The 59,378-nt window shown below is 33.7% G+C and overlaps 3 protein-coding genes and 1 long non-coding RNA gene across 5 annotated transcripts; 1 reads left to right on the top strand and 3 right to left on the bottom strand.

Moving 5' to 3' along the window:
- Positions 1-13,122: 13,122 nt before the first annotated feature.
- Positions 13,123-13,725, bottom strand: LOC141481531 (cytochrome P450 9e2-like). The gene is made up of 2 exons (XM_074173155.1): positions 13,605-13,725; positions 13,123-13,484 (listed from the first exon to the last, which is right to left on the bottom strand). The coding sequence occupies exons 1-2, from the start codon at positions 13,723-13,725 to the stop codon at positions 13,123-13,125; spliced, it is 483 nt and encodes a 160-aa protein (XP_074029256.1).
- Positions 13,726-15,430: 1,705 nt separating this feature from the next.
- LOC141481532 (uncharacterized) lies at positions 15,431-17,605 on the bottom strand (the record flags this gene model as incomplete). Its single annotated transcript, XM_074173156.1, is given in 1 exon segment — positions 15,431-17,605. A coding segment is annotated over 1 exon segment (2,175 nt), but the record flags the coding sequence as incomplete, so codon positions are not given.
- Positions 17,606-32,272: 14,667 nt separating this feature from the next.
- Positions 32,273-44,495, top strand: LOC111508244 (cytochrome P450 3A19-like). Of its 2 annotated transcripts, none has more exons than XM_074172946.1 (3): positions 32,273-32,909; positions 38,551-38,793; positions 43,965-44,495. In XM_074172946.1, the coding sequence occupies exons 1-3, from the start codon at positions 32,705-32,707 to the stop codon at positions 44,396-44,398; spliced, it is 882 nt and encodes a 293-aa protein (XP_074029047.1). In that variant the 5' UTR covers positions 32,273-32,704; the 3' UTR covers positions 44,399-44,495. The 2 variants fall into 2 exon arrangements, with proteins under 2 accessions (XP_074029047.1, XP_074029048.1); XM_074172947.1 differs by lacking the exon at positions 32,273-32,909 and adding an exon at positions 33,598-34,481.
- Positions 44,496-47,640: 3,145 nt separating this feature from the next.
- LOC141481436 (uncharacterized) lies at positions 47,641-51,061 on the bottom strand. Its single transcript, XR_012464980.1, has 2 exons — positions 50,498-51,061; positions 47,641-50,273 (listed from the first exon to the last, which is right to left on the bottom strand). It is a non-coding gene; the product is annotated as an uncharacterized lncRNA (long non-coding RNA).
- Positions 51,062-59,378: the final 8,317 nt, after the last annotated feature.

Consider the following 59,378-nt stretch of genomic DNA (forward strand, 5'->3'; position numbering starts at 1 on the left):
TTCTTCTGTTTGATGTCATTGGGAAGGCTTTCAGAAATAATCCAGAGTTTAAGAAAAAGTATACCTTCAACTACTTTAGATCTGTAAATGTCACTCAGATGAAACTTTGAGCAAACTTTGTGCAGTTTTAATTCTGGTCAACCCACAAATCAGTTCACCTCCTTACTGAAAAATGTCGAATGCTCAACTAGTTATTTGTATAGACCGAGAAGGATTATTATTTTGATGTAAGAAGCATAATAGTGAGACACACGACGTTCATATCGATGAATTTAATAATATTCACAATATATGTGGATTTAAGTTACAAAGTACTTTTGTTATTTCGTTTCGTGCCAGTTAATGCATATTTTGTAATGAATGCCATTGCGATGGTTAACGTAAAATATTATTTTATTCATGGTCGATCACCCTGTTCTTTGGTGTCGATATTTTCCCAGATGATAAAACATTTGAACTACTTTATGACTGTATGATCTTTGAGCGTCGTTGTGGTTATGTACAAGTTGGGCTAGACTAAACAAATGTATATATTACATCCTGCCGCGCTCCTACGCTTGGAAAAGTTAAAAAAGCTGAGATGAAGCTTTTGTGGCTAGCGTTGCTAACGCGAAGGCTTGGGAGTTTTTTGCACAGAAAAGGTCAGTCACCGGAGCCCGTCGAGACGAGATCGGGGATCTCATCTCTCACCCTTTGAGGCTGAGGGAGGTGGCCTGAATAGAGGAGTTATTTTGTTTGTGAGCGCGTGGTGCGAAATTTAAGGAAAATCGGTAGTGAAATCATAAACCGGTAATGTGTACACGGGAGTTTGAAATAAAAGCGTTGGTGTTGAAGACACTTCGGATCAACGGAACCTATGCTTGACCATGAAGCACCCAAAGAGGTGTTATGTGAGTGTTTGTTTTTTTTACTAACCAGTTGATATTGAGAGAGAGAGAGAGAGAGAGAGAGAGAGTTCACATATTATTTTGTCTGAGTCCAATTTCTATTTGAAAAAAGATTATATATTGTTGGGTTCCTAGTGCTGATAGTTTAGCTAGAGTTCATAATACAAAGAAGGGCGCAAATTTAAAGTTATGCACCACTATCCCTACAGTGAAAGTAATACTGAAAGTATTTTGTACTGAGTTGGTGAGTTGGTTAAATAGTAAACAGCACAGTCAAATTTGCTGCGAATTATTTATTTTCTTTTCTTTCTATGAAAATAGAATTTTACACGTTATTTTTCTATCATTTCGTCCATGGAGTCGTTGTTTTACTTATTATACTTCATATTTGAAACTTTGAACTTTCATTTACTCTTGGACTGGGGAAAATGTCAATCTATCGAGAAGAGAGTAGTAAGTGAAAAGCATTTTGACTAAATTAAAATTCAGTAAGAGCATATTTGGCATCGTTCTAGAACCATATAATGCGAGAAAATATAACTAGGTATTATAACAAATGACCAGATTTCAAAAAGACCGCCCTATATATATATATATATATATATATATATATATATATATATATATATATATATATATATATATATATATATATATATATATATATAAATATTATGAATATTTTAAAAGTTTAAAGTTTGTGGAGATCAAATCGCTGAGTTTCAAATCGTTGAGATTTTGAAATTACTATGGATCTTCATCAAGTAACGGCCGAATCAATCAGAAAAAAAATATGAATATGTTTTAAAAAAAAAGTTTTTTTCGTTTATCAGCTATCGCACCCCTATGAACGACAACCCTCAGAAATCGAAACCTGTGCGATCTAAGGACTAACGAGGTCTTACCTTTTAACGTGTGATTCCTAACACGGGTTGGAATATAGCAAGTGAAAATCGAGCGTTCAGCCTGCGGCTTGAACCATCGACTTCCACATCGGTTGATTGACTGAGTGAACAAAGCGCCCACGTCGAATCGCCCGGTTAACGACCGACTACCGAATCAAAATACATCCTTCGAAATATCAGCAAAAACGCATATAAAATATCTTGGTATTTTCCTTGATAACAATTTGAAATGGGACACACAATTCAATCAATTAACTTGCAATAAAACTTAGATTCACACTACACGAATTCAAGTATCTGAATAAAATACTAGATCAACAGCAAATGAGAATCTTGTGCTGAGCGCTAGCTGAAAGCCACTTACGTTATGGAATAATAGCATGGGACTCTGCCACTAATAAATATATAAACCCCTTAGAAAGAATACAAAACCGCCTGGTCAAATTAACATACATTCTCACTTTCAATCATCTTCTCAATTGAAGAACTATATACAAAAACAGGTCACCTTGATATAAGACAACTATACTTTTTGAAAACTTTTGCTAGACAACACTTCTACATAGCTGATTTAAAACTCTCAGACTCCACTTATAACACTAGAAATAGACAAAACTCCTATGTGATCACTCGGCCACTCAAAAATACCTAACAGCATAGTTTCGTTCACTCAGGACCATAATTATATAGCGTCATTCCAACATACCTGAAGCTGATTAATGCCCAGAAACTTTTCATCTCCAAACTAAAGAGATGGATTAAACAGACCCCGAGACTGAGAATCCATCAATTTGTTGATGTTTTTGTTTAAAAATTTGTTCAAAATCTGTTTTTCCGATAATCAGCTGTCGCCCCCATACGAACGACAACTCTAAGAAGTTGAGAAACTTGGGCTAACTAAGGACTAACGAGGTCTTACATTTTAACATGTGATTCCTAACACGTTACAAATATCTACTAGATACATATGTACAGGCAGCGACAATCAATAAAAAAACCGACTTCATTATTATATGTGTATTTTTATTAGTTTGTATATTTTATCAAAATTTATATATTTGTTTGTATGTCATAAAAAGCCAAATTGTCTGAAATGAAAAGAAAACAGAAATAATTATTCATTATATTTGGAAAAAAGTTACTACACCACTTTCAAGAACCTTCCTTCGGTGGTTGCTGCAATTTATTTACCATTTTACAGGGCTATTCAAATTCGTGTCTGTACATGGGGATCTCGTAAACGATAAGAGATAGAGTGTCGGTTAAATTGTGGCATAGTTGTGTATTTTAGAGACCTATTCAATGATGTCAAGAAATCGAATATATCTCTTTTAGTTCTGGAGATATATAGGAAACACCAAAATTTCCCAAATAATTTTTTTGCCTTCTTCTTTATTCGCAGACATATTGAAAATCTGTCCACATTTTGCTATTGGCACTTGATGTAGGCTCTCAGAATATATCCATGAATCTTTTATACAGGGTGTCATCTGACTTGGGCCACCCCCATCTTTGAATTTTTAAATACGGACCTGTATTTTTTGTTGAAGTTTTTGGATCGTAGACGTTCACTTCATACTGAGAAATCAAATTCAATTTTATATTTCGGGATGTTTCGGTAATATTCGATTATAATTGTGTGAATTATTCCCTTTTGAATTACGGCCCTGGAAATCAGTTGACTGAGTTGACTAAAAACATAATAGCAACTTTAACGTCTCCCTATGTATCATAGAGTTTTTCGAGAGTTTTTTTTCAAAAATATGAATGGGTACCTCCATTCATATTTTTTCTATTGCTCTGAGCGTTTTCTACAATGAACTTCGAATAATAAAACCTTTTATGATTATTTGAAACATATCTACATCAAAAATATATTATATGTGGTTTAATAAGCAGAAAAAGAAATGATAGCAATAATAACATCCGAAACGAACACTATAATTGTAATGAAAATTGAAATGAAGTAATTTGAAGTACCCCAAAAAAATCATTGGCGCAATAAATGTTCGAATTGGGGTCCTTCCATTTCGAAACATTTTTAAAATCGGTTTTCCATATTATTTATTGCCCTTAATACACTTATTTGCTGCATTGTTGCGAAATCATTCAAAATCCTCAATCTCGAGTCTTCTCTGCCAGCGTAAATCCTATTTTTTAATGTCCCCCATAGAAAACAGTCCAAAATAGTAACGTCTGGTGATCTTGCAGACCATCTTATCGTCCCATTATTTGTCTCGAAATGGAAGGACTCCAATTCGAATATTCATTGCACAATTAATTTTTTTGTGTATATAAATTACTTACTCCATTTCAATTTTCATTATAATTATAGTGTTCGTTTCGAATGTTATTATTGCTACCATTTTTTTTTCTGCTCATCAAAACACATATGTTTCAAATAATCATAAAAGGTTTTTTTATTCGAAGTTCATTGTAGAAAACGCTCAGAGCCATGGAAAAAATTTGAATAGGTACCTAAAAATGAAAAAAAAAACTCTCGAAAAACTCTACGGTACATATGGAGACGTGGAAGTTGCTATTGTGTTTTTATTCAACTCCAGGGCCGTAATTTAAAAGGGAATAATTCACACAATTATAATCGAATTTTACCGAAATATAAAATTGAATTTAATTTTTCAGTATAAAGTGAACGTCAACGATCCAAAAACTACAACGAAAAATACAGGTCCGAATTTAAAAATTCAAAGATGGGGATGGCCCAAGTCAGATGACACCCTGTATAAAATATTCATGGATATATTCTGAGAGCCCACATCAAGTGCCAATAGCAAAATGTAGACAGATCTTCAATATGTCTGCGAATAAAGAAGATATAGGCAAAAAAATAATTTGGGAATTTTTTGTTTTTCCTGTATATCTCCAGAACCAAAAGAGTTATATTCGATTTCTTTACATCATTGAGTAGGTCTCTGAAATACGCAACTTTGCCATATATTAACCGATACTCTATCTCTTATCGTTTACGAGATCCCCATGTACAGAAACGAATTTGAATAGCCCTGTATATGTTTATACACATTTTTAATGTAACTCATCTTATATGGCAAATCAACTGTTATTATTATCATTATTTTGGATTGTTATGGAGTGTAGAAATCAGTATGTATCGTTCTGGTGGTTTTAAAATATAAAGTAGTCAAAAATACCTTCAGTTTGATAGCCATTATCGAACCAGCACGCCAACTTGTTGGAACGTAACATAAATCGAAAACTCATTTGAATTGATCAATTATATCCAAACTGGTAGAGAGACAAACAAAATTGTAATAAATCTCAGACTTCTACAGCTATTACATGATGAAAATTATTAATATTGTTCCAAAACAGTAGGCACTAAATTCTCAGAAATAACTATGATGTTTTTGCCTTAATCTGTCTCTTGTAGTGGCGTGCGGAAATTATAATACACAGATGAGGGGAAATTATGATAAAATATATAGAATCACAACCATGACAACAATGTTTTCGGTTTAATTCAATAATATTTCTGAGAATTTAGTGCCTAATATTATGAAATTGTACTATTTCGATGATAATAAAACAATTATCACTTTCCTCAGTTGAAGTGAGCAAAAACGGTTTCAGTGAAGTTACGGGTGTTGATTTGTTTCATTATCATGGATAACCTTATGTGTGTTTTGGAATATTCTAATAGCGGTAAGTTCTCATGTATTTCATGAATGAGCAAATTGCTCTACAGACTATGAGAATAGTTAAGGAAAGTTCAAGCCAAATCAGCGAATTTATTTTTCAACAAATATTTGGCGTGAATTAATGAATTGGATTTACTTTTTCGTTCATGAGTTGATTTTGATAAATCAAACATTGTTTGTTATGGTTATTGATTGAGCCGTTTTTTGAGACGAGCATGCACAAACGTACAGACAAATAGACAAAAAGATGGACACAAAACAGAGAAAACCTAAAAAAATCGTTTCGGGTTATATTGCGTTAATGAAATAATAGTACCTATCCATAAGAAAAAGGACAAGCACTCGGTTTCCAGTTACAGAGGAATTGCGTTACTATCTGCATTTTCCAAAATATTCGAGAAAACTTATCAAAGAAGAGTCATCTCTTTTTGCAAGAAGTATAAAATCATCCCAGACTGTCAATATGGCTTCCAAATTGTCAAATCCACTCAGGATGCCACGATGAGTTTAGTCAATGAAGTCATTTCTAATCTCGATACAGGTGAAAAACCGATAAGTGTTCTATTCGACTTGTCACCAGCTTTCGACACTGTTAATCTCGATTTATTTTTGAGCAAGTTGTTTTGTCTAGGAATTCGTGGCTCATATCTGGATTGGTTGAGATCTTATCTGGATTGCAGAACGCAAACTATGAGGGTTAAACTGGAGGCTGGCACCTTCCACTCTAGAATCTGTGTCGTTCTCACCGGTGTTCCCTAGGGTAGCATCTTAGGACCTATGTTCTTTCATTCATTCGTACATGATCTCAACAACAGTAATCGTCAACATTGTACAATGCAATTTGCCGACGATTCTTCGTTGTCTCTGAAGTCCTCGGATCATGAGGGATTGCCGTGTCAGGCCAACCAAGCTGTAGCTAATATGCAATAATATTGTTCTCAAAATGGTCTTATTTTCAATAGCTCAAAAACTAATAGAATCTTCTTTTCACTAAGTGAGAATGGTCGCAGTGTTCTGGTCAAAATAAATGACAAGTCAGTACAAGCCAGTCCGTTTCGTCTTTGCAGAAATTCTCAATATCATATCATAAATTGAATATAACCTTTTATCTTTTTTAATCAATTAGTTTCTTTTTCTAAACCATAGATAATCAATCAAATATGTATATACAAGGAATCTTAAGAAATCTATAACTGGCCTAACTTTTCATGAACTAAAAACTTTTGGCTAAATATCAATACAGATTCCAGAAAGAACATGTCAAACCAGGACGACGCAATGAGAAGCGTTGGCAATAACCTTCACGGATTCATGATCTGAAGCGAAATAACTACGCTATCACATATGCTTATAAATATTTTAGAATTCCTAGGATAAAAGGCACACCAATTAACTTTTCCAATATCCACTATATATCACTATATAGTACACTTCGATTAAAGCAATAACATTTTCCTTTTCCATTTTTTGATATTCTCCGAAATAACAATTCCATTCGAAAAAAAAAAATAAGAACAGCATTTTTTGTTTTCCCCGTATAACTCGAGAAGAGGAAGAGTCCCCATAAATTGTCTTCGACCAAACAAACAAACGGACGTGTTTTGCGAGTGTCGGTATTTCAAAGAAAGTGTTAATTGAATTTCAGTGACTTCCCAACAGAAAATAAAACACAGTTTCTTATAAGATTCTAACAAAAGACCGAAATGACCCAAAGTAATAAGATTTGTTGCGATAAAACGATACTAGAAATTGAATAAAGGATACCATGCACGTGAAATACTCAATGTAATATGGATGGACAAGCAATTTACAATTTGTTGAAACAGCTCCAGGCAGAAGTCATCAGGAACAGGAACGAATTAAAAAATTTGAGAGAATCAAGCGAAACTAGAGTATTGATGAAAATCGAATCGATAAATGAAAGAGTATTATATTTGGAGAAAGAAAATCGAGAACTTCAGGAAAAAAACGAAAGGACAGAGAGGTACATCAAAAAGAACAACATCATCATATTCGGTCTTCAAGACCAAGGAGAACTTTCATTCGCTTAAATCAAAGACGAGATTAAAAACTTATTGAGTGTAGATATCGAAATATCAGATATCAATAATTTTCACAACCTGAAGAATACTCAAAATAATCCAATCTAACTAGAATTCGTGTCCTACTTGAAAAAACAGAGGTTCTCAAAAACTGTAAAAAACTGAAAAAACACAAATATCAGCATTGTTAATGATTTATCCCTGGAACAGCGAAAAAAAAAATTCTGAGAACACACCTGAAAAAGCATAGGGAAAATCCAGAAAAAATCATATATTAAGGGAAATAGATTTGAGGTGAATGATAAAGTTTATACTGTTGAAGAACTTTTGGAAATTGAAAGAAACATTGACATACCCACCAACCATCCCTAAAGTTGCTACAGTATTTGATCTAGATGACAAAGCAGTATCAAATCTAGATACTGGAGCAACCGAAAAAACTATAGATCCAAAAATAACGCATGATGAAAATATCAACAACACACAACCAACGAACAACTCGAAAATCTCAGAAGTAAACAAAAAACAAAAGAAAAACCGCTCCAACAGAAGTGCTTGAAAAACGAACACGGTCAACTAGCAAACAGTGAACGCATCCACACTTCCCCAAACATGCAAACATGCAATATCATCATATTTTTTCTGTAAGTGTCTCTTTTATGTGATTTATTGTTACTTGTATACGTCGAAGATGGACAAATACATCAATAACTTCGAAATCGAAGCTATTGCAAGAACTGTTATTAGAAATTCCAGTGAACTGAATACTATCCTGAAATGTACCAGCAGTAATTTCAAACTTTTTCAAATGAATATACGAAGCATCGGCAAAAATCTAGATTCGCTAAAAATGTTATTAGAAATAATAAAACACGATTTTGATATTATTAGATCCAACGGAAGCTTGGCAGATACAGGATATCTCACTGCATGAAATTGAGGGATATAACTTGGTTTATAATGAAGGTAGAATAAATCAAAATGATGGTGTAATCGTATATGTTAAAAAAAAATTGATCATGAAAACAGAATCATAATATTGAGCAATAATATGAATGTAATAGAAATCGAACTGGAATTTGAAAATGAACATTTTAAAATATCGTCCACCTTCAACACCAGAAAATTAATTCATTGATGAAATCGATCATTATTTAAATAACCGTAAAAATAATAACTCTAATAACTATCGTCCCATTTCATAAAAAGGATAGTTGATTTCTTTGAAAAAAATAATATTATTTCTCATGAACAATATGGATTTCGGTAGGGAAAGTCTACGCAGGATGCACTATCAATAGTGCTGAATAAAATAGTTGGAAATATTAACAAAAAAACACCCACCCTTTGTATTTTCGTCGACCTGGAAAAGGCGTTCGATACAGTTAGTCGCAGTCAACTTCTCGAAATTTTGGAAGGATACGGTATAAGAGAAGAAGAAAATGAAAGAGACTCACTATATACCCTTTACTTCCTACACAAAATACCTACCTTACTACAATACATTGATCATACCGAAAAAAAATTAACAGCCAATCACTATATCCTCGGTTACAAACATCAAATATCTTGGAGCATATATTGATAACAACCTGAAATGGGATGTTCATATTAACTTCGTGATAAAAAAAATTGAGAACTATATTATATGAAATGATGATTCTCACCTCCACATTTATAATACCGAACAGATGCGTATAATATACTACACAAATTTAAAGCCATTCGAACTACGGTATTATAGCATGGGGTGCGGCTTTAATAAAATGTGATGAATGAAATTACCTGAGCTTATGTATCAGTTACTTACCAGTTTCTACATTTGAAAAAATATTCAGTAACGGGTAGTTATTCAATTCTATTTGGTCACTCAGTAAATGACCCAAATTCTCAAATCTATCAATTCCTGAACATTCTGAAAGATTAAGTTTCAAGCTTTTCTCTCCTGAATGTAACACGTCGTAATCATGGTTGTCCTTCCGCTGAAAGATAGCCAAATGTGGAATCGATCTTTCAATTCAAAAATGACTACTATGCTCTTTAATTCTTCAGGAAATAATTCTCCCAGTTTAGCCAATATTACGTATTGAACGAGAGCAGCAGAAGTCAACTTATATATTCCCATTTATTAGTCACTGAAGTTTTGGCCAAACGGGGAAAACTTTTTCTCAGAGAAGTAGAAGTAGTTTCTTGAATGAAAAGACTAATTCCACATTTGCAAACCATCTTTCAGCAGTAGGACATAAGTTCAATCACGACTATTATTCAGAAGGGAGAAGTTTGAATCTGAATCTCTCGGAATGTTTACAAATGAATAGATATAGGAATTCAGGTCATTTACTGAATGACCAAATAGAGTCAATTAGCTCCCCGTTATTAAAAATTTGTTCAAATGCGGAAAATGGTAATTAAGTGATACATAACATTAGATAATTTCATTCATTAAAACTAATTAACTTATGAATTTCTATCGGGTATTGGTAATACCAGATATTATCGTTTTTATCGATGAAAGATCAAATATAATTTTTTCACTGATCACAATAATATAAGAGATGAAAGAAAAATTTGACGAATGTATTATTTTTGTAGTTCCTGTCGAGAACACATTAAACTTGCTGATTTTTCCCAGGTCCTCATTTGTTTCAAATTCATCCGAAATTTCTTTGATCTGTTTTCAAATATTGAATTTACGGTCTCAAAATCTATGATCTGTATATTTCCCAATATTTTACCGATCTCTTCTTCCTCACCTGTTGTCAATTCTTGAAATGTTTTTTCTCAATGAACTTTTCTGCTCCTTTCATTATATTTTTTTATATTTGGTGTTATTTTCTTTACAGAATTTCAGAACTGAACATTTCCAACAATTTACTGCTTTGCCAAACAAAGCTTATTCTTAGTATTCAAATACTTGTGTAGTAACCTCAACCCTGACATGTCGAATATTATTGAAATTACTGAAGAAAACAAAATCTAGATTCGTATTTCATGGTCGAATAGAACCTGAAGAACAAAACGTTTTATCTGCTACTGCGGCAGAAATCATCAATAGTTTGTGCATTGAAAATGAGAAAGAACGTTAAATCATGAAATCTCAGCAACGACTGAAGCTTCGAAAATAGATCACATAAATGAAAACCCAACCAACAAAATGCAACTTCATGACGGAGTTATTTGGATTATCTAGTGGGTAATCTTTCAGGTCAGTCAGAAGCAGCAGATTCTGCTGCTGCTCAAATATTTTGTGCGTGGCAAATTCCTTTTTTCGAGAAGGTTATAGTCCTAGCTGCACCATCTATAGTCCGTTCATAATTTGTCGATAGCACAAAATGAGGGCCCAAGTCATAAAACGGTCGTAAAACTCGTAAAATGATAGGCGGAGGTTCCTGAGGTGTTTATTCATTAAATATAAAGCTTCAGTTTATATTCGAAACTTGCCTTGAAAGGGTGAAGTTGTTACGAACGAAAATAATTTTTGGTTTAGTACATATACGTACCTTTCGTTCCTGCTTGTTTTGTTTGATTGCTTGCGATGGCTTCGTCATCATCATCAACATCATCAAGTTTTACACCGGTACTGTTGCGTACAGTCAGTAAGTCTGTCTATTCACCAAGAGAGAAGACTATTGTTTTGAACGTTCACGATGCTCTGGTTTCTCAGAATCCCACAAACACTGTTCAGAAGATAATCAAGAGTTGTGCCAACATGACGGGCGTAGGGGAGTCAACAATATATAGGTTCCTATCAGAAAGAAAAAAAAAAGGTATAGCTAACCCAAATACAAACGAATACTTAAAGACGGGGAGAAAACCTATTGAAATTGATGAATTTGCCAAAAATGGTATTCGAAGGAAAATTCACGAATTTTTTTACAAAAAAGAAATACCCAACTTAAACAAAATTTTACAAGAATTTAGAGACGACCCGGATTTGCCTCATGTCGGACGAACCAAATTGTGGCAAGTTTCAAAAGAATTAAATTTCCGGTGGGAGAAATCAGACCGAAAATCACTTTTGATTGACCGGGAAGAGATAATATGTTGGAGAAGAAAGTATCTAAGATCTATACGAAAATTTCGGGCTGAAGGAAGGCCAATTCACTATCAGGACGAAACGTGGGTAAACGCAGGTCATACTCTCACAAAAATTTGGACAGATAAAAATATATCAAGCTCCAGGCAAGCCTTTATGGAACGTTGGTCTACTGGTATTTCCCCACCCTCTGGTAAAGGCAGTAGATCAATAGTTTCTCACATTGGCAGTGAAAAAGGATTTGCTAAGCATGGTTTGTTGGAATTTGAATCCAAAAGCACAAAAGACTATCACGAGGAGATGACAGCTGATGTTTTCGAAGAGTATTTTGAGCAGATGATTGAACATATACCACCAAACTCAATTATAGTATTAGATAATGCACCTTATCATTCACGACTAGTTGAAAGACTTCCAACGACTGCGTGGAAGAAACAGGATATCATTGACTGGCTGCGGAATAAGTCCCTGCCTTACGAAGATGGAATGGTTAAAGCAGAACTTTTAAAAATTGCCCGGCAACACAAATCTAAGTTCAAGAAATACGTAGTTGACAAAATGGCGGAAAGACGAAACATCACAGTCCTTAGACTTCCACCCTACCACTGCGAATTAAATCCAATTGAACTCATTTGGGCACAAATGAAAAGCTATGTGGCTAGAAAAAATACGTCATATAAAATACAAGCTGTACGTGAATTGTTATATGAGTCTTTACAACATATTACAGAACAAAATTGGCGAGATGCAGTAAGACATGCAATAGAAGAAGAACAAAAAATGTGGGATCTTGACAATATAATTGATGCGACTGTAGAGACACAACCGCTAATTATTAACCTGCAAGACGACTCGGATTCCGAAGATGATCCTGTTTATTTTGAATTTGAATAGTTTTGTAAGTAATCGTAGTTTATATCATTTAAAAATAGGTATCAATTAAATAAATGTATCTTTTACAAATTGCAAGTAACTTATTATTTTTGAATAAAATAAAGAAATTTTTTTAAAATAAAAATACAGTTTACAGTACCTACAGTTTAAGAATATTAATATATTTATTTATATAAAGTAACTAATGTTTTAATCATATACTCTACGACACTGGTCACTCATTTCCACTCAAAATACCTACATAATCGGATTAAAAGTTTTATAGCTGTATTGTATTTCTTCAGATACAAGGTGGGTTAGTCGAAAACATCTTAAACTGCCAGTTTTAGTTTGGTTTTTGTTATTATATCATATTAGCTGTCCTCTTTGTATTTCAGTTCTCTAATGAGGGTCAAACTTGCAGTGAGCTATCAACAAATTATGAACGGACTATAGTCTCCTGAGTTTATTTAAGGAATCAAGAGTTGAATACCTAAGTGTACTTATGAAAATTATTATATAATTTCAATAAAACAAGCTGCATTTCAAGTGAGTAGATATTTTCAAATGATCAGAGAATAAAAACATAAATGAATGCAATAAGTTTTTGACCTCAGATTTATGTTTGAAATTATTTTCAAAGATTTTGGTTAACATTCACCGATTTACGGAAAATGAGAATGAGTGATTTATGGAATTTTTTCAATGTCTTTCTATGTATTTCATTACCTTGATGAGTTTCACAGGGGGAATTAAAGAGGAGAAAAATGTTAACTTCACCCAGTTCGCATTGAAATTTGTTGCTTCTTTTGCCATGACGTAAAATTCATTGTCACGATTTCTTGTTGAGTCCACACTTACACCAAAGGCAGTGGAAGCAATTATGTCATTGGCATAATGGTTCATGACATCCAAAACGTCCAATCCTATTGCTATATCACTTTTTTCAAGGAAGAATTCAACACAGTTTTCCGCACATTCAGACATCAATCCAAATAAAAATTTCATTTTACTGCTGGTGAAAGATGGACTCACGGCTGGTCTCATCTGCTTCCATTTATCTCCTGAAATATCGAATTAAAGTGAAGTCTGATACTATACTTTATATACCATTGAATTTTCCCGGAAAAAAATCAATAAAAACACGGGATAATGTTGAGAAAAGAAACGAAAAATATATTTACCTTTCAGCAAGACTAAATTTTTGCCCCAGAGAGAATCAACTTCTTCAGCAATAAAACTTCTGTGATCCACAAAATGTTCGAAATCTTTCACAGTTATTCGTTTTATCAACTTTGGATCCATTATTAAGAGAGTAGGTTTATTGAACTGGAAAAATCCTAAGTACCTGCAGAAAAGTGGTACCCTCTAAATACTCACTGAATATTTTCAGTAGGATTATATATCCGTGATTCTAGAATTGAACTGAACCCGAAACATAGACTTTTATTGAAATCTGTGTGCTCTTTCATAATGATGTCAAGGATAGAGGACCTTTAAAAACAGCAGAAAATATAATTAAAAGTGTGGTGAATCATCAGCATACTTTTCAACTCTGTATTACTTATACATCAACCCGTTACTTGATGAACTGGCTGACCACTTCAACAAAAGGAGCAACTGCATAGTGAAACTTGCAATTAAACTTCATTGTGTGAAATCTATTAAATTACTACCATGAATATTTTCGATTCACGAACTTCCTAATGATTCATATCGAATTAAACAATTCCTTCTGATAATGTTCTCAAGATTCTGTTCTATATTGTAGATATTATAAACAGTATGTCTCAGAAAGTTGGAATCATAGAGAAAACCTTTTTATTATCGATTTCAGTTATTTTCCATAAAAAGTTGTAAAAAATAATCATCAATTATTATTGAAATATTTTAATTGTTACAATTCACTAAGTATATAGAAACAGGCAAGATACACCTAAACACTAGTTTTTACAAGTAAATCGGCATAAAAAAATCCTAGGTCCGTTATTGTATTTCATGTCCAAAAATCGCGTATTTATTCAGATTATGGACCCTAATGTAATAAATACTTCAATTGATGTCTATTTATTCCCCGAATGTATACATCATTGATAAATGAAGTCCTAGCTTGATATTGTCAAGTGTTACTTGAAGTTTACTAAGCACCTCTGTGAATGGAATGCTGAAATTCATTGGATCTCTTATCGAGAGTGTTGTAGATCGATAATTTTTGAGTTTTTGCAACATACATTACGTCAGTAAACGAATAGAAATGTAATGATAGGTTGAATAACAAATGGCATAGCTGATTTCTCAGCTTGTCAGTTTTCTTCGTTCCATGTGTATAGGATCGCCTCCATATTCCTAGATGAATTACATGATGTAGCAAAATGTGAACAAACTGTGGGACTTAAAAAGTTTTGAAATGAAATAGGAAATGTGATAATTAACCAACAGTTCGTACTATGTCATGTAGTACTACATGAAACCTATCAGAAATATGAGAAAGTTACATAATAGCGACTCAAGACGCCTGAAATGATACTCACAAAGCTGAATAATCAATATGACTCGAAGTGGCATAAAACGTCTCGAATGTATCGACTAACAAGCAAAACTGCAAATCTGTACCTCGGAGGGATACAACACTATGTCCATTTTCATAACTTTACAGGAGAGGAGTTTAAAACTTTTTTTCAACAAAAAGTGTTATTGGCACAGCTATTCATTGAGATGTTGAAACAATATTTTACCAGAACATTCTATTTATTGTTATTTACATCATGCAGTTGTTATAAAATAAAATAAAAACTTTTTTACGGTTTTTTTTTTACTTTTTAATGGACATGGTGTTGTATCCCTCTAATGAAGTTATTGTACTGTAAGACCTAATGTGGGATATTCAATAACAACCACAATACTATTTGACTTACAAAATGTGTTTAACTATTTTATTTATAATTCTCTTTACAAATACAAATAATACATCTATGTATTCAACCAAAATGGTATTTTAGATGCAAAAAACTCAGTCATCATAAGGTAAGTGTCCTTCAGGGTACTCACTAGTGGTATTACTAGTATGCTTTAAGTTTTTATAAAAGTCATGACAAACTGTAGGAACATATGGTAGTAATGCCAATAGATCATTATACTTTTGTTGTGATATTGGTATTGGACTTTGTGTTACCAGTTGCAAATCGTTTGGCAATGTAAGGTGTCGCCTTCGAAACCTAACAAGGTCACTCTCCTGGTTTTCATCAGCGAAATTTCTTTTCAAAAACAGAGTTCCCATGCTGTTCTGTTTTACTTGCAGTTGAACACAGGTTGACAGAAGAACTTGTTCTTTGTTGACATCTTTTTTTCTGTTAATAAAGGGCGGATTTTCACATGTTTTGACATCGTACAAAGACCTAAAATTTTTAAATTCTTCCAGTTCCATATTATGCACAGTATATTTCATTGAGGTTTGTCTGACTAACTGCTGCCAATCCCAGGGCGTAAGAATTGTCATGTTGTTAAGTTTTTTTCTCTTCCGCTCTATCAGCGCATGGACAGTATCCGCCTCCATATGCGTGTGGTCCTTTAGTAGAAACTTTTGAGTGATGATTTTTACTTGAGGATACTTATTGAGTATCCAAAAGAAACACATAATAAGGCTAATATTCTTATTCTGGCCATAACAATTATCCGACCACAGAATGATTTCTTCAATGTCACTGCCAGGAATGACGGTATCTGCCCATTTCAGTAATGCAGATCCGATTTCATTTCCGCCACGAGCTCCTTTGGATTCGTCCCACATAATACAATGGACTGACGAATCAGAAGAATCAAAAAGGGTGTAATTCAACGTCCAAAGTTTTCTCTTGTAAAAGCTTATGCAATTTGTTATAAGGGGTGACGGCAAACATTTTTGAAGATCACCCGTTAATACCTTAAGGGTATTGTTAGCCCTTTTGGTGTCCTCGCTTTTTAAATCATACCTTAATTTAGATTCATCCAAATGTGCATTATGGTCTTCCTCAATAGAATTTTTTTCATCTAGAGTCAAATTATTTTTTAATTTTGCTTGAAAATAATCACATGTGTCTATTTCTGGTGGTTTGAAATTCAACTTAAATTTTTTGTTGAACACATCGTAGTTGAACCATTTTTTAGCTATTAACAAAGGGTTGAAATCATTTTCATTACAATCCTCTACATACAGTTCATACATTTTCTCTATGTTCAGGTGCGGACCCAAATACTTCATATCACTCTTTTCCCTAGTGTAATGACTGCTATAATTTGGGAAGGAAGAGATGTGTCTTACTACACTTTTAACAGTGTCATCATGTGTTTTATTGACGGGAGTTTGCTTACCCCTTTGATCGGTTTTTACAATTCCACCTGGTTCAATATTTTTCAAAACATTAACTACCACGGTGTTTGATATAGATAGGGTATTCAAAAACATAAGTTTACATACTCTAGTTCGTATACCTTTTACTGTAAAATAATATTGTAGAGTATTTTGTTTTGACTTATTGGAGGCAAGGTCTCGTTTTCTTGAACGGACAGTACTATGCTTCTCTACACATGAAACAATGAATTGCCGTTTTGTGTCATTTCCCTTCTCCTGACTCCAGTATGCATTAAAGATCTCCTGTCTGTCACTTTGTTATAATTTTTCAGAACATTTCAGTCTGCAAGAACAAGGAGGTTTAATAATTCTGGCAGGGACAACTTTACCCTTTTTACTAATATATTCTTCACCTGCAGAATATTTACGTTTCTGAATATTACATGCCCATTCACTGGTATGAACGACACGTTTTTTACCTATCTGAGTAGAAATAGATTTATTTTTCACTTTTCTCCTTACGCCTACTGTTCCTTGCAAATCTAGGCCTACTTGATTTTCTGCAATATTTTCATTGTCGCTGTTTAAATAATATAAGTCTTCCTCAGGTAAACGTAGCTCATGTCCATTTGAGTTTGTTTTAGCACTAGTTTTATTTCTAATGACCTCATTTTGTATTTCATTAAATTCAGGGACATCAACACTGGAATCCGTTTCAGAGCTTGGAGGTTCATAATTTTTGTCCCGATCAGAGTCATCATCATATTCGTCGAAACTTAAGTCATCTCCATTATCCTCTTCATTTTCAACATCCTTGCTGTTTGTATGATTTGGTTCTGAAATAAAACAAGTCTTATAATATTACATGTAAAACATAATATTTTGAAGTTTACGTTCATAACAAAACATTATATTAACGGTTTGAGGATATGTATATCACATTAAAAATAATGAGCAAAACAGTAGCTTACCTGTAGTAGAATCTTTTTTAGAACTTTTCAATAGTTCCAAAATCTTTCTCCCACGAGAAATATGGTTCATTATTCTTACTAATACTAAAAAAGAGCAAATATTATGACTTGAAATACATCCAACTATGTAAACTCATCAGAACTGTCAAAAGTACTCTTAGTTCACTAACAATCCGCCAGGCTGTGTAGAGGTATACAACACTATGTCCAGTAGTAATTCACATGCTTCAGAAGGATAAAAAACCAAGTCCACATGGTGTTCTATCCCTCTAAATGAAAGTGGACTTGGTGTTGTTTTAAAATATGCTATATCCAGTTCTAACTGGTTTTGGACATAGTGCTCTATTCCTCTAAGAAATATGAGAAAAGCTGATTTTAACTCTGTAATAAAGTCAATATGGAAAAAAATGGACATAGTGTTGTATCCCTCCGAGGTACAGAAATATTGAATGATGACATATACACAGAAAATTAATTATACATATCTACCTAAGACACTTCAAAGGCTGCGATGAGTCGAAAATATTGAACCGTCTCGTAAATCAGGTATTCGACGAGCAGCAACTTCATATTTCGGGGAAGTACAGTGTCTTCAGAATATCTTAAAGGATCTATTCAGATTTCCCGCTATGTTGTAATCGGCTAAAGATTAACAAAGTTTCAACTCTCAGATGCAATTCCTTACAGCTCAATAATAGTAAATAACCTCAAGTTATTTTCACTTCTCCTTCGATGAAATTCTTATAGTGCTTGTTGTTAACTGTATCAGTCTGAAGAACGAATTCTGTATCTGACAGAATTTACATTTAATTTTTTTGGTTCGGCGTCTTTCGCGGAGCTACAATATTTTTTCATTATCTCAAATTTTTTCCAGACGTTGTTTGATCGATGAATCCTAATTAATAACAAGATGAAATAGATGGAATTCGTGTTTATATTTTTCCACTTTTCTATCGTTAACCCCTTGCAAACAATTGAGGAATATCCCTCCCTTTGAGTTGATAATTTTGTAGCATCCATATTTCATTGCGATTTATATTTAGGTTAATGTAATTGAGTTTTTCCAACAACTTATTGAAAACAACGAAGAATCCAATAAATTGATTTGCTGTCGACAGCACACTTGAGTAGTCCTTGTGTAGTTCCAGGACATCGGCTGCAAAAGGTTGCATATCTTAATGAGAATCTAAAAGTGATTTCGAGTTGGGGTGAAAGTTACCAGGTTCAATTCAATGCCACAAAAACTCAGGCATCGGTTTTCTCCATAAAGATATATATCTCCGAACCAGATATAATAATGTCAAGACAGACAATTCAGCTTTCTGCTTCGATAAGTTTGTTGAGGATTGAAATAGACACCACCAATATGTCTTGGCGCAATCATGTCGCTGGAATGGCAGAGGCTGCTTCTCGAAAGCTTGGAACACTGTTCCGAACCTGAAAACTGCACACACCACAGCAACTTTTAATGCTTTATACATCTCAGCATACTCTAAAACTACTGTATTCCATCCAGAAAAGAGCCATTTGTCTAATTGGAGACGCGAACATCACTTGCAATCTTGATAGTCTGGAACATTAAAGAAGGGTTGGGGCTTTGTCTCTCTTCTATAGATACTTTCACGGGAAGTGTTCAAGTGACTTGGCACATTTGATGGATGGTACATACCAGAAATACGCGAAGGATTGGGGCTGCTCATCGTTTTGAGGTTCAACTCAGTACACCTCAAACTTTCCTGTTTGAAAACTCTTTCATTCAGAGAACTGGGTTTATGTGGAATAAACTTCCTGAGAACGTTTTGCCAAATGTGATTAATCTCCAGCAATTCACTTCCAACGTGAATCGCTACTTTCGCACAGGCACCGCTCTTATAGCACCTTGAAGATTTTTTGTAGTGCTCGTGTTTTGTCCTTGAAAAAAGTTTTCCATGTATATCGTTTTTAAATTTCACTGGTAGAAATGACTGGCATCGCTTTTTCAACTTGAATATGCACACAGTATTCCACAACGTTTCCCTTCCAATGCCTAGCTGCATCTTCGGCTGCTATGAAAATTATGATTTTTCATAAACAAATCCGGTGAATATGTTTTGAAGAATATGAAAATGATTAGAATCGAAACATTCTCTTTATGAAAGGCAATCATATCTCATTCACGGTTGCAGGTATATGAAATATATCGCTTTCAATATAGATTCTAGGTTGTACAACCTTCTAGGTTGTAGAATGGGTAGAGATGTTTTTGAAGTTAAACTTTTTCACGCGCGCTCGACTTGGGGAGTAAGCTGATGAATGCATGACGAGAGCGTTACGAAAAGTATGATCAGGCTAGGCAAACGGAAGTTGAGAGGAAAGTATAAGTTAGTGAAGATAGAAAGAGAGAGTTACGTTCCGTATATTACTGTAGAGGCAAGAGAGTAGGCTCTAAAGAATTGATAGAAAACTATCATACGTTGACACTAATTTTAGCAGGAGATTTCAATGTTAATTCCGTGTCCAAAGATGGACAACCCTTGGTAAATTTTCTTCAAAATGTACGAAATGTATCTACCACAAGACATGGAACAACAAATGAAAATTATGAAAAATCGTGGGATGTCACATACCAATGTGGAAATATCTGCAATTCAAATGTCTCTCGGGAGGTCGGGACCATCATTGCTGAAGCTATATTCCTCGCCATATTCAACAACTGTATTCATAAATTCATAATAATGGGTGCCGTTTAAGATGAATCCATATCAAATATTTCCGTTCACTATTAGAAAACATTATTATGTAATGTTTTACGAATTTTATTTTTCCTGTCGCGAGGGTATCCACAACACCGTTTCTTAAAGACATTAAGAAATAAATGAGTCGGAGACAAATCGTCCATTATAAGCACGTAGATGTATTTGTTGGAATATCGTTCTCAATGTTCAACCAGAAAGAGAACAATTCGATTTTTACCTCACTGAGAACGCAGCTTCACGCAGCTTGGTGTGTACGCCGAAATCAAATTTGACGATCAACATGTCGGATGGTTATTCATCGACTATCGGTAAAATCAGTCTATACCTACTGACTAAATGAAATAGGAGAAAGACATAGTAATATCGTATATTGAGCCATACAAACTGAAAGCAAAAATCTAAATACCAAAAGATGAGGCACGATACCCTGATGAAAATTGCCAAGGAATCTGATATAGTGGTAGAACAAAAAATGAAAAATATTCGAAGTCAGTTAGCCAGAGAAGTAAATAAAAGGTATTAATCTCACAGTTGCACGGAAGATACGAGTAGAGAAGAGTAGGATATTATCATAGTATAAAGATCTTTATACTATGGTATTATGGAATAAAATTTACATTTTTCTATGTTTTATATAATTTACTGTTTCTTAGTACAAACTCCCGATAGCACGTACTATAATTAACTTTAGTTAACTTCAATAAGTTTTAAAAACTCTTATTATTTTGTTGTTTATCAATATAATCAAAATAATCAATATGAAATAGTCGGGTAATATGGAATATAACGTTTATTTCGTGAAAAAGCCATCTAAAGTATAGGAAACCTATTCATTTCTGATTTTAAAAACAAAAACTTTAATACAATGAGTCTACTTCATGGAAATAGAAATCGCACACGTAATCTGCCTTTTCTGCCCCTGTACAGTCAAGATGAGACCACAACTAGCGGTTCAAACACTGAATCTAAATCTCCCCAATGGAATCATCGGAAAATTTTCCATCAGAGACGACTCACTCAGTGTCTTTGTTATCCGTTTCTTTTCCTGGAGGCATATAGTTCATTGAGGATGATACATCAGAATGGAAATATTCATCTTTGCTGGAGTTATCACTAGCTGGATTAGTCGCCTTAGGTCTGGGTTTAGAAGAGAGGTTGATGTTTAATTTTTTAGCAGGGAGTCTTTGAGCTTTTTTCTCTTCTGTGTTTTCAAAACTTCAAGTTCCTTTTTCGCATGTTTTTCTTCCAATCCGGTCTGTAATTGTTTTTTATATGGAGGAGAAACTAGTTTTCCTGCCTCTATTCGATTTTTGTTTTTTGTAAGTGGGGGTGAAATCTCTATAGGGAGGGCAAGATTGGTGGACTTTGGCTCAAAAGGATGAACACTGTTGGGGTGAGTAATATAGGGTTGACGGACTTGAAATGGGGGCGGGTGTTGATTCAATAGGCCTTTTTTCAGGCCTTGGAACTGTGAGTGTTGAAGAAATGAAACCCTCACCGCTCAAAATATTTCTATTGACAGGATAAATACCAGTCGCTTTGAAACCATTAACTGCAATGTCCATACGTTGTACTTCAAGGTAGGCCCTGCCAAATAGCTTTATCATATCAAAAGTACTCAAGGACTTTGAGATTTTAATGGACCCATAAAGGTTCTATCCAAGGGTGAGATTTTATGTAAAGAGTAGGGAGGCTGACATATGATCGTAACATAATTTCCTCTAGCTAAGTTGATAACGCAATTTTATTCTTATGGATCGCATGTTCATCAAGAAAAAGCAGGACAGGTGAATCAGCTGAAGGTTGTGCAACATCAATGAAATGTTTAAACCATTTGGTGAAGATGTTTGTTTGTATCCAACCACTTGGGTGACAAGAGGCTATGGTTCCTGGCGGGGCACCTTTAGGCAGCTGTTCATTCAGGTTTTTACATGATAATAAGACAAGCGGTGGTATGAAGTCACTCATAACCTCTTTCAGCTGATGTAAGGGATCCGATTTGTCTCTTCCCTTTCAGGTCTATTACACGAGGGATTTTACTTTGAACTACAGACAAACCGGTTTCGTCTACATTATATACCCTGTTAGGAGGATAGTTGTGCTTTTTGAAAACAACGTCGATAAGGTCAAAAAACGTATCAACTTCGTCTTCATCAAACTTCCTGGCTCTGGCAAAAGATGTACCCATCGGTTTACGGACCGAAAGTTTCGGATTCCTTTTCAAGAAAGCATCCTTAAATAGATGGAAGAGATTATTGCGAACCGCAAGTTGGTAGGCAATATTGCATACAGCGCCCGATCTAGGGGGGGATGGGGCAAACCGGGCAATTGCCCGGGGAACAAAAAATGAGGGGCGGAAAACCACACCTTACACAAAAGTTGTTAGAATATTACTATTGACATCACTGAAATTTCACATCATATTTTAGTAGATTACAAAAATAAAATGTGGTCACACTGCGTCCTTCAAGCTATGCTGGATGCTGGATTGGAATAAATATCTTAAAACGAAACTTATTTTGTTTCATTAATATCGGCAAGAAAAATGTGCCTTTTTATAGGTTGGAATCACACCGTCTATGGAATAACGCATGGGTAAAAGGCGGCAAATATTATTTTGCCCATGAGGCGAAATAGTTGGATCGGGCGCTGATTGCATACATCCCCTTTGGTTAGTCCATAGAACATTGACTTCATCTCAATTGAGTACTTCAATTTCTATCGAAAACACTGGCTCACGGCCTAAAGTAGTAGTAGCGGCTACCTTAGCACTTTTCTCATTACTGTTGGCAAGCCGGATGCGAGAAGCTCTGGCAACTTCGAATTCTTTAGATGCGTTGAGGTACCTAATTTTCTTCTACCGAACAGCTTCTATAGCCGAAGTCATCTGGTACGGAAACCAACGTTTTCGCTTCTTTTTCTCACCTACCTTCTTCTTAGGCATTTCTGAAAAAACAGAGGATTTGAAACCCATTGAGTTAACAAAACGGGAGCATAAACTTGTAACAAACAGAACATATCTACAATAAATCCGCTTGCAGGTTTAGTCTGTTGGCAACTGTTTGAACGGCATTAAAATTATTTTATATGTACACCTCAGTGGGTTCACATTTACTTTATAGCAGACAAAACTTTGTTTTTTAATTAGGCCTTGTGTTAATTTCAATTTCTTTCATAAATCTTGTTTAGAACATAGATGGTGTGTCGGGTATTATGGAATACTGAGTATTCCATATTACCCGACACAGATAGGCAAAAACTCTTTACGTGTACATTGTGGTTAGTCTTAAAGCTGAGTCACATTGTAGTACTTAGTACAAATATTTGAAGGCTCACCTGTAAAAATTCTTGTGAAACACAAAACAAAATTTGTTCTGTAGCGAGCAGTTAGACAGCAACAGGTGGTCAACTTGCACAATAGAGCATCATGGGAGTCTTTTGAAGTACTTCATTAGTTCAGCATTAAACAGAGCTTAAACCTGAGTATTCCATATTTCCGAACTATTCCATAATACCCTCTTCCCAGAAGCAAATGTCTTTCTTTTTTTAGATGCGACGATAACAAACAATATTGATGAACACGAAAATATTGATGGAACGCCAGTTCATTCGACTACTAAGAAGAGAATTCTTGAAGAAAATGCGGACCTATGGAGAAGAATGTCGACTTGTTATTCATAAGGTCACTTCGAAAATATATGAACTTTGACTATATATATATATACTAGTATGTTTTATCAATATTACAAGCAATGTTTGTAGACTCTCTACCCGCCACATTTCATAATACTTTCTAGTAACTAAGCATCAATCATCTATCAACTGTCGGTTGTAAGTTTTTCCATCTTCTCCTAATTCATTTATATTTAATGAAAATGTACGTATCTATTCTCATCTCTTATAGTCCGGTCAAATTAGACTAAAAATAAGAGTGAAATTACATAAATCAACAACAAGCTGCAAATGCGTGTAATTGTTCGAAAAATAGTTAAAAATAAGATTTTGAAATTCCGAATGATTGCGATGCCTGGAAAAAAATTTATTCGAAGTCAAAGGTCAAAAATCTCGAAAAAAATTAGTTTTTCGTTATTTTCAGGAAAACGGTGAGTTATACCATAATATAACTTTACATGAAAATTGTAGATCATAATATTTTCTACAAAAAATGTACTAACACTTTTTTTTCTTAGAGCCACCGTTTCTGAGATACGACGAGTCAAAAAGTTGTGAAAGTTGTAATCGTCATTACATGCATAAGTATGCCACGTATATACATCTCTGAAGTTGTAATTGCACAAGAAATATTAAAGCTGCGGGACAACGTCGTCGAACTTTAGCAACATCTTCATCTACGATATTCTATTTGATGAACTTATGACAGTTCCTACCAGTCAACAGAAATTTCTTGCAAATACTCACAACAAATCTCGATTCATTTCAATGTTGGAGGATAAGTTTATTGGCGAAAATATATTGGTTAAACAGGCTAATAACGATGCCGACGTACTGATTATTGAAACAGCAATGGAGCAATTTAATTTTACAAATACAACTATTGTTGTGGGTGAAGATGTAGACTTACTCGTACTTCTTACTACTCGAACTCCACCTGAAAAAAATATTTTTTTCCAAAGCCAGGAAAAGCTCAAAGTCAAACCGAAATATATTCGTCAAAAAGGTTATCTACTTTTGCAAAGAGTCAAAATCATTTATTATTTTTACACGCAATAACTGGCTGTGATACGACGCCTGCATTTCACAGGAGGGGTAAAGCAACAGTCTTTAAAATGTTTGAAAAACAATATTTAGTTCAATGTGCTGAAGTTTTCAAAAAAAGTAATTCGACTCAACAAGAAATTATCACCAACGGGATTCAGTTTCTTCTTTATATGTACAAAGCTCCGAAAAAAACCACCTGCTTAGATAAGTATCGATATGCATGTTTCGCAAAAAACAATAAAAATAAGAAACAGGTGCAATCAGCTTGTCTTCCTCCAACCTCAGTTGCTGCTCATCAATATGTTTTCCGGGTATATTACCAAGTTCAAATATGGCTTGGCTATCAGCTAGACCCAAAAGACTGGAGTTGGAAGTTGGTCGACAATGCATTAGAACCTATTCAGACTTTACTCCCACCTGTGCCGGAAAAACTGCTAAACACAATTTTTTGCAACTGTAAAAAGGGATGCAGCGCTAAATGTGGTCGTGAAAAAGTTGGACTGTTGTGTTCTCTGGCATGTACACATTGTCAAGGCCAGTCATGTTCTAATGCTGAATCACCAATAGTGGAGGATTCATTTGATACCAACGAGGAAACATACATCACTCTTGACGCAATTTACCTACACCCAGGATGAACATCAAAGAGAAGAAGAAGAAGAAGAACGACAAGAAGAAGTATTTGAAGGTTATGACTCGGATGAATGAATTTTTAAATTTTTTTAATTTCAATCGCGTTTATAATTTCCAACCTTTTATTATGCAAGTTTTCAATTTGACAGAATCACAACAGACATGTGGAATAGGCCTACTGGGGAAACCACGTTAAAAAAAACGCGCTAAGTACACTACCCCATAAGTGGCGTGGAAACGTGTGCATATAATGACGATTACAACTTTTACAACTTTTTGACTCGTCGTATCTCAGAAATGATGAAACTTACCGTTTTCCTGAAAATCACGAAAAACCAATTTTTTTCGAGATTTTTGACCTTTGTCCTCGAAAAAAATTTTTTCCAGGCATCTCAATCATTCGGAATTTTAAAATCTTGTTTTCAACTTGTTTTGAACAATTACACGCGTTTGCAGCATGTTGTATATTTATGTACCTTCCAATGTCTAGATTGACCGGATTATTAGTGAGAATGCAGGATATTCAATAGGGCGTTGGGCTCGTAAACACGAGACGCGTCACGGGCAGTTCGGTGTTCGGTTACTAGACTGGCGACGTGTTCCAGAAGATTACCAGTTTTAGGCAAAAAATTCCAGAACGGGCGTTGGATCTTCTTATGAAAATTTATATGGAAAATACTGTTTCTGGATCCTTTTTTTGGAACTTCTGTCCAACGGCACCGAAAATTGTGATCCAGGGCTCATTCGATTCGGAATGACCTCTAGCAACTTTTTGAAAAATTTCAAGAGGGGCTCGAAAAAATTGCAAAAGTTATAAACAATTCAGTAAAAAAAGAGGGAGGTTTGGTCTTTTGCAAATATCTCGGAAAATGTTAAAGATATCCATAAGTTGAAGAAAGATCCTTGAAGAGAAGAGAATTTGCTGAAAAAAAGTCCCACCTCCCGGAACTCTATCACCAATATTTATAATTTTAATTTAGAGGCGAAAATAGCCTCTAAACAGCGGGTGATGGGCGTCCCGCACGCGCTGACCGATACGGACCTTTGAACAATAAAAATTATTTTAACCCATTAAATATCGTTATTAAGAAGAAAAAAATCACGTACCTTCTAGACACTTGAATAAACGAAAATCCATGGAAAAATTAATTTTCCCGTGATTATTTTATTAGATATACTTTAGTTAATTAACTTTTGATATAAAATATATTATATATACAAATTATGAAATTATGAAACAACAAAAATTAATTGGCGCTCTAGGGCGACTTCATTGATTCCAGTGACGCATTTGCTTTTTCAGCTGCAGGAAAACCCGGAAAAACCTGCAGCATCACAAGTTTTAAATTTACATAAAAACCCTGATAATTTTTAAACTGAAAGAAAGGAAAAAATTCCACTGAAGAATATTACATCAGCTGCTACGGATAATGCTCCGGCTATGACAGGACGTCACAAAGGCTTCATAGCATACTCAAAAAATAAAATTACAGGTGTGCTCGCTGTACATTGCGTCATTCATAGGGAACATTTGATTGCGAAAAATTTGAGTGAGCGTCTCTCTCAATCACTGCAAAATATCATCAAAGCAGTCAATAAAATCCGAAACAGCTCTTTGAATGACAGATTATTTAATCAGCTTTGTGTTGCTAATGATGAAGATTTCAACCGATTGCTATTTCACACAGAAGTGCGTTGGTTATCAAGAGGTAACTATCTGACTCGATTTTACAATCTATTTGACTCTGTAATAGAGTTCTGGGAAAACAAAGACAAAGAATTGTACGACAACCTCATTACTTCAAAGAATGATATTGCGTGCTTGACAGACCTGTATAAATTATTCAATGATGTCAATCTCCAACTTCGAAGTGACGACTTGAATTTGATCAAAACAAAAAATGTCATTGCTGCTTTTGTAGCCAAATTGCTCTTATACAAGAATAATATCGGCAGACGTGAGTTTCGCAATTTCCCTAATTTATCAGCAGTATGCTTCAACAACGACAACTTGCTTGTTTACTGCCAACATTTGAAGAACCCCCACAGTGATTTCGCAAAACGATTCCAGGACATTTTAAAATTGGAAATGCCGGACTGGGTGTTGGATCCTTTTTCAAATGTCAATACAGCAGAATCACCCCAGCTGGAAGAAGAACTCATAGAACTGATAACGAACGAGGAAATAAAAATAAAATTCAGAAATGGGTACCAAGAATTTTGGCTACAAAAGCCAAACCTGCAATTGTACCCTGGATCGTGGTCCATCGTTCAACGATTTTTGATAGCATTCCCATCATCGTATTTGTGTGAACGTGGATACAGTACTGTGGCAACGTTGCTAACTGAAAAGAGAAATCGATTGCAGATTACCGAACGTGGTGACTCACGGCTGTTTTTGAGTGAATTCGAGCCTGATATCATAGAGCAAGATCCCAGAGCCCCCAGATCTACGTCATTTTAGCAAAGCTGAAATTTTCAGGATTATTAGTACTTGTTGAGAAGTATGCGTACCCATTAGCTTGAAAACGGGGCAATTTCTCAGGTAGCGCGAAGAACAGGTAGATAAAAACCTTACTTACCTACGTTGAAGTAGAAACACTAATATTTAAATATTTTTTCAAGAATTTCATTTAAAATTAAAATTCGTTATTGCCAGACACTTTCCGAGGACCATTACTTCTGCCAGACGTCTTGAAGGTTATAAAACAATTAGGTAAACTACGTTATAGTAGCAAACCTAAATTTAATATATATTATCTATTTCAACACCCTTTGTATGCGGCCAGACCAATCCGTAGGGCCAATCATCCCTCCATACAACGCGAGCTACTGACATAAACATTCAAAAATTATTGCAGTAATTATTGGAGTGAAAGATAATGGTTACTTCGTTGAATTGTGTTTTTTTGGTGATAAATCTGATGAAAATTCAATATTATTTTCTGAAGATACCTTAAAAAAGTGTCAAAAAATTTCAATAGCTAGAAAGGAACATAACCTAAAGTATAAAGATGTTGTTTTGCCTGTGGAGTTATTTGAAAGTGGTTATCATAGACAGTGTTACAAGTCGTTTACTGGTTATATGCAACGTAGATAATTCTACAGATCCACAGCCATCTTGTATACAATCTTCAAATCCAGTAAGTACACTTCTACCTGATCAGATAACAATAAATCACCCAACTGCCATACCTGAGTTGTCCGATCCCGCACCATCCACTTCTCAAGAAAACATAAGGGAATTAGAAGATTTAAATGCTACACTTGAAAATGATGTTTCAACAGAAAGTCATGTAGACAATAAGTCTACAAATAGTATTTGTATATTTTGCGACCAAAAAACTAAAAAACACCGTAATAAAAGACAGCCTCTACATTGTACAGAGAAAGAAATATTTATATTGAGCATAATACAAGGACGTGACAGATATCCTGATTTTTTCAAAAAAATTGAAAATCTTTCAAACCCAAAAAAGTATTACCACCATATTTGTCAAGTAGACTTTACCAACAAAATAAAAGCATTGAATAAAAAAGAAACGAAAGGCATTTGGCATCAATATCAGCAAACGTTCCTTAAATTTGGTGATCTTGAATTATTTATTGATAAAGATAAGGAACAAAATGTATTTGATGTAATACAGCTGCAGCTTTTCATAAATACATATTCAATTCCCAATGCGATTGAAGAATTCCACCAGCAAAATGTAAGAAATTTTGAAGCAAGTAATTTATCACCATATGATACTGAATTACTTCAACAGTTTAGACGAGCAAATTATATTGCAAGTGTCTGGATCAATGCTCATATGAAGCATCTCAGCAATTTAAGATATGAAAATGATGGGTGGATTTTAAAAGATAGCCAGTATGATTTCAACTGGTTTGATGGAGACCAATTACCAAGTTATGTGAGTGAGTCACTTGAAAACGAATTAGGTATTTTACTTTCACTTTAAATTATTTCAATATACTTGTAGCTATTCACAACATCATTGAATTATTTATTTTTACAGAGAAGTCAGGTATCAATGAAGATAATGGTGAAGATGAATTAAATATTCGATTTGAGAGTGAATTTGATGGGGGAAGTAAGAACTCAGACAATGATGACAATGAAGATGAATAATTTAGAATATAAAAAATATTTTTTTAAACAACAATTTGTGAATATCTGAACATTGAAAAAAAAAATTAAAAAATAAACATTCAATATTTCACAATTATATTCTTGAAATGATACCAAAAATGATATTGCTCCTCTTCCTGATTACTCCAAATATTTGAAGGTGTCTGGGGGGATGATTGGCTCTTCGGATTGGTCGAGCCGCATACAAATGATCTTAAAATAGTACCTAAGATAATATATATAAAATTTATGTTTGCTACTATAACGTACTTCACCTAATTTTTTCATAACCTTCAAGACGTCTGACAGATGTAATGGCCCACGGAAAGTGTCTGGCAGTAATGAATTTCAATTTTGAATAATATCCTAAAAAAATATTTAAATATTCATTATTATTATTTTTATTTATATTATTATAAATATTTATTATTATTATTTACCAATATATTATTGTTAAAGTATATACGTGATACTTTGAAGCTCCGATATGAACTTAAATATCAGTGGGTTTCTCACAGACATTATTTCTAAACTAATAACAAATTAACGGTATTGTGTAGTGCAACATTTGATGAAGAGAGCAGTCAAAATCTAATTTTCATTTACTTACAAATGACCAATATTGATCCCGAGAGTTTAACAAGATCATAAACGGTAGCACACGTCTACAGTGATAAAATGAGAAACGATGAAACGGAAATTACTTTGTAGCATCTGTATGATGAAATAGTGAGAAACAGGAGTGAGTTGAAAAACAGTATTGAAGCTAGTGAAGTACGAGTCAGTCTGAAAATTGAATCCCTCAATAATAAGGTGAAGAGTTTAGAGAAAGAAAGTTTAGAACTCAAAAATAAAGTTGAGTCACTAGAGAAAGAGAATAGAAAGAAAAATCTAGTTATTTTTGGGCTCAACAAAAATCCTAAGGAAGTATCAATCGATTTCATTTGTAACCAAATCAAACAGCTACTTGATGTGAACCTATTACAGTCAGTCAATAAAAATATTTATAAATTGGGAAATGATGAAAATTCTCCTATCAAACTTGAGTTGGTATCATAAATGAAGAAAAAAAAAATCCCTCAGAATTGCCGCAAACTGAAAAGATCAAAAATATACATTGCCCACGATCTGACCGAAAATCAAAGGAATGAGAATAAAATTTTGAGAACTTATCCAATGCAAGCTAGAGAAAACACCCAAAATCGGTGTTATAACAGAGGAAATAAACTCTTTGTAAATAACATTGCATATACCATTGAAGACTTGGAATATGAAGAGAACCCACACCCCAAAACTAATAGTGCCCCGTCAGCACCAAGTATTCATTCAAATCAAATACCCAAAACAGAAAAGAAAGATCAAAATCAAATTCCACAAACACGCCTAAATACAGGAGAAAAGCAAACATTCTCAGAGACTGAAAATACTCCAAAAGCAGCTCCTTCAAAAAAGTTACTTAAGCAAACCGTTCCGCCATTAACTAAAGACATATCGAGGATTAGACTTAGATCTAATAAGTGAGTAGAAATAGTTGACATTCTTCTGTTAACCTACCTTCAGTGGAGTTACTGTTTCAAATTCTTGAATGTTTATACTATAATTTATTCATTAAAATAATCATTCTAATTCTATACCCAAAAATTCATTTTCTTACTCAAGTACCGAATTGAAATGGACCCTTATATTCGTGACTTTGTAGTTGATAAATTAGGGACATATCCACTCAGTACCGCAGAAGAAACGAGTGTCATTTTGAAAATAAACGAAACAAAAAACTTTAAAATTATTCATTCGAACATTTGTAGCATTGGGTGTCATTTAGATGAATTTCTAATATTTATGAAGACCATAGATACAATTTTCGACTGTATTGTTTTTTATAAACTCGCATTGTTTCTGATATATCTATCTATAATATTGAGGGTTATAAAACATTGTACAATTATGGATACTATAATCAGAATGATGGTGTAATCGTTTTCATAAAGTCAGAAATATACCGATCGCATAGTTTCATAGAGTTAAATGGTAGCAAATTATTAAAAATAAGTGGGAAATTTGAAGAAGAAGAAATCATTATAAATGCATTTTACAGATCACCAGCAACCAATGCTGAAATTTTTACGAATGAATTAGATGACATTTTGAACGAAGAAACTGAAAATGTTGACTATAGCCTCATCACCAATAATTATTGGTGATGCAAACATTGATCTTCTGACAGATAATCAATTTTCAAAATATCATCTGGATACTCTTGGTGAGCATGGTTTTCGTTCGGCAATCAATACTCCTACTCGGGAGCAAAGGGAATCTAGTTCATGTCTGGATCACCTTTTTGTCAAAGCAAAAAATATTGACTTCGATAAAATGTTACCCATAACAATTGCATCATGTATAACAGACCACTATACTATACTACTGCAAATCGTTCTGAGTGGCAAACCAAATACTTCGAACGAGCGTAAAAACAAATATCATGAGCAAATTCAGAGAAAGAAATTAATACAAACAATTCAACTGGTAAATTGGGATGAAATACTTTGAAGCCCGGGGAGATACTGATAGTCGGGGGAGTACAGAACCGTCATCAGAACCCTACTGAAGAGAATAATGTATTTGACCCTCCATTGCAACTCATGGTGGTTCACACCTTTTCAAACTTGACCAATTGAATCCAGTTTAAAAATCAGTAAATGTGAATAAAACGCATTCGCGGGAAAAATGTTTTAACAAAAGTATGTAGATACTTTGAAATGCAAATTATATGCAAATATCTCAGAGTAACTGTCAATCATACCCTACTGATGAGATAATTTTTCAGCTAATGGGACTAAGAATATTTCGGCCTCATGTAGCGGATTTTTTCAGAGATGTTGTGAATGAATCAATAAAATTGAGAAAAGAAAAGGGAATCATTCGTCCCGATTTAATTCATATACTCTTGGAGGCAGGGAAAAACTCACAAAGTAGTAAGTAAAAATGTTTTCACCTTTTTAATGTGATCTGAAGAATTAAGAATGGATATATTTTATGTAGTGCATCAGAAGGAGATAGGATTAGGAAGTATTGATTATTTATCATTCGCCTCGATACGTGTTTCAATCATCAACTGATCATATTCAAGAGAAAGATTAAACAGTTTAATCTTCCTCTTGAGGATCACTTGGTGATTGAAACACGTGTCGAGGTGTTGAGAATAACGGTTTGGTATTCGGGCTAAACTCCAGTAATATTCATTACTACACCAAAGGTCCCAAACAGTGCATCACAAGTTCATCCTTCAAGATCAAGATCAAATAGTTGTCAACCAGAGCATTTATTAATATGACCAAGTTGACATTCACCTAGATTATGATTGTTATTTTGAAGTGATTTCATTGTAATAATTTTATCGCTTTTCGAAGAATACTGTTTGATGAATTGTCCTTCTGGTGGAAAGTAAAATTCTCACTACTCGTGTGATACCTTGTGGTGAGATTTTCACTAAATAGTTTATAGAACTGCAACACATGTTTTACTAACCAATGGCTCTTTCAGGCGTGTTCAAAGCGTTTCGTATTGATAGATAGATAGATCGATAGATAGATAGATATTCATTTATTTCTACAGAGTATATGTAAATCTTTATAAAAAGTTAAAAGAAATACTTTATCCGAGAAATACGTCAGTGAACAAAATTACAAAAGATTAATAAGACACAAAATTTGAATACAACACGTCACATACACATATATGTATAGAGTTGATAAGATAAAATTTAACATACACTGTTAAAATATTCATCTATAGTATAAAGCTCTATATTGCATAAAAATTCTTTCACAGACTTCAGAAAACCGCTGGCCAACCCAATGTCACTTATATTCTGTGGCAGAGAATTAAAAACTTTGATCGCACTGTATACAGTACTTCTTTCATATAGAGATTTTTTATGTATCGGATATAAAAAATCATTCCTAAATCTTGTTCCATACTTATGTGTTTTATGATGCTTTTCAAAGTAGCTTGGTTGATTTACTAAAAATTTTAATGTATATCGCTGGTACTGTTAATGATTTGTTCATTTTGAAGATTCCTCTACATGAGTCTTTGACCTTCATACCAAAAAGTATTCTAATTACCCTTTTTTGGCAGAGAAATACTCTGTTCAGCTCATGACTGGAGCCCCAAATGATAATACCAAACCTTATTGCAGAGTAAAAATTAGCGTAGTACACAGTCATCAGAACATCACTGTCAACGTTTATTTTTTGAGAATTCTCATAGCATATGTAGATGAAGAAAATTTTCTGCAGAGATTGTCTATTTGAATTACCCAACTTGATGTGTCATCGATATATATATATATATACCCAAAAACTTCACAAAGGTGTTGCAGGTCACTCTAATATCTTTGAAACTGATGCTCTTCGGTGTCTCCATGCTGTTATCAATTTTGAATATGATGCAATCTGTTTTTTCATCATTTAAAATCAATTTATTTTCCAGAAAAAAGTGTTTTGTCCATTCTATTACAATATTGCCATGTTTTATTATGTGTGGTAAGTTTGCACCTGTCAACAATAGGTTAGTATCATCAGCATAATTAACTATGTGAGTGATATTTGAATTCACCACCATGTTTATGTCATTTGTAGATATAATGAAGAGTATTGGGCCCAATATACCACCCTGTGGAACTCCCATAGACGTCTCCAAAGCCTCTGATCGTGCTGGTGTATCTTTCAAGTTCAGTTCAACGATTTGCTTTCTGTTTTTTAGATACGACTTGAACCAGTCATAGGAGTTCCCTCGAATTCCATATTTGTAAAGTTTGCCTAGTAGAAGATCATGATCTATACAATCGAAGGCTTTGGATAAGTCCATGAAAATCCCACAGGATAGATCCCCTCTTTCCATTGCTTCCAGAATTTCATTACTAAAATTAACAAGAGCTGTCTCAATGGATTTCTTTTTCAAATAGGCGTGTTGGTGACTAGAAAAAATATATTAAAGTTTGAGAAGAAAGATGTTAGTCTTGTGGCCATTGCGTTTTAGAATAGTTTTGATATACATGTCAGAAGACTAATTGGTCTGACATTATTAATGTCTGACCAACTTCCTTTCTTATGTAGTGGTTTTATAATAGCTGTCTTCAAATCATCAGGAAAAATTCCTTGCTCGACTGACATATTTATAACTATTTCATATATACAACTTTCAATGATAAGTATTGGAACATCATCAATTCCACAGCTCTTTTTGTTTTTCATATTTTTTACAATTGCTATTAACTCATTTTCTGTGACTGGACTCAAAAACGAAGTGTGACTATTGGAAGCTATCGACTTCTCAAAACCGCCCACTTTACCGATATTATTTTGTGTTGACAAAATTTTGAGAGCTGAATTTGCAAAATGGTTGTTAAAATTATCAGCCATTTCTCCTGGATTTTCAGTATTTATCTGATTGCAATGCAGTGAACCTGTTTCTTCTTTAATTATGTGGCACATCATTTTGGTTTTGTTGTCTGATTGTGCAATTCTATTCCTATAGTAATCTTTCTTGGCGTTTTCTTGTAGATTATTATAATTGATCTTTGGTTCCTTGTAAATTTCTTTGTACTGATGATCAATGTGAGATATTGATTGATAGAAAACTAGTTTGTTTTTCATATAACTAATCTACGGTGACATGAAAAATTTACTTTTAGTCAACTTCTTTTTCTTACATGATTTTGGAAAATAGAGATTGAAATAGAAGTTGAAAGTATTACTGAAGGATGAGAATGCTTCATTTAGGTTATCTGCATTGTAAAGATTTGACAAATCCTCGGAAGCTGATTTTGTACGAAATTCCAGAATTGATTCCGGATTATAGTATCGTTTCTGGATTCTGGAAGTGAGGTGAGTTTGATTCATTATATTACTGAGCAAGAGCTGCCCAGAATGATCAGAAATACCGGTTTGTATGACTATTCCTTTTTCAAACCCATCTAAATTTGTAATAATATTATCTAAGCATGAACTAGAATGAGAAGTTACCCTTGTTGGTTCCGAAATAGTTATAGTAGCATTGTAGCTGCCAGCAGATCCCTGCTGGCAGCTAGATAAAAAAAATTACCTGATGGTGATCTATATACACAGACTATGATAAATTTGGTGCCGCATGCTATTTTGCAAGCTGCGCTGGAGCATTCAAAAGTAAAATCCTCTGAGAGAGCGCCAATTCCATCAATGGGACTACCGAAAATTCTCTTCATCACATAAATTGCTGAAGCTCCATGTTTGCCTTCCTCTCTGCATGGCTCGATATTAGATTGAAATCATCAATAGTATAGTGTTTTAGTTTCTCCCATGTTTGCCAGTGATCTGTTATGCATAGAATGGGGCAATTAAGATTTTTCATGACTTCTTGGAGCATATTCACACTGTTTCCTAAACGTTGTGGTGCATTAGGAAATTTTTCATATCATTTGGATCTTGTTTATTTGATTCCTTTCTAAAAAAGAATCTGCTTGGTTTGTGTTATTTGTTCGAGTTTCCACATTTTCAAGGAGATGTTTTTTTCTCCTAAAATCGAAGCCTTCAAATCCAATATTCTTTGGCCAGAAATTTGGATCATATAATTCATCTGCTCCTATCATGAAGGATTGGTTATTCCTTCTTACATTAAGTGTGTGAAGTTTTTTGACTTTCACTTCATTTCTAGAATCCTGATTTTTGGAAATATGTGTTTCAATATATTCCTTGATATTTTCTTCCATTATGTTATCGGGAACTTTTGTAACAAATAACCATATTTTTTTCTGTTTATCATTTACACCTTTGAAATTGATGTCCCCATCGCCTCTTCCATAATTGATCTTCCTGCGATTACTTTTCCTGATGACCTGTTGAAAACCTTCAGTGTCACAATAATTTCCTTCCTTAAGGTTAATTATATTGGACATGATACTCCTTTGGGCGTTTTCAAGATGAATAGTTTCGTGTAATCTGTTCTTGGATCTCGTTTCATAATTAGTGCCACCCTGTATGATGCTAGGTTGGGTTTCAATGTTAGTGCTATCGTGTACCTTGTTGTTTGCAATTTCTGAACTTTTTTCCAGGGTTTCTTTTTTATCTGCAAAAACAGATTTTTTTGTGCTCCTGACTTGTTGAAAGACATGGCTATTTATTGATGAATGTCTTTCTTCTAAAAATGTTATTTTCTGATTCAGTATCTGAATTATTTTTTCCTTGTCGTTCTTTGTGTTTTTTGAACACGTCATGACGAAAAGAAAATTCGTCATCTGGAGAAGGACTTTCTTGTCCTTCCAAAGGAAACTTGAACAGTTTCCTTTAGAAAGCCTTCTTGGTTGCATTATCGATAATTACTGAGTGGAATTGCAGCAGACAACAAATTTTTGGCTGGACTGATTTATTATTATTATTGTATAACCAAATTTCCAGAAATTCAAAAACAAATTCTAATTAAATTTGTGTTTCATTTTCAAAGACAATAAGAAATATTACACACAACACTGACATGACATGAACAATGGCATGAAACAATTTCGTTTGTTTCTGAGATAAACCTTTCTAGATATAATCCATATTATATCCAAAAAAATAGGGCATACATCCAACGAGCGAGTTGTACAAGCTAGTAAGATTGTAAGATTTAGTGTCATGAAAAAGATGGGAGAAAAATGCAATAAGCCCAAAATGATGCCGTGTTTTCCATACACTTGGGAGAAATAGACAAGTTAGACAGCATCCAAGTAGTAAAAACAAATTGTGAGTCATCTCGGGATGCCTGGCAGATGTGAAACATCAATAATAATATTTTATGACCCCTGTGATGATTGTTGGGTATTGAAATATTTATAACATGTAATTGGAGTACACTACTTTTTAATAATTAATTTTTTTATGTTCCTGTTAATAACAAATAAGAAAAACATCAGCTGATTTTGAAATATTTGTCAGTCTTCATGAAATGTATTCTTCAAGCAAGTGTTTTAGTGCATCATTTTTCATAAGAATTAAATTAAAATTAACTTTGATTTAAAAGTATTACATGCTACGAAAATTGTGTAAATTTCAATCTACCAAGAGAGTAGAATTCACATTTTCCATACCTTTGAGACAGACCAAATATACGCGGGCTCAATGAATAGGTAAATGCACACTTTAATCATGAAATATAAAAATATAATTAACTTACTAATGACTTGATAGTGTGTCGTGTGATTTTGATTTATTTGCAGGAGGCTGCTTACTTTCACTTTCTAAATTATGACTGCCAGACATATTTTATTTTTGATCATTTTTAAAAATTATTTATATAGTTTATGTATACTGTAGTGAACACAACTATATACACTATAGGTATCCGAGCACATTGTGGTGAGAGAGATAGCGTAACGCCGAACTGGTGGGAAGAGAATCGCACAGTCGCTTGCGCATGGATACCCGTCGTCACAGCATGCGTCGCCACGGCAGCAATCGGTTTCACGCGCGGCTATAGATGTTCCACATCAAAAAACTAAAATTTTTATATTTTGTACAGCAGTAGATAGAAGTAATACCCCAGCTGAAAAGATTCAGACAGTACTATTTCAATTCAAATATTTCAATTTTGTTTCAGAGAAATCAAATATCGATGATGATATAACTACAGCAGATATTCTCGCTCAAGCAATGATTTATCTTGTTGGTGGATTTGATACTATATCAAGAAACTTAGATTTCCTATGTTATGAGTTAGCACTGAATAAATCAGTACAGGACAGACTCAGAAAAGAAATCATGGAATTCAAAGGTGCTACCAATTGCAAGTTAACGTACGAATCGATATCAAAATTGAAGTATATGGATTCGGTTCTTTCAGGTATGAATCACATGATAAAAAACCTTTTATATACATCGTGTTTCTCTCGACAACATTCTATGTTCTAAGCTGGTTGGAGAATTAGACAGTACTCTTGATGTTAGCAGTGTTTCTATTTGAATTGAAATGTTAGAGACGGACAAAAACAAGTCAAAATTAATTTCATGACGCTGCTTAGAGGAAAAATTAAGTTACACTTTGATATAAGATGTGATTTATCCAATGAGATTTGCAAGTATTCATGATTTTACTCTACTTCTGGAATAGTTATCATTCCATAATGTAAGTATAATAAGAATGACACAAAAGGCTTGCATTTGAAATATCATAATTAACATCATGTAACCACAAATAGTGCTGATTGAAAGTGGATTTTTTAGAATAAAGTAGGAATTTACACACCAAAAGATGATTAGTACTATCTCCGCGCCCGCCCCCATCTTCAAAAATAAACAAAACAAAATTTTCAATTTTTCTTCAGATTTTTACTTATATGTATGTATAACCAATTCGGTGGTTAAAATTTCATTCGATTTATTTCAATTGATTTCAAGGATTTCGAATGACTTATAAGGTATTTTGTCTCAGTATCTCGATGCACTATAGCTCGCAAAGTGCCAAAAAGAATGGCACCCTCGACATATGAACGTGGTAGAAGATTATCATGAAAAATAAGAATGAGAACCCCCTAAGTTTTTATACCACTTATACTTATACAGTTATACAAATACAAGTGGTACAAAAACATGTTTCGTCTTGTTAAGCTCTCCTCAAAACAATCCTTTCAACATAGTTGAAAGTCAACATTCATCCATTTTTCACACCCTTCTGACTTGGCCAAGTCGAAATTCATTATTCCCCCTTCTTCCTTCATGGTCTTCAAGTCAATATGTGCACTCTCTAGTTTTTCCTCCTCTCCGTTTTCAGCTTCTTCTATATCATATACACTGTTTCGTAAGGTCTTCATACCAACTCAGTTAATTATCCTTTATCTATATTAGTTCTCAGATATGCTAATAAAAGGTGGAACTGGAACGTAGAATAAATCCAAAACAAGCACATCCATTTCATGCCACACTTTGCTATTTCGAGACTTTCGAAATCATCCACAAATCTAAAATCATGTACCGATCTCAACAACTTCAGACAGTTTTCATTCATTCTATGGCCGTCCTCCAAGGTGCGTTGAATAACACTAGATTTTTCTGGGCTTTGAAATCGAATATGTGCTGTGTGTTCTTGAAAACGAGTTTTAATGGCTCGCTTAGTCTGACCGATATCTTTTTTGTTACAGTCCTCATAGATTATTTCACATATCCCCGACTTTTCATTTTCCAACATCTTGTCTTTAGGGTTACCTAACATTTGTTGAAGTGAGCAACTAGTTTTAGAGACTACTTTCACGTTCAACTTTTTGAAAATACCTTCTAATCCTTTGGTGTAGTGTAGAGAATGTTGTTTCAACTCTTAACAATAGAACCCCCAATATTAAATTTACATATGAGATTGAAAACAAGGAAGAGTTACCATTTTTTGGTGTCTCAGTGATTGAAAGTAATCAGGATCTAGAATTTGATATTTAAAGGTACGTTTAGATATGTTCCTGATAGCTCACACCATTGTCCATAACATAAAATGGCAGGTCTCAACTTTCTTGTTCACAGATTCCTTACGTTTCCCTTGAGTAAAATATTGGGAAAAATATATAATATTAAAAAAAATGTTACCAGGGACATAGCTGAAATCAAGGAGTATTATTCATATATTTCAGATTATTTCATTTATGAAACGTAAATTCAGGAAGAATCTTCGTTAGTCTTCTACTTTCAAAAAAAACATGGATTCTAAGTTTATTGTCCTTTCATATGAAACAACCAGAATACCTAGTGACTCCTGTTTGGATCATTTCTTCGTCTACAGTAAGATACCTACAAATCCAATAAATATTAAATCTATTCCATCAGTTCGGACTACCATTGTCTAATATAATATAAATTGATTTGAAATTCCTGAAAAAAAAATTAAAAAGATTGACCGAAAATAACAATTTTATTAGAACAAAAACTGAAATTACAAAGAAATAACATACAAGCAACAACAAAAAAAAATTGAAATATAAATAAAAGCTGAAAAATAAAGAATCAAAATAGTTATAACAAAAAATTATGAAAAATAAAAATTAAAAGATTTTAAACCAAGTTACGTCACTATTTTTTTATTTTTCAGCTTTTATTTATACTTAAATTTTTTTGGTTATTGCTTGTATGTTATTTCTTTGTAATTTCAGTTTTTGTTTTGATAAAATTGTAATTTTCGTTTAATCTTCTTAATTTTTTCTCAAGGATTTTGAATCAATTTATATTATATAAGACAATAGAAGTCCGAACTGATGAAATACACCACGAAACATTGTCATTGTAAAAAGAATGTAAAAGGTACACTGATTACAATAAATTGAGATTTGACTTGGCCAAAGAGAACTGAGAATGTGTTTATTTACGAATTGACGTAAACATTAAGGAAAACGAAACCTGAAACAGGTATCAAAATTATTGAAGCAAGAAATGGGGGTTATATAACTGATAAACTTGAAATTGCCAATACATTCAATGATTATTATAATGATTTGGGTAAAAATCTAGTAAGCAGTCTTGAAAATACATTATACTTGAATCCAACAAATGAAACAGAGATCATTGCAGTAATAAAAAAATTGAAACTGAAAAAATCTCCAATATTCCGAAGTTTAAAATCAAGTTGCCAGCGAAATCGCTGCATCTTTAGCTTTTTTTTTTCTTTCTTTTTTGATCAATTATTGTTTTCAGATAGGAAAGTTTCCAACGGTATTGAAACATGCTATTGTCAAGCCGTTATATAAGAGTGGGGAAAAATGAAATAGGAAATTATAGGCCAATCTCACTAATTTCCAATATTTCAAAAATTATGGAACATGTAATAAAATCCAGACTCACAAATTTCCTGAATAAATTCAACCTATTGTCTGAAAATCAACTTGGTTTTCGAGAGGGAAAATCAACGGAAGATGCTTTTTACAAATTCACAACATCAATTCACGATTCCCTAGATAAATCAGTGCCACCAATAAGTCCTCTCGAAAGCCTTCGATGAAGTTACTGAATAGATTTGAATATAATGGGATTAGAGGAAACGCCTATAATATATTAAAAGACTATCTGTCAGAATGAATGCAACAGGTGAGAATTGATGAGGTATGTAGCAGTCCTAGGAAAATAACTTATGGTTTTCCGAAAGGGTCTGTTGTTACTTACAAAACAAACACTTGGAATGAACTTGAAGAAAATATTGAGAATAATTTTCCTAACATAGCTAAATGGCTTCAGTATAATAAACCTACTCTCAACTTAAATAAGAGCTGTTATCTACCATTCTGTTCCTATTCATCAGGACTGCTACATTTGGGAGATATTGATGTTGGTTTAGATTCAAAAATTTCTGAAGCGTAATCTATAAAATATCTTGGAATAATCATAGATCGACATTTCAGATGGGACCTTCAAATGAAGCATCTGTCGAATAAAATACGAGGAAAACCAAAATTCAAATATTTGAAAGTATTTTTAGATCCTAAACACCTTGAAACAGTTTATTTCGCATTTGCACAATCACAATTAACATATGGAATTTTCGGATGGAGTGGTGTGAGAGACTGTTTCATAGAAATGGATTTTGAAAATAATTCTTGAAAAAAATATCACCTATTCTTCTGAAAGTCTGTAGGTATAAAGAAACTAAAATAATGGATGCTCGATGCTTTTCTGTCAAAAAATTCTTGTATTTTTAAAAAAAGGAAAAATAATACTGAAGTATCATAAGCATACTCACAATACGAGAAGACATGATGAACTGTTTTTTCCTCGAAGTGAAAAAACAATTGGCCAAAGGAACACAAATTATGTCGCGCCCAAATTATGGTAGTTGATACCAGAAGACCTTAAAAATATTTCAAGCTTGCATTATTATAAAAGTAAGCTTGATTTATGGATAATGGAAAATGAGCGTACCTTATTTTATAATTTATTGAAATTAAGCAAACCGAAAGTGACTATATACCGAATATGACCCAAATACATGATTGTGACAATATACCGAATATGACAATATATACTTGTTTATTCACAAATCAATTTTATTATATACCTATTTTTATTATATACCTACCTATTTATATGCTGTATCTATATGTTGTATTACTGTGTATTTGTCAAATTTATTATATTATTATTAAGATACTCTTAACGGATCAGATCGTATTTTCAAAAGTTGAACGTGGAAGTAGCTTTTGAAACTTCTGGCTAACTTCAACAAATATTAGGTAACCCTAAGACAAGATGTCGGAAAATGAAAAGTCGGGGATATTTGACATAAGATGTGAGACTCGCAAAAAAAATATCGGTCAGACCGAGCCATTAAAACTCGTTTCAAAGAACACGCAGCACATATACGATTTCGAATACCGGAAATCTCCATTGTTGCCCAACTCGCCTTGGAGAACGGCCGTAGAATAATTAAAAACTTTCTGAAATTGTTGAAATCGGTTCATGACACAACATTTTTGGATACTTTAGAAAGTTTGGAATTAGCAAAGTGTGGCATGAGAACTATCAGCAGTGACAGGGGTCCCACTCCAATCAGATCATTGCATTTCTTGATATGAATCACGTTAAAATTTGTGAAAACTTCTACCAGAAAATTTGCGGCAACTTCCATGAGGAAATGTCTCTCATATTTCTACCCGAAATCATTGATATGTATCGTAGGTGAAAGTAATTGTGTGTCCTGTTAGATACAAATTGTGTGTTTCAGAGTCAAAAAGAGTATTGCATTTCTGGTGATTGGAAAAAGTGTTTGTTTTGGGCTGGGTTAAAGTATTTTCCCTTTTTTCGTCTATTCCGTTTTCCTTTCTGTGTCTTCCAAATTTCCACTGCAGATTTTTTTTATTTTTCAATCCATCTTATTATTGTTGGAACTATCGTATGATGTAAGGAGTCGCTTTTCTCATTTCCATTATACTAAATATCTTCATAGAATATTTATTGTATTTTACCAGACTGTATAAATGCAACCAAAATATTCCTTTAGTGGTTAAAAAAATCTAGAATAAAATAAATGAAATATTTTTATATTTTCAGAAACTTTAAGAAAATATCCAGTGATGTCTGGAACCGATAGAATTTGCACAAAACCATATGTAATTGAGCCAGCTGGACCAGGTGAAAATCCTCTAGTCATTGAAAAGGATACAGTAGTTTGGTTGCCAGTGTATTCGTTACATCATGACCCAAAGAACTTCGAAAATCCAGAAGTATTCGATCCAGAACGATTCAGTGAAGAAAATGGACATTCAGTAGATCCATACACCTACATTCCGTTTGGAGTAGGACCGCGTAACTGCATTGGTGCTAGATTCAGTATCTTGAACGTGAAAGCTATGGTTTTTCATCTACTATCGAACTTTGAGTTGTTTCCCTCTAAAAAAACCAAGATTCCTTTGAAGTGGCGCAAGAATACATTCTTTATTGTACCGAGTTCTGATATATGCATAGAAATAAGACGGGTAAAATGATCAAGTTCAGTTTCACTGGACTCTTCAACAAAGGAAAAGATACGAATAATTTTTTCTTGAAGAAGTATTACAAGTGTTACTTTTTTCAATCACAATATAGTGGAAATAGAAAGTAGAGCTGTGTTTCATTTGAATATAATTCACTATCGAAGTGAGGATTTGGAGAACAATAGGCTGTCTCAAAATGAGTGGTGGTTTAGATTATTAATTGTCTCCATTTGCTGTAAACTCTTCGAAAAAATAATTTATGTCCAGAAATATAAAAAAAAATTGATATTTCTTAAAAAAAAGTAACCGATTTTTTTTCGAAAGGAAAGTTTATTAAAAATACCTCTAAAAACATCTACCAGAAAAACTGAAATGAGTATTGTATGTTGAAATGAAAATATATAAGTGAACTATTTCGATAAAATTCGATTCACTGAGATGATATTTCACTGAGATATTTCAAGAAAAAATGTTTTTACGATGACTGCTATGCATCAAACGGCATTTTATGCTTGACAACTTGATTTTTCTTATCTAAAACACATTTTCTTGTGTCTTGCCAGTGGCATCAGAATCATGTAAGAAAGTGATTCGACCATGTTTTCTCTCATAATGAAAATCAATTTTGAAGTCCTCATTCGGTTCTGACCAATTATTGGTCTACTGATTTTCATATATTAAAAAGAAGCCCAGTCTGTCTCATTCATATTCCGGATTCACGAATATATTCAAACGGTAATAGAAGGTTGCGCTACAAAGGTAAATTCTGACCTGACACAAGCACTACAGAAAAATCCCTTAAGGCACTCTAAGAGCGGTGCCTATGGGAAAGTAGCGATTCACGTTGAATTTTAATCGCTGGAGATTAAATTCATTTGGAAAAACCTTCTCAGGAAGTTTATTCTACATAAACACAGTTCTCCAAATGTAAGAGTTGTAAATGTAGTTGTCAATGTAAGAGTAAGAGAAACCACAGTCCGTCGCGTATTTATGATATGTATAGAATTCCGTGGGTTTGATTTCCGCCTCGACCAGATATTTTTCTCGAGAGAATATATCTGGTTGAAACTGGGGTGATTCTGCAACCGTATTGGAAATCACACGTTAAAAGGTAAGACCTCGTTAGTCCTTACCTCTCACAAGTTTCTCAACTTCTGAGAGTTGTCGTTCGTATGGGGGCGACATCTGATTAACGGAAAAACAGATTTTTTTAAACAGATTTTAAACTTGAACACCTTTCGTGAAAGTATCTATAGAAGAGAGACGAATCTCCAACCTTTTTTCGATGTTCCAGACAATTAAGGTTTTAATAAGAGATATTCGTGTCTCCAATCAAGTGGATAGCTCTTTTCTGGATGGAATCCATGTATCATTCTCAAAAGTATGGATTCTTTCGGCAAAATATTTACATTCCTAAATTTAACTGGAGTTTTTTCCCAACACCAAATCGTTATTTTCAACACCTCGACACGTGTTTCGATCACCAAGTGAACTCCTGACTTTAATCTTCCTCTTGAAGATGATCACTTGGTGATTCAGGTGTTAAAAATAACGATTTGGTGTTGGGAAAAAACTCCAGTAATATTCATTACTATACCAAAGGTTCCAAACAGTACATTGCATTTACATTCCTATTAATTGCTAAACCCAAGGTTGCTCCCTTAAAGCCTCTAACTGTTCCTAAGCTTGAACTGTGAGCAGCTATAATCCTAGCCAAACTAACTAAACGGGTCCTAACAGCCACGAAACTGAATACTTATACTCAACATCTCTGGTGTGGTTCAACCATGGTTCTTTGTTGTATCTAACCGTGTATCACAGATTCAATCTCTCACCAGTTGCAATGACTGGCAGTACAGACTGGCACAACAGAAAATCCATCTGGTGGAACGGTCTCCTTTGGCTTCGCGAGTCTCAGTCAAATTGGCATTTCTTTCAAGAAGATTTCGAAAGCATAGAGGTACTAGTGAGGTAGAGTTGAAGAGCCAGAAGCAATGCACATTACTGTAGCTCAAATCGATGTCGGTTTTGATTCATTCTCTTGTCTAAAGAAATTATGACACGCCACTGCCTATAACGTTCGCTTCAAGAATAATTCTTCTGAAAAATCCAGTAAAATTATATGCCCGTTGAGCTCTGAGAAGCTTAATGAATCACTTCATATACTACTAAAAATTTCACGAAATCAGTCTTTCCGCTCGGAACTGGCCGTAACCAATAACTCAATGAAAAATGTTCTATTTTGAATTCGAAGCCCTTTGTGGGTAAAGACGGGTTGATAAAAGCTGAAGGAAGACTATGAAATTCTGAATTCGATTATGAGAAGAAACATCCGGTACTTCTTTCAGCAAAACATATTTCTAGAACATACGAGAAAAATTATGGCCAAGCTCGCATCACACTCCAACATCCCTCCTTCATGACTGGCGTTGATTACTCTGGTCCCTTTATAATTTTGATTAAGAAGGGACAGGTAAACAAAACTAGTGAATGCTAATTTGTTTTTCAACAAAGGGAGTACGTTCGGGAAAATTAACCTACCTCATCACCAAAGCCTTTTTAGCTGCATTTAGACACTTTGCTTCTCGTCGCGGAAAAAACAATCAATTCTATACGGATAATGAAATCACCTTTGTTGGAGCAAATTCGGAACCAAGAGACCTTGCTAAATTTACTAAGAAAGATAATTCTTCAACTGCCTAATCAATAGCGCATGAAGGCATTTCTTGTTACTTTATTCTCCCACATGCCCTGCATTTTGGCGTACTGTGGAAAGCTCGTATTAAGTCAGCCAAATTTCATATCAAGAGAGTTTTATCTCTCTTCTCCCTCACTTTTGAGGAACTAAACACAGTCACAACACATATTAAGGATATCATAACCTAGTACTGTAATTTGGGGTGAATTCGAACGCCTTTTCGAGTTTTATTGAATATAACTATCATGCACAACATCGAAAAAATATGGAAAAAATAATTTAGCTTCTTCGAACCTTCTCCTAACCTGTAAAGAAAGCGCGTTCGAAATATATATATATGATTTTTTTTTTAATTTCTGATAGTTGCTCGAATTCACCCCTATGTGTGGGGTCAATTTGAACAGGGCTCTAATATACATGAAACTTCGAATTTCAGTTCTTGAAAGAGTTAATTCGAACAATTCCAATGAGGAAAAAGTCACTTAACCAAATATGAGTCCAACTGTTCCAATCAAATAAATTTCTGATGATTATGATTCTGAATGATTAGAATATGAAAATGAAAACAAAATTTATTCAAAATAATCAAAAATATAAATAGGTACATATGAAAATTTATTCAATAATATAATATTTCAGTAAACACTTGAATGACCACCTGTTCCTTCTTAGATCCGTTGGTGGTTTCAGCTTCATTATAACGTCCTCTGTATTCGCCACAGACTCATCCCTAACATCCGGATAGTGAAAATAATTAATTTTTTCAGTTTTTTTATGTCTCAGAAAATCTATCAAAATGATATTAGGCTGGTTCTTGAAAATTTCTGTAATATTGCCAAGATAATATTTATCCTTATTTTTGGGGCACCTAAACTTAACCATCTATCTTCAAATTCTGAATAGGGCCTTCTAAATTTTCGTTTGATGATGCAGCAATCGGAGCAACATTTTCGTCGTCTTCCTCTCTGTCTCACATTGAAAAATAGAATTATGTGGGTGATCTATCTCATCTTCAGAAAAAATAATATCAGCTGTAGTTTTTCAACTGGACGATTCATGGCACGTGCCGTTATAGCTTTGCCTGGTGCAAAATCAATATTTTTGTCTCTTCTCGGTGCTTGTTTATTTTCTAGAGCTCTTGACTGTTGCATGAAGTTGACGAATGTCAATGACCATCGCTGATCAATATCAACCTGCCTTTCCTGTTGCGCTATTTGTTCTTCAGTAGGTTTAGGTATTTTCTTCAGAACACTATCCCGATTGCAAGGAACTATTCCACAGGTTCTGAATCCTGATATTACATTGTTTGCAGCATTAACTCCAGCCTCATCAAAAAGTCTCTTCAGCAACTTTGGAAACTCTGATTTAAGCAGCACCCCTGTATTTTTTTGTTTCCACTCCGTTAAAATCTTCCGCCAATTTTTTTTGAACGGAGCAAAAAAGGAACATCTAATGGTTGGAGTAAATGTGTTGCATTGCGTGGTAAAAGGATGAACTCAATATTATTCTGCTCGCACAATTCTATCACTCGAATAGAAAGATGACTGGATAAATTATATCCGATCAGAATTTTTTGCCTTCACATTTTTTTAAATATGGCAGTGCGATCTTCTCAAACCAGTCTTCGTATATGACTCCTTCGAACCAGCCGCTCTTAGTCCTGTTGTAGATAGCATCATCAGCAGGGCCGTCGCCATAGGGGGTGATGGGGGAGCCTCCCCCCTCTGCTTTTTCGACTTGAGAAGAAGTTGGAAAATTTCAGGCCGTGAAGATAGAAAAAAATAACAGTAAAAAAGTTAACAAAAATTAAAAAAATGAAAATGAGAGAAAAGAAAAGGAAAGGTAATAAGAAAATGAAAGAACCCGGAGAAGGTTGGGATTTCCCAACATGCATAACTTGGAGATCCCATACAGTGAAATTCTGAGTTGTTTTCTGAGTTGTTTGAAAACTTCAAAAAAGTTTAATTTCTCCCGAGTAAGAGAACAGTCCTGAACAGTCCAAAAATTTTGAAGTGACAATTTTACAAAATTCCCAACTTTTCGCTGTTTTTTCGACTTAGAAAAGTTGGGAAATTTCAGGCCGTGAAGATTGAAAAAATAATAGTAGAAAACAATAAGCACAATATTATTTAAGTGTTGTTTCCTTTCATTTGTATTGAATATTCCTATACATGGTGGATATGGTGGAAAACCAAGGACCTTGGTTCAAAGTAGAATGATTCTCATTATTATTTTTATAATTACCAAAATTTATTTTTGTTTATGCGTACCCTAACGGGCATAAGCATTCAGCCAATCTTTGGATAGCTAAGTAAGAAAATTAATATATTATAGCAGTAACTAATCCCTTGGCTTTCATTTTTTCATTTTGGGAAATTTTGCTGGTGGGGTTGGGAAACTTTGGATTCCCCCCCCTGGTTTTTCTTTTCGCTACGGCCCTGTCCATCAGGGCCATTTTCTGCCCACGTGGGATATAAGTGGGATGCCTTGTAGACGACATATGGTGCCAAAACTTTTCCTGAAGCAGTGACGGCTAACATTATTGATGTACTTGATTTAGTTGAGTCCAATATGCCGTTGACATATTTTGTTCCTTTCTTACAAACCTCTTTTGCTCTACCTGGATCGTCTGTAAGATTGGTCTCATCATAATTCACAATGTTTGATGAAGGGACATTTTCGATGGTTCGTGATAGGTTGTCAAAATAGTCATTAATAACGGCTGGCCTCAGTTCGGCCCGGCAACGCTTTATATTTTGACAGACACGTCCATTCAAAGAACGATGTCTCTTCAAAAAATTGTAAAACCAATCGAGACCAGGCACATTATCCTTGAAAGTTTTTATTTTTTTTCCCTTACTTTCCAGGAATTGTTTGATCAAAACTCGGATATCTGCTCTCGTGAGAGGGAACCCCCATTCTGCCGCCTTCTATATTCCTCGTGAAAGGCTCAGTTCTTCTTTCTCATTCAGAGATGTTTGTCCTCCGGGAGCTGCTGAGTGGATTCCCTTAATTTTATTGCACAGTGTAGCAATTGGAATATGATACACCTCTGCAGCCCTTCTATATGTCATTATTTAGTCTTTCACGGCAGTCATTGCCCTTTCCAAAGAAACCGAAGAATAATTTCCATACTGCACGCCGCCAAGCCATTTTTTCGATTTTCGTACCATGTTCGAATTGACCCCACTGTAAGTGAAACGTTTCGTTTAATAATTTCTGAAAAATCCACTTTTCGTAATATCGTGATGAAATTGATAACAGTTCTCGACAATATATGAATGATCATGTAAATCAATTTTAAAGTTGGTACAAGATCACAAATCAAAATTACAATAGTTTGTTTGCGGCGTATCGAGAAATGTATTAATGAGTCGTCGGGATTCACATATATCAACCTATGTTATACTCACCATTAAATAAACATCTGAACTTCACCAAAGTATCCACTCGACTGTTTTCTCTCGGTTCACAAAAAACCTAGTGGGTGATACTTGAATATTTCGCTCCAGAGGGGGAAAATTGTAAACAACAGCCAAGTGTTCGAATTCACCGGACACGTTCGAAGTCACCCCAAATTACGGTATATGACATTTACCCATATGCCCTGCATTTTAGCCTCACTATGAAAAGCTGGTTTTAAGTCAGCCAAATTTCGTCTCAATAGGTTTTTATCCCACTCCTCCCTCACTTTTGAGGAAGTTATTTACAGTCAGAACACATTGAAAGGCACCTTTTCAACGTGGGGCCATGTCAATTAATAACATGGCCCCACATGTGTTTTCGCTAATTGTAAATGTTAAGTTGTTATTTGGATATATACTTGCGCTTTGTACGCTTTGTTGAGGAATCACCCTATACCATCTCATCTTGGTTTGTATGTATTATAGGTAGTTGAGTTTCCCCAGATGCTTTCGATTCAATTAACTACATATGTGATGGAATCGGCCGATCTTTGGTAAAACCATTGTATATAGACTAACCTAGTAGGATAATGTACATGTATTTACTATTTGACACAAAGTCGAGCGCCATCTAGTCAAAAAACGGTATACCCATTGAATTTAATGACTGTACAGATACGACCCCTAGGCACTACATTCAAAATTACAAAGTTGAAGCAGGGCTGGACTCCGATAATTTAATGCGAATTGTATTGGAGTGGAAATATGGAAATCCACACATTTGTTCTGAATCATATATTATTAAATGTTCAACATACTGAGAGACTTATTGCTAGCAAATGTATGCCTATTATAAGGATATAACTGACAAAATGGAAGTTATGAAACTTCGGATATGAAGAATGAAAAACTTTAGAATATAGTTTTTTGTTTGTGGAAAAACGCTATCCAGTGATTGAAATACCTGAATTGTTCGATTAATTCAATCCCAAACAGATCTTTCAGCAGTTATAATCTTCCTCTTTGAAGATGATCACTTGATGATCGAAACACGTGTCGAGGTGTTAAAAATAACGATTTGGTGTTGGGAAAAAACTTCAGTAATATTCAGATCTTTCAGTTATGAAATATTTTGAGAGTAGTTTAATGTCTTATGTTAATAATTATTTGATCTATTTTTGAGTTTTGGTATACTACTATTATTTTTATAATATAACGAGCTTGGGAAGTGAACCTTATAATAAGAATCTTTCCAGTAGGTTATGGGAGTTTTGGACTTGCATTGCGTAAAAATTGCAGTGTAAAACGCCCATTATGTAGTTATAAACACTATTTATTCCACCACCTCTGCTTCTCTTTATTTTTTACAAAACTTTTTACGTTGATTAACAAAAGTAACATGAATATAGCTATGAGATTTATATTATATTGTACTTGAATTCTAGTTGATATATCAAGAAGAGTGTTATCTTTTTTAACACACGCCCATTGATGAATGTTGAGAAAAACAAACCAACACTTTTGGTAGATGAGAGAACTCAATTATGTTGCAATATGGATAATTTTACATTTTTTAAACCAACACGAGTTCTTATTGAATTGGAAATATTTTTACAATATTTGTTTATCAAAGTTCTCAATAACAAATTTAACATATATTCTCTATGTTCACGACAACCCTCACTCACGTCCATCCAACTTGGATGTTTTTGTTTCAAACTATCATAAATGATAGATTTTAAATGTTGAATGATTTTTGTCGATAAAAAATTTCTGATAGTTTCACTAAAGACTGTCATACAAATCATAGCAAAGTTTTGCACCAAATTTGTTGGTGTCTTGAGTGAATTTTCTTGATGTAAATTATAATTTTTGAAAAAAATTAATAACTCGTCAACATTGTCAACGTCTTCATCTCCTTCAAGGCATTGTTGACAATAATGACAGTTAAATTTTTTCATACATTTTCTTACCAAGTACCCTGCAAAATATACTGTTGAACAATTTTCCAAATTAAATTCTTCAAAAAAAACACAATATTGTTTAGATTGATTTCCGTTTGAACTTTCACATAATGAATCATCTGAGTCTATTGTCTCAAGAGTATTTTCTTCAGTTGTGGAATCAACAGAATCTATTAAGTTTTCATTATCAAGAATGTTTCGATTATGATCAATATTTGATCCAGAATTTGCACTTAGCGAGTGAGGGTCTTATCAAATTAGTCACAATGCTCATTTTGAATCCTGCCCGAAATGTTTTCGCTGTGGGCTTTCTATTAAAACCACCTTTCTGTCTATAAATTGAAAATTGATTTTCAAGAGGATCCTTTATCAACCTGCCTGTAAACAAGAATGTGAATCTTATACGTTTTTGTTTTTGGAAAAACACTTTTACTGCATTGATGGTTTGTAAAAATCCATTAAAAGAAGGTGGCCTACACATTCGATTTTTTTTAATAATTTTGTATAATTTTTGCACTAAAACATAACCAGCATCGAGTGCTTCCATTACTTGAGGATTTTTCTCACACATAACACGATTATATGGATTAGCACTTTTAAAATTAGTACTATTCAGTGCATCAAACAAATTGTTAATAGTATTTATGAAAAATACTGTGTTTTCTGCAGTTGAGGAAACAAGTTCCCCACTTCTCACTGCAACTTTGATGGCAGCTGACACACTATGACTCAGAAGTTGAGCAGCCAATCTAACATTCATCTTCTCGAATGCATTTGGAGAAAAATGTTTATCAGTTAGTTTCAAAAGGCATCTACCAGTTTTGCTACTTTTATCGATTTCGTAAACCTTCTTGACATCAGAAAATGTTATATGTTCATCTTCCAAAATGAAATAATTATTCAAAAAATTATTTCTCAAGCACTTTAACAAATGTGGGGTATCGTAAAATGCAAAATATGTTTTCTCATCCTGTATAAAATAAGGTCTTGTATGAGATACATTCAAATTTTTATAAAACTGTTGATTTACTTTTGATAAATCACATACCAGCCCTATTGGATTTAGTTTTGCACATACGAGTTTATTCAAGCAAGTTGATATTATTGCCTGGAAATCTCTTGCATTTACTCCATCATCAGTTACAAAATATGCAAAGAGCATTTTCCAATTTGAATAAATTTCACGAATCATGATAACTAGAGCGAGATTTGCCTGTACAGGTCTTCTTCCCAGTTCATTTCCTAAATCTACCAGTCCTTCGATTAAATCTGTTTTCTCATTGTTATCTAATTTCTTTTTTAGTGCCAAATTAGCAAACAAACTTTTTCTGACGGTTTCATAGTTCCGGCTTTCAAAGACAATTGTGTGAAAACCTTTCTGTTGAATCCTGGTTCACATCTGAAATTTCCCAACCATTTTTTTATCGTGGAAATTGCTGGAAAGCTTATGCCTTTTCGTCTCATATAGTTGTATGCTGAAGGGCAGCAAGGATATTGCTGTTTTTTTTCCAATAATGTCCAAGGTGAACGAAATTTATGTCTCAGTTGCATATTCAATAATGTCTTGGATAAATTTATTGGAGCATCTTTGAATAAAACCTTAGAAGATAATTGAACTTTCATGATTTTTTTCTTTAATTCGTTCAACTGGGTTTTCAAATTATTTATTTTCATTCTTGATCTGGATAGCATTAACTTCAATTTGGCATTTTCGCACTCAAGTGAATGGTTTTTTTCAGTTTACATTCATCAATGGGTAGATTTTTAAATCCTTGGAAATCACTGCTACTAGAGCTACTCTCAATGATATTGTCTTCAAAAAGTCTTCTGTTAATGCCTACATAAAATTTCGAACACGAAGCCACATCTAATGAAGGCGGGCTATTTTCCACACAGCTACTGTCTGAAACATACTTTTCCGGAACAGCATCTACTGGCAAGGTTCTTGCAGCCACTTGATCAGCGGAAAAATGATTACTGCATAAACAATTCTTTTGCAAAGCCTTTGGACTAAAATCTGCCAATCTGCCATTACCTATAATAACAATTAAAAGGTTTTACTTACAAGAGGTAGTTGTTTTCATATAATGTAAATATACAGGGTGTTTCTTAACTGCGGTAAGAAACTTCAGAGGATTGTTTAAAAAAAAGTTCTTACCTATGAACATATGTCCGGAGTTGCTTCGTTTCTGGGATACAGGGCATTGAAGTATGTATTTAAATATATATATATATATATATATATATATATATATATATATATATATATATATATATATATATATATATTTGTTCATTGCATATTGGTCAGCCCGGTATATGAACGGGGCGTTGGTCCACCCAGCACTTCCCGAATATATTTAGGTATATACTTTTCGGAATACTCTTCAGTGGTATGATTTTATTAATAGGCCCATCAGAGGGGTAGATTTTTTCTGAAAATAAAAATTTTACATATCCTTTGAACCTTTGTCAGCCCCATGCTGTTGGTCAGCCCATAGTTATACAAATCGCTATATGAAGAGCATCTTGGTCAGCCCTACAATGCTGCCACATCGAAGGGCTGACCAGGAACGCGATCCATGTCAGTGTATCATTGGATTTCATCGTGAGGGTATCAAGTGTTTTTAAAATCTTGGCAAATCCAGTTTTTCAGAGGTAAACTATGTGTTAGTTTACCGGAAAAAATATATTAGGAAAAGAAAAAGATGCCGTTACTATTGACTATTTATGTTTCATATAGTTTCTGTATTATGTATGATTGATTACTTGTTTATTTTGTGGTAATTCATGATCACTTTAATGAAATGAATAAAAACACTTTTGTCTAAGTACCACTAGTTGATTTTATGTATACGACCAGTTTCGGGTTTGACCCCGCATTATTAAGTATTTTTTCAATACTTCAAATCAAATCAAAAATCTTTATTTCCGTAGACTTAGGGACGGCATGGAAAAAGTCACATAACTCAGTACAATTACAATGAGGTCACAATCATAAAACAACATAATTATATGATATATTACATAACATTCAGACCATAAAAGGGGTACAAAAATTAAAATTTAAAATTCCAAATCAGACTGAAAAAATTCATCAAGGGAATAAAATACCTTTTCACATAATACTTTCCGAACTTTTTGTTTAGAGAGCTTTACACTAGTTATTTTTTAATGGATATTGGGAGCTTGTTGTACAGTTTTTTTGACATGATATGAGGTCCATTAGTCACCTTGGCTAACTTATGACTAGGAATTAAAATGTTATAGTTTTTTCTCAGGGTGAAGCCCGAAAGAAGACATGTATCATCTCTGTTCTAAAACTTGGAGCAATTTGATTTAACGTAGATTACGCAATTAAAAATATACATGCAAGTAACAGTTAATATATTCAACTTTGCAAATAGTGGTTTATAGAAATCGAGTTTTTTTTAAAAACAAATTGTTCTAATATTTTTTTTCTGGAAAATTAATAAGACACTGATTCTATTGCAGTTGCCAAAACAAATAATACAGTAATTGAGGGCAGAGTAAATATATGCATAATAGTAACTTTTAAGAATTTCAATAGACACAAAATTACGCAGATTCCATATAACGAAACAATGTGTCGCTAATTTCTTCAGTATGAAATCAACATGATGATTCCAATTGAGTTGGGAATCAATAAAAACTCCTAAAAATTTTTTATAGTTTACCTGTTCAATATTTTTAATCTCAGACCTAACCAATACACTACAATCAGTTTCCTGAATTGTAAAGAAAATGGTGTTGGTTTTAAGATTATTTAGAATCAAGCCATTCTTAGAACAATAATTTTGCATGTTGAATACAGCATCATTTGCTCTTACTGACAATGTTTCACATTCCGAACCACTGACAGTAAAAGATGTGTCATCAGCAAATTGTATAGAGCACTGTGGATGATTAATTTTTGAAAGGTCATTAACAAATAAAATAAATAGTGTAGGCCCCAAAACACTACCTTGGGGCACACCTGTAACAACGTTTCGAAATTCAGAGAAAAATGACCCAGTCTGAAGCCTAACTTTAACAACCTGTGTACGACCAGTTGAATAGGTTTCAATCCATTTCAGACTTGGACCACGAACGCCCATGCCAAACAGTTCATCAAGAAGAAGACCATGATGACTGATATCAAACGCTCGTGTCAAGTCGAAAAGAACACTAAGTGATTTTTCATCGTTGTCGAAGTTTGATAATACATGATTATGTAGAGAAAGGATGGCATCCTGGATTGACAAGCCCACTTGAAACCCATATTGGTTGTCAGATACGATATTGTATTTATTTAAAAAGGACACAAGTTTTGATATGATTCTTCAAATATTTTCGAAAATGGAGATAGTAAAGCAATACCTCTGTAGTTCGACATTACATGCTTATCGCTTTTTTTATAGACTGGGACGACCATTGCTTGCTTAAGTCGGGAAGGCAAAATACCTTCAGAGAAAGATAAATTGATTAGATAAATCAGAGGTTCCATTATTTTCAAAGCAGCCTTCATTAAAACATTGCCTGGCAATTCATCAACTCCACTGGAATTTTTCGAACATGCGAATTTAATTATTTCCACGAGTTCAGTTTCATCTATTGGATAGAGGAAAAGTCTCTCAGTTTTTACACAACGATTTTCAATGCCACCAGGTGCAGTATTTTTTACTAATGACTCCACTGAATCGACAAAATAACTACTAAATGCTTGAGATATACCGGGACCATCGTCAACAATTTTTTGTCTATGATTTTTTAAGAGTTGCTTATATTGACCCAATAAATGTACATTGGTTTGGCTCTTGTTCAAATTATAAATATCTCTGAGTAATATACCTTCTTCAACGATATCCTTAGTAATCCATGGTTTGTGTCTACTTGAATTTTGATTTTGTTTGATTTTTTGAAACTAATTAGGAAAGGATATATCAAAAGCTTGAAGAAAAACATCATGAAAATGGGAAAATTTAGTATCGAAGTCAAATTCAGTGAAGTATAGAAAATTGCACTTTTCATCCGATAATAAATTTATGAAATGGAGGATATTATGATCATCAAAATTTCTCTTCAAAAAATAATGGTATATATCAGCGGCGACGAAATTTATAGGTAAGGTAATACTTGGTAATGGGGTCAAACCCGAAAACGGTCATATAAATGAAATCAAATATAGGTAATTAGACAAAAGTGTTTTTATTCATTTCATTAAAGTTTCAGTATTCCTACGAAATCTGCAATTGTTTGACACGCGTTAACTATTTTGGCGCGAAACTCTTTGAGAACCGTTACGATCTTTGCAATGGTCATAATGCTATTTTGTTAATTGGCTTGCCAATATTTTGGTATACTTAGAGAATAATAAGAGAATATATAGGTATATGACGATTACAAATAAATATATATTAATTTTAAGTAATTCACTGTTTTCCAATTCCTAACCCAAATGAAATATTATTTTCCTGTGTTTTCATTTTTAGTTCGAATGGATGTTCCAAATTTGGTATATCGATTTGATGTGAATGTGTGTAGAAAGTAGCAAGTATTAGAATAAATATGATACTTCACGGAAGCTCATCAATTTTTTTTTATCAAATCGACGTTACTGTTTGTTCAGGACTGTTGTATTGAATATTCATTATGCATGTATTTCTTCAAGCATTACGATATCCATTTATCACTAGTGAATAATGAAATCATTACAGAAAAGCAAGTAGGCAAGTTCGTTGAATATGTCAATTCCATCCACCCGTCAATAAAATTTACCACTGAGAGGAAGGTAAATAATTCATTAAATTACCTTGACTCAACCATTACAAAAAATAACAATGAACATGAATTTGCAATTTTCCACAAACCATCTTACACGGACATTATCATACATAATTCCTCTATGCACTCTTACCAGCATAAAGTTGCTGCATTCAATAATATTCTTCATAGACTATTGAATAATTTCCAGAGAGAGCTGAGTTTGATCAAACAAATCAAACAAAAACTACAAAAGCAAGCCATGGACCATATCTACCCAAATTCAAGATGCGATAACGTCAGTTATGAGACATTGTCATTTTTGGCTGAACCAACCAATAATATTTTTTTAAAGAAAGACTGCGTAAACTTAGCTCACAGAAATAGTAATAGTCCGAATAATAGTGTAAGTGCATTTATTAAAAACAATAAAGACAAAACTTCGGTATCGGATAGATCAGGAGTATATCAGCTGAGTTGTGGCTCTTGCCCAAAACTGTATAATGGCCAAACAGGGAGATTATTTTCCAAAGAATTAAAAGCTTAGATGTAATTTTGTGAATAGAAAGACCAATTTCACATTTGCAAACCACCTTTTAGCAGAAGTACATGAGTTCAGTCATGAATATGACATGTTATATTTAGAAGAGAAGAGTTTGAAATTCAATCTTCTAAAATGTCAAGCAATCAATAGATTCAAGAATTTGGGTAACTAACTAAATGATCAATTAGAATTGAATAACCGTTACTGAATATTTTTCAAATGTGGGGACTGGGACATAAGCTCAGGTCATTTAATCCATTACAAACTCAAGTACTTGAAATGTAGGTACTTTAAATTTTAAAATTAGGTATACCAAGCATTAAATTTGTAAAATATAGTAGATAAAGATACGCCCGAAGAAGCCATTGTATGGCGAAACACGTGTCGCGTTTTTATAAAACTGTTTAGTGGAACATTTTTGGCTGTGATTTTTAGAAAGTATTTTGAAGTGTTTTGTATGAGAAACTTTGCCAAAAATCCGACAGATATAATTCAACGCGACAAAAGTTGTTTTCTGTTAGGAACTTGACAATAGAATTATTGTTGTATACGTTTTTGTGAGAGATTGTATCAATTAATCTAAAAAGTCGTTCACTTATACTTCAAGGTCCTTCTTCAC

The sequence above is a fragment of the Leptinotarsa decemlineata genome, unplaced genomic scaffold (assembly GCF_025532065.1).
Source record: "Leptinotarsa decemlineata unplaced genomic scaffold, Ldec_3_MD MMD2_tig00000199_RagTag_RagTag, whole genome shotgun sequence".
In the NCBI taxonomy this organism is placed as follows: domain Eukaryota; kingdom Metazoa; phylum Arthropoda; class Insecta; order Coleoptera; family Chrysomelidae; genus Leptinotarsa; species Leptinotarsa decemlineata.

What these genes read in the sequence shown, in the direction of transcription:
- LOC141481531 (XM_074173155.1), bottom strand. Translation starts at nt 13,725, where the DNA reads ATGGATCCAAAGTTGATAAAACGAATAACTGTGAAAGATTTCGAACAT. An exon ending in AAATTTAGTCTTGCTGAAAG is followed by an intron (nt 13,485 to 13,604) that starts GTAAATATATTT and finishes TCGATATTTCAG; the next exon opens with GAGATAAATGGAAGCAGATG.
- LOC111508244 (XM_074172946.1), top strand. Translation starts at nt 32,705, where the DNA reads ATGCAAATATCTCAGAGTAACTGTCAATCATACCCTACTGATGAGATA. An exon ending in AGGGAAAAACTCACAAAGTA is followed by an intron (nt 32,910 to 38,550) that starts GTAAGTAAAAAT and finishes ATTTTGTTTCAG; the next exon opens with AGAAATCAAATATCGATGAT. An exon ending in TATGGATTCGGTTCTTTCAG is followed by an intron (nt 38,794 to 43,964) that starts GTATGAATCACA and finishes TTATATTTTCAG; the next exon opens with AAACTTTAAGAAAATATCCA.